Source organism: Octopus sinensis, unplaced genomic scaffold (genome assembly GCF_006345805.1).
Source record: "Octopus sinensis unplaced genomic scaffold, ASM634580v1 Contig18750, whole genome shotgun sequence".
In the NCBI taxonomy this organism is placed as follows: Eukaryota; Metazoa; Mollusca; class Cephalopoda; order Octopoda; family Octopodidae; genus Octopus; species Octopus sinensis.
Window position 1 is genome coordinate 6,132 of NW_021835997.1, and position 72,089 is coordinate 78,220.

Here is a 72,089-nt window from a genome sequence, read left to right on the forward strand (position 1 = left end):
CAGAGTCAGTCCAGAAATGAAGGGCATTTCACAATTCATGTCTTCAAAGCGAATATGTACACGATTTATGACAATTTCCAAATTTTTGAGCATTCTTATAGTCAACATTTGTAATTTATAAATTAAAAAGTTGGACTGTCCAAAGGAGATGTGCATAACAACAAATCGTCCAAAACGACTTCAATCGGTGACGAATATAAGTTTTTCCAAGGGATTTTAAGCAAAAGGCGTTCTATTGTGAATAAATGAATTATTTCTAACCAATACTGCCATGTAGTAAGACAAATGGCAGGTCTAGTTGATTCTAGCAAAAAATTAACAAAAAAGTAGTATACGAAGGCAGATGCTTTAAGTTTTAAGTTTGTTAAATGAATATTTCCTATTTATGTTGAATTTGAAGTTCACCTTGCCATATGTTTACTTTTAGTTGAGATTTATCGAGATTTTCAAAGTATTGACCGAGAAATGAATTACAGAATTCCACCGCAACAGATTCGAATACCATTTTAAAAATTTTATCTTTGATGTTAATTTATAATAAATTCAATTGAAGGAATAAAAATAAATAAATAAAAATAAATATTATATATTTTGTATAAAATAACAGGTCAGACTATTATTTTTATAAAAAATTATTGAGACTTGTAAATTTTTTTAAGTATAATCAAAAAAAATTTAATTTATAATGATCAAATATATATTTTTATTTGTGAAATTGATCTTTGATGGTCAGCATAAATTTAAAATAAATGTTCAAAATGGAGCGAAAAAATTATCTTTACGTTTTTTGTCTTGTGGGTTTTTCATTAATACTAATCATACAAATTCTAGTCATAAAATGTCTTCAACGAACAAATCACAACTTGAAACATCTATTAATGGGGATGAAATCGTTATCCATAAAAATAATGTTTAGTTCTTTGGCTACCACGACATTGACTTGCTTGAAAACTACGGAATCGTTTATTTTTGTTATAAACATAGAACGTCGCCGACATCAAAAAACTAAAATCAGCAGGAATATGCACAATTAGAGTTTATATAGCAAGAAATAATTTAAGGGAATCCAAATGACCACAACCAAGAAACTCCTCGGAATTAAAGGAATTTCCGACACCAAAGTTGAAAAAATCAAAGAAAGCGCTCGTAAAATAACCGTAGACTGACTAATCCCCACTTTATTAGGAAAGCACGTTTATAAGTGCCTCTGAATTTTCAATGAGAAGAGAACAGTGTTTCAGAGTACAAACAGGAAGCACTGAATTAGAGTAAGTTGAATATTGTTAGAAAAAGTTCAATTTTGGGTGGAGGAATCGAAAGTATGGCAATCACTGAGTTCTTTGGGGAATTCCGTTGTGGGAAGACTCAGTTAGCCCATACTCTGTGTGGTTAGTCCTGTCCAGTCAATATAAGTGAGTTCAACTGGGCAACTAAATGGCCATAAAGTGATGTATGTTGATACAGAAAACACATTGTTGGGATATTAATCTAAATTTGGTAGTAGACCTTCTAGATTGCGTCCAATTGCACTTCGATTTAAAGTCAATTTGGACGAAGCTTTGGAAAATGTGCTTTACAGTCGTGTTTATACCGGTTTATTAAGATTATTGACCTTAGGCGAACATCAAATGGAAATTATGGATCATGTAGCAGCCAAATTTTATGAGGAGCCTGGTGTTTTCAGACTATTAGTTTGATTGATTGATTAATTGGATAGATTGTGGATTCTGTTATGGCATTGTATCGAGTTGATTATTCTGGGAGAGGAGAATTGGCTGATCGACAACAAAAATTAGGCCAATTTCTATCTAAACTACAAAAAATAAGCAATCTCTCCACCAACTCCCTAATGAAGGGATCACCACTACACGACCAATATTGGTAGATGTGCGATATCAGTTCTCCCCCTTCTTGTCTAGTGGAGTCAGACACACTCCCCACCCAGACAACTCTCACTGATCATTCCCAGTGCTTTCAAAGTCTTTTTCATATCGTAAAAGGACACCTCAATTCGAGTCAAAATAATAATCCACAAGCTCTTGTTTGAGGGAGTATTGGAATGCCTACGTAACTAAGCTAGACAAATAACCTTCAGAACTAAGTATGGAGTGCCTGATTCCTCTCGATTGCCTGACATTGCCTGCACTTTGCCAAACAGCCAGCCAATTTCCCTCAGTCGGGAGGCCTGGTCTGCCAATGGCTGTGACAACTACACCTAATTTAACCCAAACTCCTTCTCTGCAGGGCTATACCCCAACTCAATGTTCGGGATTAGGTTTAAAACGTCGCTGATTACAAAATCTTGTTCCTTACTTTTCGACCACTAAATGATCATTTCCACACAACTGCTAGTTTTTGGAACAATTTGTCGTCCAACCGGGAGAATCCTGTTTTCCGAGACAGAATGTTGTGAGTTTCGAAGTGACAGTGTGTGTCTGTGGAAGGGAAACCACATTTTTTGACAAAGTGATAAATAAAGGCGACAAATCTTCCCGAATCATTCCTCGATTGCCGAATTCGTCTCAATAGTTCAAAGAGTCGAGTGATTTGCCGTCCTGGTCAAAAAATAGCCATCACTGCATCTCGAATAATCGGCAAAATTTCAGGCTACAGTCTGAAATCCATTTTTTCCAAATATCCCGTACTCCTCACTCACTTGACCTGTTTAACGTCCAATGTCGACGAAAAGATGAAACGGTCTCCTACTGTCTCAATTTGTTGGAACAAGCACAATTTCTCTACACAACTCCCCGTTCTAGAGGTAAATGTGTTTATAATATCTCAGTTACTGCAAACGTGCTTTAATAAGCTGTATAATGAAAGAGAATTGTGAACAAATTCCTACGTGTTTCCAGATTGCTGCCTCATATTTGCTGTGTCGACCTTTCTGAGACGTCGAATGTTCTGTCGCAGTTACTGAACGCGCAGTGGTTGGTAATAAACAAATGCTATGCCAGGCTGAGGGAGTATCCATGTGTGTAATTACGACGATCTTCACCCAAAGGCCGAGGACTCGAACCGGGATGCGTTCAGATATGCATTTCTTGGTGTTTTTGGTTTGTACTATTCTAATGAACTCAGTGAACATTCACCGGGAGGAATACAAGACCATAGTCCACAACATTATCCTGGCAGTCGTCCGTCACATTACTATCATTGCTGTCACTAGAGATCTCGGTTTTTTGTTTTTGTTACTATCTTCAGGCATGACTCAAATGTCGGACATTCACGTTAAGAAGGAGACTACGTCCATTGTGCTGATGGATGCGTTTCTCGAGGCTCTGACTCTCGACCACTCCCTCTTTACTTCCGTGCAGTCTTGTATTTTTAATCTCATTGAAACTGCCTCGTGTGTCTGTCGTTCTAAGGAGAGGGTTTTGATTTGGCAGTATTGTAGGCTCTTAAACTGTCTTTTTTCGCCTAATTTTTTGAAAAGAGTTACAATTCGTGTTTTGGAGACATGTTGCCTTCCAAGTTTGGAGGGTATGTCCTTGCGGAATCACATCTGCAGTTGTCGGGGAATCCGCCTCATGCTCAACTTTATTCCTGACTTTACTATTCGCTATTCTTTGGAATGCGTCAAGGCTCTACTTTTTGTATTGGGTAATTTAAGTGAAGTGGTTGTATTTGCGGAGTTAATGTTACAGGCGTCCATCAGCGACATGTTTGGTTAGAACATTCTGCATTTTGTCATTTAGAATGCTCAGGCTGCCGCTATAAAGGATAAAAGATATTTCGATAGTTTTATGCTGGTGATGAAGACACTCATTCACGAGGCCTTCTCTGTTTACCCGAATTCCCGCAAACTGGTTATTTGCTAAGTTGACAAAAACAGAGCCAAAGTCTGCTTGCCGATATTTATTTGAAGTCGCCTGATCTTTTGATGGATGCAATTGTCGAGAATAAGGACACAATAGTGCACTGTCTTCATTCTCTCCCCACGTGGATATTTAATGAAACTTTTTACGTCCGAGTCGGCTTGATTGTTTTGAGTTTTGATTATCCTGCAGGAGGGAATTATTTTCTTTCTCCCCAGGATTTCTCATTTGTGTGCTTATGATTTTTCATTGGAAAGCCACCGCAAATGTGTCGAGTTGGTCATTACCATTTTGGAAGATCCCGAAGAACGCCTGACAGCCATGAACTCATTTAAAGAAATGAACGAATATATCGAATGTCTTTTGAGTAGTGATTACGTACAGTTGACAGGATTCCTCTCTGCCTTAAGCAATGCCGAGTTTTGCAAGCACAGGACTTTTGGACTTCTTTGCATGTATTGGTACACCAGGAAGTGCCGATCCGAGAATTCGCCTTTTATTGCACTTCAAAGGTATATTTATCAGTCATTTTTAGTATCTCGAGTTTTTTAAATACGACCATAAAGTGGTAAAAAACATGATAAACGAGCAGTTTCAAAGATGAGTAATGTTTTTACCACAGATACCGACAGCTTTGAACTTTTCACCAACCTTACCCATCTTTTCTTTTCTTTCAAACAGAGGCGATGATTAAACACTTTTAGTTTAATTGTGATGTTTACTGCCAAGATAACTCTAGAAAAGGGGTTGGACTATATTGTTAATCAGAGGAGTACGGTGTTCTATTCCTTCAAAACAGGGTTCCTTTTTTTAACATTCAAAGAATTTTGCTCGGTGCCTTGAACAGTTCAGAATGATTGGGAAAATATATATTTGAAAATTTGCTATTCATCCAGGTTAATTATGATAGGCATATTGTCCAGGAAAGTGATAACCTGAGGATTCCCCTGCACTACATTTTTTTAGATTTCCCGCGGAAGCAGTCAGTTACCTCCTCACTGATCTCCCCGCTCGTTCTCAGCAGCATATGAATTTCATGATGGTTGTTTGTCTTTATATATCGACAGAAAACATTTAAACACCCAGAGTGTCTTATCTCCATTTCATTGTCCAGACAAGATAACCAATTTGTGTTTTTGGTTATTGTTGTTATTTAGATAGAGACTATGAATAAGGGATATCAAATATAACGACCAGGGATAGTAAAAAGGTTTAGAGGAGGTCAAACAAGTTAATATAGTAGACCATCAAGGGAGGTAGTTGTCCTGAAAAAATCAGGTCGATTGCATGCACACACGTGGGGATCTCGGGGGGTGTTTTGTCGGGAAATAAAGACTTATTTTTAGTTAGAATTATGTTCAGCTTTTCAAATTTGTTAATCAACTAATTTATAATATGTTTAGTGAATTTGTTAATGTATTCTAGAGATTTTATCGATAAACTGCATATTTCCAGGCCTCTTGAGAAGGGCCCTTATAGATAGGCCTTTAGCATACATTGTAGTAGCCTATAAAGAAACTAAGGTCTAGGAACGTCTGACTCCAGTTTTGCATGCAAAAACGTTCATAAAACATCAAAATTGATATATAACAATATTTTTAATTTATTTATTTTCTCATTTACATTGTAAGTCTGACATCTTAAGTTACATCGTACATGGTTCCTTAGTTTGAGATAGTAAAAAGGTTTAGAGGAGGTTGAACAAGTTAATATAGTAGACCATCAAGGGAGGCAGTTGTCCTGGAAAAATCAGGTCGATTGGTTGCACACAAGTGGAGATCTCGCGTTTATTTTTGGTCAAGATAAAAACGCATTTTTAGATTTAAATAAGAACGCTATTATTTTAGAAGTGATTCATTATGTTTCTTGCCACTAAGGTAAATTTTGTTGACGTATTTGATCAAATTGAGTAAGATACTTGCGGTTTGATATATTACAATAGGGGACTCAAATAGATCCGAAGTTGACCCTGAATGCCATCGCACGTGGTGCACCCACTAGAAATTTAATCGCTTTAAAACATAATAATTTATAACTAAATTAACTAAAATTGCTCCTGATTCGGAATCACCTCGGTTTTCTCCTCAGACCTTCCTAAAGAAATCAGGGGACAGAATTCATAACTCTATAGGAAGATCTGATTAGATTTCTGAATACAGAAATGAATTTAGAACGTCAAGATTAATATTTATATATATTTTTTAATTGCTAATTATGTATTTGTGATTTTTTAGAATTAATATGTTTTATTACATGTTCTCACTACAAACATGTTAAAACGCATGTCAAAAACGCATTTAATAGTGTCAGGAGGGACTAAATGCTCGAGATTGTCGAAAAATGCTGACCCGAACTATTTCCAATCGTTTCTCTTGCATATTCTACGCTGAGCAGCCTGCTTTTTCGGGTAAAGTCATCAGGTCAGAATGTGGGATCCAACATGGTGACCCCCTCTTATTTGCTGTTTGTGTCGACCATGTGGTATTTTTTTGCCAATTAATTTTTAGTATTTGGACGACATCACTTTTGGAGGGTCGTTAAAGCAATAATGAAGGATTCTTCAGGATAATATTTGAATTCGCTAAAATTGGACTTTTACTAAATGACGCGAAATGTGAAGTAGCTGGACTCTCGGAGCCACTAACGCCCCAGATTGTTGCTTTTTTGGCCCTTTCGAGGAAGATTTGATCTATGTATAACCGCTCTTGATGATTTGTGATTTTGGGGTCCCCAATTTGTAACAAGGGAGTCGCGAAGGCCATCGCCTCGCAACGTGGAAAGATTTGGGTTTCATTTAAAGGTGTTTTTTGCTTAAATTATTTTATACATCCCACGTCTGACTGATCTGTTCCGTACATACAGTGTTTCCGCTCGAATGAGCAACTTTTGGCTTTGGATGACGTTGTTTCTGTGTCGTTACAGCTCCTTCTAAATCGGGGGTGTCAAAGATACGGCCCCCGGGCCAGAGCTGGCCCGCGGACGATCTCAAATGGCCCGCGGTAAAAGTTTAAAAGTGTATTTAAAATCTAAAATTATTATTTAAATAGTTATATTCCATAACTGAAACGGGCCAGACGTGTAACAATTTGGCCTTGCATTTTAACCTTCAAATGTCATTTAATTGTTGTCTGCCGGTAACTATTATTTTTGCAAATGAGAATAGCTAATGCAGTCAAAGATGATAATGAATATAATGATATTCTTCAGTATTTACAACATGAGAAATTTCCAGAGGATTGTCAAGAACACAAAGATCAAGATTTTTACAAAAATGCAAGAAGTTTCATTTTAATCGGAGGTATTTTCCTATCTCATTTCAGGAACACTTATTTAATGAAATAAATGGTGAAATAATTTGTTTGAATGATCACGAACAATTAAATATCATTGTGATCGGATTCATTCTCAGTTTCACTTTGATAGAAAATGAAGATGGAACCGAAAAAACGGTTTTTTACTCTCAAATTAAAAAAATTTAAATAAATTGTTTTGAAATTATTTTTAATAAATCCCTGTAATAGTAGATTGAAAGTATGTTGAGATAGTATCTGTATCAAAAATGCCGCGGCCGAAGGCCGCATAGGGGAATAGTAGCTATCTTACAAATTTCGGCCGAAGGCCGTTAGGTAGGTAAGGCTTTATTTGATCAGAAAATCTCTTCTGTATTAACTTAAAAATAAATTAAATTTAAAGGAACTTCAGCTATTGTCCAAATAAGAGAATGATAACAAACTTAAAGATTTTAAACTACATTTTTAAAATTAAAGTAGACTAGGCCTTTATAATTCTTTAAGAATTTTCATTATTTCTATCATTTTATATTCTAGATAAAAATGAAACAATAACAAATTTTTAGAATGAAATTTATTAAAATAATATTATTTTTTTAAAGATAATTTATCAAATTTAATGGATAACCAATAATATTTTTTAAATAAATTTAAGTACATTATATGTTGTTCATTAGATGTTGTTGTTCATTAGATGTTTCAGTTATGGCGCACCACATTATTCCAAAGTTTTGTTAATTGCTAATCAAGGTCATTATGCGGTTTTCTCAGGGTCAAAATGTTACACGTCTGGGCGCCCGTTTCAGTTATGGCGCGCCACATTTAACACCAAATAAAAATACAAGAATCTAGATTCTAGAATATAAATAAAATAAAAAAATTATTACTTAAAAAATAATTAATTGTTTAATAATTTTATTTAAATAAATATATTTTGGATTTATATTATTCTAATTGTTTTTCTTGTCTTGTGCTGAAACTAACAGTAAATGTTTTAAATTCAACTAAAGATGAATTCGAATTCAACTCCCCAAAAGTTAACTTGGATCTCCATATATAAGAGAATGAACAGGAAGATGGGAGTGCATGTGTCTAAATATGAAGAATATCTTATCAGCGGAAGCAAAAGTCTTTGACGAAATTGATGGATCTAAGTATTTGTGAGTACTTGAGAGTTGAGCTAGAAAAATTTTTAAACCGGACATGATTAAAATAATTCTTGGAGAAATAATCACGAGAATTCAAAGATTAACAAATATAAAACTAATGGAGTGCACTTGTTCAAAGCAATTAATGAACACACTCTCTCACCGTACAACTATTACATTGGATTAGTCGATATTGGACCATTTAAATATGAAATAGACAATACGATTTGGACAAAGTTAATAGAACACAAGATACATTTTCTACGGGAAGAAAACAGAGATTATACCTCCCCCGGAACAATTTTGGAGGAGGATTGAGCTCAATTTCTCTTCTAAGTGTACTCATGCTTTTTTGATTTCCTACGGACTTAAAAAAACCAAAGTGGTGTGTGAAAAAGAAGCTTTTCGATTCTTCATTCTGAAATGCTCAAAAACTCATCTGGAGACTATTGAAGAATATTTGAAGCATAAATATCTTCTTGAAGAATCAGTTTTATTTAACAAAGAACTATTGGTCGGTGCCCAGAACAAGTACCTACTAGACCAGATTTTTTCAGAATGTTTTCATTCGGAGGATTTTGTGAATGTCAAAAACTCTAGTCACTGAGTGGCCAAAGGAAATAACTCCCACGGTCTGTCTCGTGCAAGATGGAAATTTATTTTTGCAGAACATAACTCAATGTGTTCTCACTGCATGAGATGGAAGAAGACCGTCGATCACTGTGCCATTAGATGTGAGAAGATGTTAAATGGAGATTATGTCAGGAGCCATGATGAAGTAGTGAGATACATCCACTTTCATTTTTGTCGAGAATTTGGACTCAAGAACGATAAAAAACTCAAAACACAATCGGTAGAATCTGTACCGGCGAATGTGAAGGTTGAAATCAGACTGAAGACACTTCTAAATACAGACATAATCGTGGAACACAACAAACCCGATTTGTTTGTTTTCGATAAGATAAGGAATCAAATTTTGTTGGTGGAAGTTGGGATAACATCTTCTCAAAACTTACAACAAGTGGAAATCTAAAAATGAGAAAATATGACCTTTTATCCAAAGAGGTGGAATTAATCTATCATGCGAAAGTGAAAATAGTACCTATTATATTAACATGGAATGGGCTGGTTACTCAAAAATTCCTACGATATGCACGTTGGTCTAACATCAGTGAGAGAACGCACGCATACATTCAATCACTCAGTGTAAAGAAAACCCTTGAAAACAAGATTGTTTCATATAGAAACAGAGTTGAAATGTGGTAAAGAACGCTTGAATTGAACAAAAGAATAAACGAGATTTATCACCAAATAAGTGAGTTTTCAACATCGCCAGTACCTCAAAGGGAAGGAATACCTAAATCACTTTGCGAATAGACGATGTAGCGACCAGAAAGAAAAGCTTAATTAATATCTGAATGTTTAATTATCGATAGTTACTTTTAATATGCGAGTTATACAGGGAAAAATATTTTTAACACTATTAACATTTATTTTATTACACAAAACATAATTGGAATAAATGTGAGGATGTCCGTACTGATGGAGAAAAATGTATGATCGGAAATTTTTCTGGAGTTATACCAAAAGTTAAGAAATGGCTCCAAATTGTACTATTAGTCATTGTATTCTTCAACGCCTGGGATTTCTACATTAAAAACGGAAAACCCCAAAATAATTATACAACGACCCGGCATATTCATTGATTGCTTTGAACAAGTTGACTAAATTCAATTTTGTAATCATACCATTAATGATTCTCTATTGTACATCACATTATATTGTTTTTAGTCGTTATTCTTTCAATGAATGCTCATCTTATCTTATAAAAGTATCCTGAAAACTGTTTCTTCTTTTTAAAAGTGGTTTATATATTAAGTTTAAGGAAAATCGAGAAACACAATTACTCTTATCGAGGTGGGGATCACTTCACAAAATTGTCTCAAACAGGTCGAAGTGGAAAAGTTCCACAAATACGACTTGCTGGCGAATGAACTGGGAGCAATCCACCGGGCGAAAGTAAAGATCGTCCCTGTCGTCATGACATGGGATGGAATAGTGTCAAAATCTTTCAAAAACCATCTGGCGGTGCTTGGTGTGGAAAACAGGGTGAGGACATACATCCAGACACTGGTGTTGGAAAAGATCTTAGAAAGCATGCAAGCCGAGACAAGGCATGGGCTATCGATGCCTGTTGAAGAGGTAGTCCCTGAATCTATACCATTTTCAAGTCAATTTGTCAATGCTTTAATTAATTGATTAAAAAATTAGTCACGTGTCTTTGTTTTGATGAGTCATTGTGTTTTTTTATAAGTTTATCAAAATACAGCTTACTTCTATTAGAACAACTATGTCGCTGATAATTAACAATCGCTATAAATCTCTGAATTTAAAAGAAAAAATCGCCATTTTTGAATACTGCAAAAAAACAATTAGGCGCAACATAATCTGAATCACTTTGGACGGGACTGCTTATTTTAAAGCTGAGAAGATTGATTTATGGAGTCACGATGGAATAGTGGGCCCTAAGAGGAAGAGTTGACATGAATCTGCCCATCCGTGCACAGAATGTGGGCCCTAAGAGGTTGATGGAATAAAACACTACAAATAACGAAAAGGGAATAACTATTAATTATAATTTGTTAATTTTTTATTAAGTTTAAAACAAGTTCTTGACCGTCAAGTGTTGAAAAAAACGAGTACATAAGTTGTTGAGGTTAATTACCATACTTAAGCTAGACTATTGAATGTAGTGCTCATACATACAGATAGCACAATACTGTAGCATCATTGGGAAACTACCATTGTATGATAGTACTATGACATATGCACAAAAACAGACAAAACATGCAGATATAATATTTAACTTTACAAAATTATTAAAATATTTTACATAAAATAATATTATAATAAATAATGTATTAAAAAAAGATATGAGTTTGAATTCATTTTTATAACTAGGACAAAGGAATTATGTTTCCTATAAAATAAATGTTCTCCGGCCTTTCATTTTTGATCAACAATCTTTGAAGCATGTGGAAGTCGAGAATTACATCAATACGATCTTTTTGCAAGCGAATTGAAGTTAATCCTTTAGAATCAATAAATAAAATGCGCGATTTAAATTGTTAGTGTAATTTATAAGATCAGTTTTCCTCTGAGTTGACTATCTCTTCGTTTGTGAACTCGTCGTCCTGCCCTTCTCTTTCGCTTGAAGATTAGTACCGTCCGGAATGTCTTGTTGGTCATCAATCGTATCATTGGACTCCTCATTTGCCGAAAGAGCATTCGTCGAAATCACAATTTTAGGGATTGTGTCTGATGGGACTTCTGTGGAATTTGTTCTTCCGTTTTTTTCAATGTTATCATCTGACTCTAATGACTGGAATAAAATATATATTGAAAATGAACTTGTGTAATTTTAGATGTTCGCTGGATTTTTCATCCCAATAATCTGTCGCCTCCCATGCTGGCTACATGTTACTTGTCAATAGATCATTTTACAAGGTTAGGTGTCATAATTAACACTGTTTCTACCATGCCTTACTCATATTTAATATTTTTAGCGCTATTTCTGAATTTCAACATTCCCTCTTTAAAATGTTTTTCCCTACATATAATAATAGTTTTTGTGAAAAATATCCAGAATATCAATCTATTCAAAAACACAAACAAGTTATTTGCATGGATAATGAAAGTGAAATGCAAACTATTGCAGATTCTATTTATCGAAATAGCCATTCTGGAATTCGCAAACTGCAGCAGGAATGTTTACACTCTTATTTTGCGGAAAATTATAGAAGAGTTACAAATAATGCACAATTTGTAAGTTTTCTATTCCACTTAAAGTACAAAATTTAAAAATTAATCGCAGATTTCCGATCTAAATTCCATGTTATTGCCAAAAGACCAAATGGACGATTCCAAGGAGACTTTGACACGAATTCCAACAGACTTTATAAATTTTTCATAAAATCGACTAGTGGTTTATTTTATTAGATATATGAGATTAAGACACGTTCGGGGTATCTAAAATAATTAATATGAATCGAGTAAAAAAAAAGACGCTTAATTTTAATAAATTTTTTATTGTTGAAACGCTTATTACTTAGAACCAATGCAATTAATTTTGACAGTCACTATGACATCAACAAGAACTCCACAGATCTTCTCTCTACCAAAGACTTCTCCCGCAAGTCGACCTCCGACTTTTTGAACGCCCAAGAGACACTTCAGTTCTACTCTGACGTACGAGGAAATCAAGCGTTCAATTCAATCTTTCGGGAAAGCAGCTGTGGGGGCCTAGACGGACTACGCCCAGGCCACTTAAAAGACCTTATTTCTCAAACGACTGCCGAGGCAGCCATCGACCGAGGTCTTTGAACCTTGCTTTCTTTGCGAATTTAGCAGTTTTAATCTCCTAAAGGACTAAAGAACGATTACCTCACAAAACTTAGAAGGTTTGATCACAAAAAGACTTTCAAACATCAAAATCTCGCTAAAGTTAAATACGTCGTGAAAATCGAGATATGGCGATAATATTATAGACGGAAATGCGGAACTGACAGACGAATATGTATGCATACGACTCCTGTACTGGAATAACTAGACTATAATGTCAGGTTAAACCTATTTGATGTTTTATTTTGAACGAAATTTTGACAGATCTAGCGTAGTCCTTGCCTAGATGCTCTCAATTTTTCTGCCAATCCAAGCTACTGACAATGCTCCTGACCTTAGTTATGTTTGACCAGAGCGATTTTGTGTTGATGCGTTTGTCTTCCGCATTTTATTGGTCGATTTAGGGATCATTTCCTTTTTCACCGACTGAATTTTTGACACAAGGAAAACTTGGAGTCGGTGGGGGAAGAATTTGGTTGTGGAGAACTGACTCGAAGGACTAATTCACTACTTTATTTGCCGAGTCGGTGAGAGACTTTTTAGGCTTTTGTGGAGTATGACTGCTTTCTATGTACCAAGATGATCCATTCAGGTCTGCAGTGGTAGAGAAATGTTTTACCTGTCAATATTTTAGAATAAATGTCAACGTGTCTGATTGATTTTGGGAGTTTGCTTGATTAGCGAGTGCAGTGGTACCTAAGAATCTTACTGTGGGAATTGCAATATTAGTAATCTTACTATCTTAATGTGGGCTGATGGCCAAATGCAAATACTCTTTACAATGTGGGAATTGCAATATTAGTATTATTCAATTCAAATCGCTTAATTATAGTCAACAAAATTATCTAATTAAGATTCCAGATCGTCAGTGATTTCCTTCTTCGCTTGAAGAAGAGTTTGCCACAAACTTCCTTTTATTTTCCTTTTTCGTGTCAAGGTTTTTATTCAGCTAAGTGTCTTCTCCGCATTCCGATTTACAAATTAATTGGTATGTCCTTCTTATTTTTCAATAGATAACTTTCCATATGACTTTTAAGAATTTTGAAGAAAACTCCATTTCATGTCAAGATTAAAAAAAAATCTTTACTTTTGTTTCATAGAACCACCGCCATTTCGTTTGCAAACAGTCGCATTTGTACAAAATTCTTCATTTTAACTCACTTTAAGCTGTCGTGTAAGATAATGTCCACTTCAATTAAAGTTACAGTCAAAACCTTTTTTAATATACCATCGAAAAATGAGCTCCTTTTTACCGAAAATGAGATTCTGTTTTTCCATTTTTTTTCTATTTTCTTTGAACTCTTTTTTTAATTTGCTTTTATTCGAATTTGAGCTTCCGAGTTTTAAAGCTAATTCTTTTATTTGCTCTAAAAGTCTCTAATTACAGAATCATGAATAATATTTGTTTCTAGGAATTTCCTAGTATCAAATAGTCCAATTGGCAATTATTTTTAAATATCGAAGATATCCACAAGATCAATTGAAGGGGTGCCACTGGTTTCAACCTCATGTCGACGTTAGAAATATCTTGTTGGTATCTCTTTTGCCAATTGTCAAAGTTCAATATTTCCACAGCCAAACGTCCATTTAGAGACGTACTTTTTTCTTTACTGCTCGATTCTGAATTATCGTTTAAGTTTCAATCTGGCAACTGTCAGTTTATAGTCACTGTAATTTATCGTTCTTCCATAGAGTCTGACAACAATCTCTTTAATAGATTGGGAAGGTAACATAGTAAATTTGATTATATATACACATACAGCTGCCATTTTTGGATCTCCTGGTGCCGACCCAAGTGCCTTGCGGAGTTTTCAAAGGTGATAAAGCTGATGAATTACAAAAATCAATGAGTGAGTGTCCAGAGAGATTTCGAAAAACTTCGTTTTTGTGTCTCAAGCCAGCTTTAGCATCTCAATCACTACAGATAAAAGTCATTGTAGAATTATTGTTCGGCGGTATGTTTTTCGCAAAGATTTCGTAAAATTCGTCTAATTCATCATTTTAGAAAATTCTGCTCATACGTGGAGCATAAACGTTGAAAATGGTCATCATGAAATTCTCCGTGGATGATAAATGTCATTGCATAACAGCAACACGGTCCATTGACTGTCCATATTTTATGCAGGCAATTCATTAGGTTTCAAATTGATAGCAAAACCAAGACCGCAGTGACGATTGTCAGGCGCGAGTAGAGAATGCGATAGTTACCAAAGGTTCCTTCAAATCCAAAAGCGTCTTCGTCTATTGAATGCAACAGATACCATTTGTAGCGTGCCAGATCCTCAGCCAATTGTTTCCTCTTGATTGGAGATGATAACTTCGAACATTGTATGTGACGATGGTGATCAGGATTTTGAATTTTAGCATGCTAAAGTATGATTTTTCCTGAGAAAAACTGAAGCACGTCACCATTTCAATCAGTATATTTTCCTGTAAATAAAATAAAATTGGATGAGCAATCGCAACTATTTATGATTATTAAACGAAAATGTAGTGGCGATAATTTGGTAAATACTTGTATGTTTTTTAATGGAATTCGTTCTTCATCCCAGCATTTATGTTTATTATTGTTATTTTCGCACTGACGAAAAATCATAAGCTAAAGTTTTCCTTGTGGCACGGTTAGTATTCTTTTCCAGATGGGTTTCTATGTCTCTCTGTTGTTTGCTAGTGTTCGTAGTGCATAGAAATCCTCTTCAATTTGCAATTTTTTTTTTATTCCTGCTAAGCCTTTGTTTAATGCGGTAAGTAGGGTGGCTCTGGGCTTTTTAACGGAGCCCCTTCGGGTCTGAAAAAATAGCTTTTCATCGCGATTGCGGTGGAGTGAGACTGTCGAGTCAAAATTGGCCAAAAAACCTCCATTTAGAATTCAGGATTTCCATGGAAATGGAAACGGCCAGCGCTACGACGGCAAAATAGGGAATTCTATGTTTATAATTCTTCTCAATTAATTTTGATAAATTGTTTAAAACTGTTTATTAAGCTTTGGTGATTCCCCATGTCGATCTGTTATACGTCAGGACTGGAACAACAAACGCCTTATAAATTTTAGTTTTGTCTCTGTATTTAATCTTCTTTTGACGCCAAATGTTTAAGAGTTTATTATACATAGCGATTGATGGTATCCATCTATAGGTGACATCTCCAGAGTCACCTAGCAGTAATCCGACTTTTTGTGCTTTCTCCAGGATTCATCATAAGTGCGTTTAGCTAGAACAATTTTCGTGTATGTCACAGTCCAGACATGAGCCACGCCGGACGTGAGTCACTTTTCAAAAATTAATGAAAATAAATAAAAAATAACTAAATAGATATAACTTACTCCAATTATACCATATTAGTGTTTTTTATGTTTTTTTGGATAAAAGTTAATAATATTCACCCACAAAAAACAACATTAACGCATTTTTGGCCCGACATAACGTTTTAACTTAAATTTTTTTGTATTTAGAAACAATTTTAAAATATTAAAAATTATTTTTTTAATTCCTTAGCCGACTAAAATGTACTTTTTCAATAATTTCCCCCTCTTTATTTTCTAAATCTAATGTGCCACCGTCCTGTTTTATCACTCTGTATGCAGATGTATCTATCTGGTCATACAGAGGATATTTTCTTGTGTTTTCATTTATATCTTAATCCATCCGTAAAAGTGCGTAATCTTCAACTGATATTTCCTCTTCATCAAATCTCCATCTTCTCCTTTTTTTCATTTTTTCCCCTGCACTTTCCAAATTGTTAAGTACGTCTTTTTGCATTTTATTTACTTCTTCGCTTTCTTGATACACAAAATCTACTTCTTCGTATTCATTTTCTCCTTATCGTAAAATAATTTCATAATTACCAGTAAAAGCAAATAAAGACTGCATAATGTAATCATCTAGTTTTTTTTCATATCCCACTCCCATAAAAATGTTAAATGGAATATACTTTGTTGTGTCATGTTTAGAATTATTATATTCGTAGACAATTCTTTAATAATTGGATGATATTTCGCAAACATTCCATTTGAAGCGCTTCGTTTTATAGATTGGTTAAATCTTAAAATTAACAAAATAAATATACCGTTCTACCTGACCTTGTATCCATGGGGCACGTGGTCTTCCACATATGTGCTCAGGGCCAAACTTTGTACACATTTCCTCAATCATATTGTTTTTGAACTCCTTTCCATTATCTGTTTGCAAGATTAATGGAGCTCCAATCATCATAAAATGTTTTCAATAATAAGCACTATTTCTATTCTGCCATTATAAACTGCTTTCGTTACTGCTCGGCGATTGTCGTGTTAAAGTCAGTTTATGCCCTGGTTCGACTACTGATTAACACGTTTCCCGAAGTCTTTTCCAATTCAAAAGTTGTCCTCATCAGGAACGAACTTGAAGAACTGCAAACACTAAAACAATTCCTTCAACAACAGTTTTTGAGTGATGCCTTCGTGAACACTGAGATGTTGAGTGGTGTCTTTTCTAGGTTGAATACATCCTCTATCAATGTGATATACAACTCTTTGTCCTTGCTAAAGATTGGGATGGAGTGTTATCCGACATACGCTGATCTATTTTTGCCTCAGGCATTGAGATGCGCCCGAAAGACTTGTCACTTATTTCATCGATAATCAGCGTTTCCAGTGCGAAGGGTTGCACTCAGCTCTGTCAGTAATGGTGCATTCGAATATGTGTAGTCACTGATTTAATTTCGACTGCTATACACATAATCAAGCATCGTTGTGGAGTTATGAATTCGAAAACCAGCGACAATTCCTAACTATGCTACAAGAACTAATATTAGGGACAAATGACACCAAAATTGTGACTTTGATATTGAATGCTGTAGAAACGTGGATATTGAATGCAGTCAGACTTCTCCTTTACTCATTTAATTAGTCTAGCCAGTCCCAGTCACTATTTCCTAGTGAACAAAACAAAATTCTCCAATTGAATCCGAAAATGTATTTTTTGACGGCTTTATAATTTTTACAGGAGGAAGAAAATCCGGACTAATTTAATAATTAAATTTGAAAAGTTTGTTTATCCTTTAAAACTTGAACAAATTGAAGATCCTTAATTTAGATTTGTATTACATTGCTCAAAAATAATTACGATACTTCTCGTTTTCGGATTTATAATTTACTAGCTCGGCAGCTCGCTTCGCTCACCGCGACCTAGCTCCTGCGGAGGGCCTGTTTCATCAAACAACTATAAGTTTATGTAGATGTATAAAACTACCTGGTTTAAGTAACCCTATTCTATCGCCTGTTGATAAACGATGTTTGTCGTCCGTCCTTCCTTGGCATATATGAATAAATTTTCTCTTCTGCCTACCCTCGAGCATCCCACATACAGCTGTCCATGTGAAAAGCACTCACTCTCTAAAAATACCCTACTACCTTAATGACTGTCCCTGGGCCTTGTTTATTGTCATTGCAAAACTCATCCTCAAAGAAATTGCAGCCTTTTAAATCTACATGGTAATTCATCAGAAATTATCGGAATTCGTGGAATATAAACATCCTCACCTCTATACTTACCTGTGAATATCGTCGCCTCTATTACGTTAGCCATCAAATTTTGATAACTAACCTCGTTCCGTTGCATAATTTAGGTGGCGCAAGATTTCGTAATAAAACCACTGGAACGCCTATCTTTAACTTTAAAAGATGATCGGCATTCCAGAGGGATCTAAGGAGTTTTAAAAATTCAATCCGGTTGAATTTTTAGAAAATAACAAAAAATAAAGAAAAACAAATAAAATGAATAATTTAAACAAAAAAATAAAAAAAACAAAAAAAAACTTTAAAAATTTGTAAAATGGTATAAACAAAAAAAATCTCTGCCGCCACGGCAACAACCAGTCTAATTTTTAACAGCCAATTAAGATAATGCTTAAGAACCTTTATAGTCCGGAGATTTAGCTTAGTGACCTTGATTAGAGAAACCACTGGCGGAAATGGGGCAGCCGGAGATGCGGCAGGCAGAGTAGCAGCAGCCAAAAAGCGACCACAAAAAGATTTAATTAATTACCTTAAGCTGACCGTTTTTTTCTTCAGCTTCGTTTTTCCTCCTTCGGTATCTATTTAAAAAATTATTTTGAATAATAAAAAAGTTTAGGAAAAGAGGCATACCAAAAATAATTCTATCTTTACGAAAAACTTAACTAAATAGTTAATATTTTTACGCAAATTCTTCTGATCATTGTTAATATTCTCGCTGTCGTTTTCATCAAGGATATTCTTAATACGTGAGATTTTTGCCTCGAAGGTTTTAATAGGCCTCATCATGAATGTCGAGGACATTAACGTTGTTCATTTTAATCAAATGCAGAAAATAATTTTTTGATTTTTTGGCGGGAGGTTTTAAGGACCTCATCATGTAAGTCGAGGACATCGTAGTTGTTCATTTTACCCAAATGCAGAAAATTTTTTTTTAATTTTTTTTTGGGGGGAAGTTTTAAGGACCTCATCATGTAAGTCGAGGACATCGTAGTTGTTCATTTTAACCAAAATGCAGAAATTTTTTTTTAATTTTTTTTTTGGGGGAAGGTTTTAAGGACTTCATCATGTAAGTCGAGGACATCGTAGTTGTTCATTTTAACCAAAATGCAGAAATTTTTTTTTAATTTTTTTTTGGGGGGGAAGGTTTTAAGGACTTCATCATGTAAGTCGAGGACATTGTAGTTGTTCATTTTAACCAAAATGCAGAAAATTTTTTTTTAATTTTTTTTTGGGGGGAAGGTTTTAAGGACTTCATCATGTAAGTCGAGGACATTGTAGTTCTTCATTTTAACCAAAGCAGAAAATTTTTTTTAATTTTTTTGGGGGGGAAGGTTTTAAGGACTTCATCATGTAAGTCGAGGACATTGTAGTTGTTCATTTTAACCAAAATGCAGAAAATTTTTTTTTAATTTTTTTTGGGGGAAGGTTTTAAGGACCTCATCATGTAAGTCGAGGACATTGTAGTTGTTCATTTTAACCAAAATGCAGAAATTTTTTTTTTAATTTTTTTTGGGGGGAAGGTTTTAAGGACTTCATCATGTAAGTCGAGGACATTGTATTGTTCATTTTAACCAAAATGCAGAAAAATTTTTTTAATTTTTTTTGGGGGAAGGTTTTAAGGACTTCATCATGTAAGTCGAGGACATTGTAGTTGTTCATTTTAACCAAAATGCAGAAAATTTTTTTTAATTTTTTTGGGGGGAAGGTTTTAAGGACTTCATCATGTAAGTCGAGGACATTGTATTTGTTCATTTTAACCAAAATGCAGAAAATTTTTTTTTAATTTTTTTTGGGGGGAAGGTTTAAGGACTTCATCATGTAAGTCGAGACATTGTAGTTGTTCATTTTAACCAAATGCAGAAAATTTTTTTTTTAATTTTTTTGGGGGAAGGTTTTAAGGACTTCATCATGTAAGTCGAGGACATTGTAGTTGTTCATTTTAACCAAAATGCAGAAAATTTTTTTTTAATTTTTTTTTGGGGGGAAGTTTTAAGGACCTCATCATGTAAGTCGAGGACATCGTATTGCCAATTTGAAGTTGGTGTGCACACACAGACAGACAGACAGACAGACACACACCATACCATTTTATTATTAAGAAGAAATAGGGATCATTACCACACATTTTGTTTTATTGTTAAAAATCCTGAGTATTTAATATTTTTAAAAAAGAATTAAAAATTGTCATTTTAATTTTCAGCCATTTGTTCTAATTATAAACATTTTTGTTGCTATTTTGTATTGAATGACGTCGCATTGTCATCTTTAATTATTTAGGGGATAGTCATTAGTTTGGTATTATTATCTATGCAAAATAAGTTGGCCGATTTCTGGACTAATGGCTACCCACATATTGATTACAGTTGTATTCAAATAGCCAGATAAACGCTGATAAAACTCGATATTTGGTATAAAAAAGAGGCAATCGGAGAAAATGTATTTGGCGACTTTGTTTATCGTTTTCTAAAGTCGACACGAGTACAATATGTGGTCAATGGGGTCGGGAGGGTCAATCACAACGAGGTGGAGCGGTTGTTTATTTGGGTAGAAAACTATTCAAAGTCCTTTAAATACTCTTAATAATGTGATTTCAATATCCAGGGGGACTTTGATGTGCATGAAGCTTAAACAAAGTTGTTGTTGTTTGTTGTTGCATAACCCCGGTCTCACATTAGGGTATGAGACCGGCGGCTAGCAGAAACAACAGCGCTTCGCGGGTTGCTCCCAAAGGACCTCGGGGGAGTGGACAGCAAATTTCCTGCGGACAGGAGGAGAACAGGCAGCGGAAAAGGTGGTCAGTTGAGTGATCTTCGGCACAGCAGAGGTTGCATACCGGGGAGATCACGACGTTCAATGAGTGAGCGTAGGAGTTTAGTGAGTGGTGATGGCCCGAGCGGAAACGAGCATGGTTGATCTGAGCGGAACGCTCCAGAAGCATTTCGGATGGGTGAACTTCCGGAGGAAGTTTGTTGAGGACAGAGTTAGGCTTCAGCCTTAGAATGAGACGACGTTGAAATGAAGTGTAGCCCTTGTGTGTGTTAACACAGATCTGCTGGCATCCACCGTTGTCCCTGAGACATTCATTGTCATCTATATATGTATCGGGGTAGTCACCCACGCACTCATTCATACTCTCTCTACAAATCCCCCCATGCACTGGCATCTGTAGAACCCCTCAGTATTTATGCATTCCGTGCTGTTTGCCCGACATGGGTTATCTGTCAAACATTCGTTTATGTCTGAAAGTGGCCCAAATGCCATTACCAATGCATTTGTCGACGTCCAGTTTATACCCACGCGAATATGACTCCTCATTCCCGCAGTCTGTCGAGTTGACACATTCTTCAATACTCACTAACCACTACCCTCAGAACACGGGTACATCAGGCACGAGTTGTACACCACTTGGCAACGCTCCCCCGAATACCCCTCCCTGCAGACACACTTTTTTTCTTTTACCATTCCCCTCCAATCGCACCACCCCCCGTTCAAACAGTCGCACAGTAATACTCGCGGTTCCTCCACCTCAGTTTGCCAAGTAGCCCCTTCCCACTTGGTTGTTTCCAGAGTCACGTTTTTAACAACCGTCATGTTGTCTATTACGGACACGTGGATTTGGGGCACGCGCACTTTGGTTCGGCACTCCACGTGGACGTAGTCGTTGAGGACAACTCGCAGAGTGGCGTTGCAGAACAATATTTTCTCCATTTCTACCCAAATTAGTTCACATTGCACTTGAAATGATCACTTTCTTATCAAATCTGTGTAGAAAGGCGTCGAACTGACTCCTCAGGGACGAAAGTGTGGGGAAACACTCGCCCGAATAGTCTTTCTTGGGACAAAGATTGTACTCATTGTCCCCTTCCACAAGAATTTCGTCCAATAGATCGAGTATATCCTCATTAATGGTGAAGACCCAGCCAAGCTCATACAGAGTGATGGAAACTTGGTGTCCGATCAGAATTGTGACGGACGTGGCTATGATTGAGAAGACGTGTTTTCCGTTTAATTGGGAAGTGGAACCGTTATTAGGTATTTCGTATAAATATAGAGTCTGGTCGTCGTGGATTGCTATTCGGAGGACTGCTGTTCTCAACTCTGAAGAAAAATTGACTTGGAAACGGAAATTGCGGGACAGTGCTCCTTCGAGAACAACGAATTGTCCGACCATCTTGGAAATGTTTTTTCTCAAAGAATAAACTGTGCCATCCGCAAATATAAATCCTAAGTCGGTGAATAGTCAATCCTACCGTGTAACTGCCCCACTCGCCGAACTGACTTAATGAACGGCCTGAGACTGAAAAATTGTGTGCACAGACTCGGATAGACACAGCACTTGGCGTAGAATGACCTGTCCTTGTCCAATTTCTAACACTTAAACTGATCGTCTACCATCACGCCCAAAGTGTCGAATCCGTCTGAATATTCGCCGTGTGCGACAAGCGAGTGGTGAATCCGGTCATAGCAGCACGTGACTTTCTCTTCTGACATAATAACCACTCACTTACTCATGTAAAGACCCACTGTCACGTCATCGTAGCACTTTATGTTTTTGTTCTCTGCTGACAACAATTTGAATTCGGATTCCATGACTTGTGCTTCCGTGAAGGGACAGGACAAGTCTTCGGCATTCACTTTATTTTCCTAACGTGAAAAATCATCAATCACTTTTATCCACCGGTTGCAGTCGACCATGTCCTCATTCTCCGTGAATGAGACCACCGTTTCGCATTCATTGCTGCTTGTTTGGGAGACATTTATATTCGTTGGAATATTGGTCATGTTCTCCCATTTGAAAGCATTGCCTGTCCGATAAATCAGTCCCATCTTCGCCCCATTCTGCGGAGTCACCCTGCCAACCTCCCCCAACAGAGTTACGTAGTGTGGGTGCACCACTCATATTTCTCAAGTGAGTATAAAATGAACAAATCGTAATCCTTGAGCACCATAGTCAGGGTAAAGGATTCCCTCTATTATTCAGACCGAGTGAGACCACTTGATTGTCCGGATAATGTATGTTGGCGATGGACATGTCTTTCCACACAATTCTGGCTGAGAAGTTGACGTAGTCCAATCCAAGTTTGTCAGAAATGTCGGTGGGAAAATAAACTGCCACCTGTGAGAGATTATTAGTCACGAGCACATGGCCTTTCTGGGAATCGTAATTTGCCCACGAAGCAGCCACCATTCCCACCAGGTCTTCAATAAGTGAGAGTCCTTTTTCCAATTTCCCAAAGTCTTGTACTTCATGCAAGTCTTCGGTCATCGAAAGAGGCCATTCGGACTTGAGAAGTAGAACAAACCCATTTCTAGACACCTCGACGTGACTTGCCCAAAGAATACTTCAAATCCTTTAATCATGGGACTTTGTTCCAATTTGACTTTATACGGGAATTTGACATATTTCTTCCAAATGCCAGTTTCTTGCAACACTGAGGCTTTTTTGGATGCTTTACCTACGATTGAACAGTCGTCACCAATGGCAAATAAACCCCCGACCATTGTTAGTAGTCGAGCAGAGTCTCCCGAACTCAACTCCGCAAGGGTCCGAGTCACAAAAGTGGAAATCTGAAAATGAAAACTCATGTGACCAGCTGAGCAGGGAGAGGAATGACACGTTTTGTAGTCGAAAAGTGCACCTTCTCCAACATGTTGTGTGCAGTCAATCTGTTGGTGGCCGATGAAGCACTTCCTGGTTCTCTGGGAGTATCCCACGCCACAGTCCGAGATGCACTCACTCCAACTACTCCACGGACTCATTATCGGCCATTCTGAAATATTGACTCGAGTCACCCAATTCACAGTCTCGGCCATAGAACTGTGCATTGCAAAGACATTGGTGTCCCTCCGACAACTCGACGCACTCTCCGTTGTTACTGCAACTGACGGACTCGCAGTCGTTCACTTCTAGAAATGAGTATTGCATGAACTTGTGCACTCGAATCCTTTCCCTTCGAAGCCATGACTGCACTCACAAACATACGAGTCCATCACTTTACTGCATTTCGCATTCTCGTCGCAAAGATTCTTACATTTGTTTATTTCTGGAATATGTCTCATCATCACCTTCACAGAATGTCTTGTTTTGTCTGGTCACTCGTGCATAGCCGTCCACACACTTGCAAGCGAACGACTCGGCTGTGTCCTCGCAGTACGCTCCGTCTATTTTCAGACATTCTTTCGCACCACCACTTGCACATTTGGCGCCAAAATGGGTGATTCAAAATATACTTTTTTTTCCGTCAGCACTAACAATGCACTTGTAACCTTTCCCGCCGTAGGGCGAAGAATAAGTTTTTGGACTCGAACGCACTTTGCCCCACGATTATTTGCCAAGTCAATATCAAAGTGAGCGTATTCTTGAAAAGAGATGTCACCGTTTGTTCACAAATAATGAATGTTGCTTTGTTTAGTCCAATTTTGAATTCTTCTATGTTTAGCTTGGAGTGGTAGTATTTGCTTGTCATCTACGCTCGACATGCACATATCACCAATGTGTTCTTCCATTCCTCTCCCAACTGGGCGAGTACCACCGAGTAGTTCCCTGCGCGTGCGCTGAGAACTGGACGGAACGCGGATTTATGGAAACGGACGAAATCGAACGAGAATGCGGTCATTTCTGCCATAATTCCGAAAGGCTCGTTCGGCCTCACAACACTCCTGTTTGGTCGGAATTGGAATTTCTCGACCCTCAAATCCACCCCCACTGACGTGTTAGTAGAACAATACGCGGACACGTCGGATTTTCCGAGTTTTTGACGACAAGGACTTTACCCACTTTCCCCCAAACCCCCAGATCACAGTCAATGTGGTTCTCCAAGTCCTTTACGCAAATGTCCGGATGGTCGGACATGTTTAAATCAAAGTTCGCTAAAACTCCGGTCTCAATCCTGCCAGAATAAATGAGTCTGTTGTTGGGCGTCAGTCTGCACTAAATGTGAACGGAGAGGTAAAAACCTTAATTGGTATGGGACGGAATGTTTTGGTGATGAGAGACAACTCATTGTGGCCAATATTAAGAGTATTATTCCCGTTAATTATGACTGCTGCTAACAGGTTTAGTTAATACTGCTCAGTGAAATAGTTTGCCGGCGTTCTCGGCTTTTCCTCACTTGCAATGGGCGGACATAAGTATTCGACGCGTAATACAAGTTTTCGGGGTCTTTGACGTCCTCTGCCATTGCACAGAACACGACAACGAATGCATTTTCAATGTCAAATCTCCCCCGGCATTTGGTCCGCTTTAACTTCATTTTCCCACGACTTTTCTTCATTTTGACTCGATCGAGAACAAGCGTGGTGACTGAAAGTATTTCCCATTAAATGTCACGTGTGTTGTAGTCGCTGTCCACAATCAATCCGCAAACACTGAGAATGTACTGGCTCTGCAATGGGTAGAACGTGGTTTCGTAGGAAATGCACATTTGGTCAAAATTCTCCTCAAAATGAGTTAACAACAACTCGACTCGAACTACTCAATGCAGGATCAGTGGCTTACATTTTCGACACATCTTCACTTTTAATGTCCGTTTGTTCTTTAAGACAATCGCCGACCGTTTATTATTAGCCACCAAATTGAGCGAGAATGAGTGGTATGCGCATTTTGTCTGCTGTTGGTTGAAGATGGCTGTGAAATTGATGTTGTTGTGAAGAGTCATGGAAATATATTCATTTCTACTTTGTTTTTCGCTTGTATTGGTCTAAATAAACCACCCAATCTCCCACAATTTTGTATTCCACTCTATTTTTGTCACCGGTAATGCGCAATCCGTAGAACGCATTCCACTTCGAGTTGCAATATTGTAGACCTGATTCTTTGGATGCCATTTCGAAGCATCTGAGACGAATAGCAATGTCCGAATTTTTCCATTTGATATTTTTGAATTTGGTTATTTCAAGTGACAAATATGACAATCCTGTGATACATCACAGCACTACCACCTGGTGCGCAAGACAACTTATTTGCAATGGAAATACATTTGTAAGCCAATTCCCCCTTCAATGTCGACACTCGTACACAAAAATATCTGATTTTACTGCACTGATTTTTTTTCACTGACAAATACGCGTTAAACTTCAAGACCCGAGATGATCTACCTACACATTTCGCAACATCAACAACTCTTTAGTTTGCTTGTTTTGTTAGTCAATGATATTTCCTCAGCATCAGCACTGTCTTGTTTGAAGTAAGTGGAAATGGATGTGATAGTCGTTGTATTACTATCGAACACAAGATAACCTCTGTTATACTTGTAATATGGTATAACTAAGTCATTCCTCAATTTCAACTCTAATGTCCATTTAGTGAGGCAACTTTTTATTATGAGTGGACTGCTTTGGAGAATTAAAAAAAGAAACAATTTCATAAACCGTGTGCTCCTTATTCTACAACGGTCCAGCTAAATAGTAATTAAATTGCCTCGGGCACAGAAAAAGGCATTCTCCCTAATGGTCTCTTCTACTTGGAGCACAACTCAATATTGATAAAATTAATGAGCTGTACGCTTTCTTTAAGAAGCATTTGGGTCTCAAACATCCGTAAACAAATATTTATATATACATAAATATGTATGTTATATTTAATACTTAAAAAATCAAAATATAGTTCATACTAATAAGGATATTCGCCGCCAGTGAAAAGATTGGCTTACAATTTCCTCGGAGAAGGGTAAATGAAATCGATTGGAATGGCCAGCTGGTAATATATATTATATATTATTTCAAAATATATACAGTTTTGTTGATTGGATCACATAATGATACTTTTCCTGCCTAGATTTATTCACATTAGATAATTTTAGTGGTGTATGCTTGTTGACATGTTTAGGCTGATTGATGGCACGAACCAAGCACACAGCACGCAAATCGTCGGGAGCAAAGGTGCCAAGAAAGCAGCTGTCAGTGAAAACTGCCCGTAAAAGTGCTACTGCGGCAGCAGGACTCAAACGCCCGCGAAGATTTCGGGCGGGAGCGTTGGCTATGAAGGAAATAAGACGATACCAGAAAAGCACGGACTTGCTGATAAGGAAGCTTCCCTTCCAAAGATTAGTGAGGGAAACAGCACAACACTACAAGACTGATTTGAGATTCCAAAGCTCGGCCATTGGGGCACTCCAGGTTGGACTGGTGGAGTAATTGGGTAGGAGGCATCTGAGGCGTATCTCGTCAGTTTGTTTGAGGATACAAACATGTGTGCTATTCATGCGAAACGAGTGACCATTATGGTATCCGACATTCAACTCGCCAGGAGGATTCGTGGGGAGAAGGCTTAGTTCATTCACTTTTTATTTTATTCATTCTATTCGGATTATTCCTTGAACTAGTGTAAAGTCATATTAATCGATGGACTGGTAGGGGTACTGTAGATGATTCTATGTATTATGGACTTGACCTCCTCTACAAAGCCAGGGAAGGAGGTGCCATCCCTACTCACTTGGAAGGTCAGGAGGGTGGGATTAATTGAACAAGTAATTAGAAAGCCAAAATAGACAACTCTTGATTAGGGATAGGAAATGTTAATGAACCTTGTACTTAATGAAGGGAAAGTCAATGTCCTGAGAAGAGTCAAGGAGAGTACAGAGGACATCGAGGACGATGAATTGGACATAATCGGGGATACCCTCGTCGAGAACAGACCTGACAATATCAGTGATTCTACAAGCGTGAAAGAAAGTGTTACTCCATGGCCATACGAGTGCGCTGTTTGTCCTTGTTCATGAAGAAGGAATATAAAGTGGCATTTCCCTGAGACAACACGTCGACGTTGACTCGATACTCGTCCCTCAAGTACTCGAACAATTGGGACAAAGTCATTTTATGAGTGATCTCAATGCGATCCCACAAAGTCCAGGCAAACTGGTCATACTAAGAATGAACAAAGAAGGCAACCTTGGAGACAGGACACTTGATTGGAGTGCACTTGAGCAACTGGTTGACAGTCGTGTCCACGAATATGCTCGAGTAGGACTCCAAGTCAGTCATGTTCTGCACAATCTTGTACAACTCCAGGCACACCAATCCCACCACCAGAGAAGTGGTTGTCGCCATTGCCGGGACTATTTTCCCCGACACGAATCGAGCATTGTAGACCGTCGTCGGTTCGATTCCGTAGTTCTGTGCTCGCAGGTTGGCCACACACGTCAAAAACTGGGCATGCACATCGTCGTCCTTGTCGTACTGCAGAGGAGTGAGAGTGACCCCGCTCTTGTCCTCCACCAAACATTTTTCCAAGTCCTCCCGACTCATCCCCCCGGGTCAACAGGCTGCTGGTCATCCTCGCCAATCTCGAGTCCCTCCTGGGGAGTGAAGACAGGGACTGTGAGTGACTGGAGTATGTCCACGACGGGAGTGGACTGAGGGACTATTCCCAAGGACTGTGCTCGGAGGTGTGCGGCGAGAGTGATATACTGTATGTGAGTAGGCTGGGATGAGGAAAGGAGAGTACATTGGCGACATCGAAGGTGATGGGGGAAGGACATCGTTTGGGGGGAGCCCAGAAGGGGAGTCCGTGGATGGTGGTCTGTGGATGTGTGGGTGGGGAATACGTGATCGGGGGGGAAGTTGTGGAGTAACTGTGAAATATTGTTGGTAAAGTGGTCATGGAACTGTCGGAAGGCCCAGGAGACGCAGGAAGGCCAGTCAAAGGAGGCGTGTAGTGGGTAGACATCCTTGAGAGCGAGGACAAGTGGATGAGAACAGAGGAGTGGAGGAGAAAGAGTATATTTGTGGGCGGCCTCGATCTGGTTGTAGAAGACCCCGCGGAAATAGTCGAGGGCGAACTGAATGCAATGTTCAATGGAGTTGGGGAAGTGTCGGACAGTGCAGAAGGCAAAGTCGTGAGTGATGGGGTCGTTGGAGGAGTATGACTCGGTGAGGTGGGGAATGACAGGCTGGCAGTGCCCCCTTGTTCCGTGAGTGCCCGAGTCGATCATGGGGAGTCGGTAGTACACGCATTTGAGATCGACAAACTTGCGTGCGTCAAGTCTGTCGAGGGCAGTGAGGACCAAGTCTAGTCGAGCGTAGAACTGGTCGTTGAAATAGAAATCAGTAGGATGGCCGACTTGATACTCCAATGCCTGGATGTTCATGTCCTTGTTCAGTTCCTTGATTGCTCGAGCTGCGGTGGTCGATTTAGGGCGCATCATATCGGTGGAACGGAAGAGAAATTGTCTGTTGAGGTTGGACCTCTCGATTCTCTCCATGTCGATGACCCAGGTAGTGCCGGGACCACAACTCATTCCCATCATTGCAAAGTTTTTGAGGAGTTCACAGCCAATGGCGCCCATGCCGACGATGAAAGTGTTGAGGGACATGAGTCTGTTCTGTACTTGGTCGCCAAAAAGGATGGACTGGCCAGCATATCTATTGCCGGGGGTGTACTCGACCTTGTCGTGGGACACACAGGAGAGAGCGTCGAAGTAGAACCACTGGTGGATGGGAGTGAACTTGCCGGTGCATCCCTTGATGACTTCCTGAGCACACAGACTCCCAATGACTGCGTCCATGGGGCAGAGGCGTGCTCCACAGTAATAAGAGAATTGGTTGGAGGAGGACTGGGCCAGGTGTTGGAAGGCACGAGTATCAGTCTGGTGGAGAAAGGGGGAATACCTCATCCCTGACTGAGGGCATTCGGTGATAAGTCTGGACGAATAATTCGAGAGTGCGGAAGCCTGAATGAGTGGAGGCATATTCGGAAGGACAGTCGTCCAATGAAGTGAGGAGGGAGTTCTACAATGAGGGGGAGGCCTACGAAGGACATGACCACGGGCACTTTGACAGCCCTGACTACTCCTCCTCCCTCGTACTTGCCGAAAGAGGCATCAATGGAGAAGGACGAACTGCCTGAATGATGAGTGATGGTTACTGATGAGTCGGATGGGCATCGGGGGATGCTCGTTTATTCCATTCATTCCTTTCACTTGGGAAAACGTGATCAGACTGTCGTCGTCCATGTCGAGTGGGTGGTCGTCGTGGACTAACACCACTCCATTCTACACTCACAGAGCACAGTACTTGGTCAATACACGTCACCACAGAAGGGCGAGGAACAATCCCGTTCGTGTCATACACTGTGAAGGCCTCCCCAAAGTCGCAGAATATTTGTCTGACAATCACACCACTCACCAACCCAAACACGCCCAACGAATTACACAAAATGAAGAGAATATTCGCCCCACGACACCACTCATTTCGATGTTGTCCGTCACCACCACCATGCTATACTCACTCAACACTTCCATAGTCAACTCCCCCGTCCTACACTCCACCACCACGTTCTCGTTCAGTTCTCTCAACCGTCCCACACACGCACTCGCTCTGTTCTCCCCCACACTCCCCCCGTAAAACTACTCCATCACTACTCACTCTCACTTGGCTCGACAGGTCCTCATAGAATATTCTAACTCATTTTTTAGTAATAGTGTTCGAAATTCCGTCAGGGTTCCATTTCTTGCTGCATGAACATTGTTATGACTCATAGCACAAGCCTTGGTCTACCAGAAAATGCTAGATTATCTGATTTCTTTTTTTCCTTTGTGAATGCGTTAATCCAAATGAACAATAGTTTTTTACGACAGGATGTATACACCATGTTAAACTTGCATTGGAGTATTTTTAGATTAAGATCCTACGGGTAGTGATTTTAGAGGTCAGAGTGGGCAATAAATGAACAACTTGGGATTTATATTGTATTTAAATACTATTAAGAATTATCATAATAATTTAAAAATATTATATAAATTTATTTGATGAAGTATTTTACCTTGCGCAATCAGAGACTAATCAAAATCGTTGGCAACTTCTCTAGAAAATCTCTGGCAGTTGGAGACACTGACAACGACTCGGTATTTGCAGATCAATCTATAATTAGAGAGACGAGATTGTCGTCGGCAGTTTACAAGGAACATTAATGATCTTTAAAGGCACTGACACGTTTCCAAATTACAAACTCTCAGACTTGGGCTTTGTTATAAATTAACATATTTATAGATTTATATAATTCTTATTGGAAAGGCAGCCCCGGAAAGTCTATAATTGTTATACTGACAAACTGACGGACTCGCTCAAATAATCAGGCATAAACAACGAAAGACAGTACTTAGGCGTCAGCCAACATTTTAGAGTCCGTACTCGGCCAATCTATCTTAACTACAAACGAGTCGCGGTACACGACTTAACTCTGCTCCAAAGTCCGCCGTCCTTCGATACATTGGTGGACATTTTTTGTCATCTTTCAGAGGCCGAGAAAAAGCTGAAGTTAATACTGCAGCACAAAAACGATAAAATGTTGATATATAACGTTGATAATTACCATTTACAAAAATAAGATCAATTCCTATTCCAATGGAGGTATGGGAATTTATTTACTGCAAGATCTCTTCATTTACTCTTCACGATAAAAAGACTTGTCTTCGGTTGTAGCATTTCGCCTCAAATCCTCGAGTTGAATGAGCACATTTTTCCTCCAAAAAAGGACTCCCAGCCATCCGAGAGATGAAAAATATTCCGATTGTTTCTTTCGTTGATATATTCAGACCAGAGCTCAATGACGGTGACCCCAAGTTGTCATACCTCCCAAGCGATACCAGAATTCTGGGCGATATTTGCTATGATGAAGACCGAAAAAGATTGGCTTGTGTCACCTGTGATGGTAGTTTCCCTCTTTGATATTTGAAGGCAAGTTTTACTTAATCGAAAACAATTGGTCATTTCTTCCTCAATTTTGTCTCCAATCACCTTAGATTTGCAGAAAATGACTAATATGGTGCGAGAGTAGTCATTTAAATACAGTCAATCATCGATAATATTCCCAAGAAGCTGATGATGTTTATATTTGTACTCGAGATGGCAACCTTAGTGTTATTTGTGCAGATGGATCTCAATGCTGCTCGAAATTTAATCAGCAAGTTTTATCGTTCTGTTGGTTTGCCTTTTTAGTTATTTTTTTCAAAGGACGTTATAGACTTTGTGGGCATGATATAAATCCCACTTTACTCTATATTGGGACTGACGGATATTTGAGAATTTTCATTGATTTTGCTGATGGATATTCCCTTGTGGCGAGAATCGGTCTATATGTCGGTTACTTGTCTCAAATCCGAAAATTTATGAGTTTTTAGAAAAAAGTATTTTTCATATTTTAGCTTTCCAAGAAAGTATTCTAAAAGAACACTAATGAAGATTATTTACAAAACACATAATATGTAAATAAGTCATTTACATTCGATCTTTGTATAGGATAATCGAAAAAATACAGAACTAGTTTCAGGGCATAGTGGGTTTCAGTCGCTTGAGTATCTTTCAAAAGACATGATTTGATCATCCGAGTTTATTGCGACGCTCACTGAAATTGTCTGAAGGACAATGAGTTGGATCTATTGAACCTTAGTCTTCAAACCCGCTTTTCTTTAATCTCCAGGAGCCGTTGCCCTTATCTTTTAGAATTTACAACACTCTCAACTATTTCTTATTACATCCACTAGGACCTTAATCGGAAACGTCTTTCCCAGAATCTTCGAATCTGATTGAATCAGTGCCTAACAAGAATTTGGGAGGTTATCTTTGACTAGTGCTTCTCCTTTTCTCAACCTATTGATTTCACATGAAGTCAAGTCAAACGCAAACAAAACGTCCTAAAAGCCATATTGGGCCAATTGTTTGGTCAAGCAATGGAAAACTTACTAATCGTATATAAAGAAATGTGTTAATTACAATTTCTCAACAGCCCACAATCTTAACATCGTGTTCCTCTGTCAAGGAACGAAAAATATATCATCGCCACTCTTGCCAACCAGTTGAGACTACTCTCAAATATACCTGCCCAGAAAAACGGATCAACTATGTCAAAACATATAAACAACCACATTTCTACTCGGGCTATCAAATATCAGACACCGCATCTTCCCCTTATCGATGAATCCGAATCATTGCTATGCATTGAGCCAACCTCTTCGTTAGCAAAACAACCAATTTAACTTTACTGGATTTCAAATTTATTATCAATCAAATAAAATTCCAATTCAAAGCTGTAAATTATCGTTTCATTTTTTCCTTGAAACCCAGTTGGGCATACAAGTTTTTTGCTAAATTAGAAAAAAATAATTCCAAAATCAATAAAACAATTCAGTATAACACAATCAAAAACAAGCATCAAAATCACTCGATAAACTCAATTGGAGAATATGATTGTGAGAGAACAGAGTAGTGGATTCGAATTAACAATTTCTAGGGCTTCCCGAATGAATTGATCTGGATTTATGTATTCTAAACAGCAGCTGGGTTCATAAAAGTAATCCTTCTTCATAAAGCAAACAATGATATTTCTGAGTCGTGCCACATCATCTACTGTAATTCAAATCATAAAACCAGCAGTACATAAAGTCTCGATTAATTTTTTCCAAGAATCAATTAAAATGTCAAGAGAATGACTGTCCAATTTATTCAAAAACGTATATTCCGCTTGAAATATGTTTAATTAACAGGCAATGTCCTCATAAACTGAATCCTATAACAGCCGTGTTAATAATCAAATACATTGCGGTCGATTCCACTGGACAATGTTGGCTTGAGGAGAGTAGCACTTTTGGAATAACAGAAATTAATCGCCTAATTTTTTTTCATTACTGAGAATAATGAATACATCTTTACTTATCATTCCGAAATTGCATATATTAACAGTAAAATCTACCTAAAATATAATCGGCGATATCCATACCATTTATTATATCACATGGGAGACCAATGTCATTGAATATACATCTTTTATTAAGCATATTCCTTGAAATATAAAAACCAATGTCACCAGGAAGACATTCTGAGATTTGTAGACACAGCAATAATAACATCTCCAACGCAGTAAACAGAATAAATAGGAAAGGGCAACGACAAAGTAGAAATTAGATTCCCAGACGAAGTGAGGAACACCCATATATTATTATCACTCGTAGTAACAGCAGTGATTGTACTGATGCGTAAACCCATAAAACACAAACGAGGAAATTGAGATTGCAGTACACGAATTGGATATAAAAGACTTCCACAAAACTTGATTTTCTGAATTTAATAGATAGCAAAGACAATATTTCGATCCCTCAGAATAGAAGTGTGAGCCCATTAACATGACCTAAATAAACAAATTAAAACTCACCTTTAAACTGTACTTATTTAAAACAGTCGGAACTGCTCTCAAAGAGTATGACATCTTTAAAAATAATATATCAATTCTTACAGTTTTTTTTGCAATAAAAACAGACGAAGTAGATTTTTCTGTTTTATCAACAATTTCCTTCGATTTTCCCATCCTGTCTAGCAGTCTTAAAATAAATTAACACAACTTGTAGAATTGTTATCGCCAGTAGACAAATCCACGTTTTGTTGATCCATTTCTCCGTCACTGTCAAATGAACCCAAAAACGTAAGAGGAATTCTTCGAGCCCCGCTTTTTTTCGACCCAGGATTAGATGTATGTGGGACACTCACTTTTTCACAGTTAACATTTTTGATTAAACTAAAAACTAACTAAATATAATATAAACGGAGGAGGGAGTGCTTCTACAGGAATCGGCTTGGGAAGCACCGAGCCAAGTTATTGTTCGTCAAATGAAAAAATAGCAACCGACCCGTCAATTGAAGCACAGACAACTCGATATCCTGAAGGACACCTGAATTATAGATTAAAATAACAAACCAGGCAATATCTGACACAGAGTCAGAAAATATATCGTGTATCACAAATAGTGGTCGCTTTAGACCGGTTTGCTATAATTTAAAACAATTCAATCAAACCCACACAGAAATTGACATATCTCGACTTCCTATCACAAAATAAGTGACTATTTCGTTGCTAGTATCACGAAACATAAAAGGACTAGGACTCTAAAATAAAATAAACTAGAAACATACAACAACTTTCGATGCCCAACAAGATCAGATGTCCCCATTTGCCCAACTCAAGTCGGCACATCTTAAATATAATATACTCATCAAACCTCCTCGATGGCCTGCTAAAATACGACACATTCTCCAAGACTCGGGCGATTTGGATTTCTTTCATATTTTCAGGTGATGTTGATCGTCTCCAGAAGCCAGAAATTGGACGGAATGAGACCATCTAAGACAGTTTACACATTCTAGAATATTATATTCAGTCACTTGTGATATTATCGAGTTGACAAATTAAACTTTGGTCATTTTCATTGGTAAAAAATGAACTAATGAGCCACAATTTTATTCTTCCTGACATCTCTCCTGATTTGGGATGATTATTGGAATATTACCTTGTCCTCCAGTTGCCAGTATCAATTTATCTGGGTTTATATCCGCACAGTAAATCGGGAAATCTAAAAGTTGAAACTAATGGAAAACTTGATTTTAAATCCATCTTAACACATACAGGCTTTATAAGTTGCATTGATTGATCAATACTTGTTCTAAAAAGTTATTTGAATAAATTTTATGTATAAATTATATGTAAAAAATCTTTTCTAATATTTTCAACTAACAATAAATGAGTTACAACAAAAGATCTAATATTTACACAAGTTTAATTCATTTATTTGCTGTAATAAGAATCTTCATAATTTTTTTTAACTTAAAATAAATTTTTAGAATTTTTAATTAAAAAATAACTTATGTCACAAAGTACCGGTGCCAAAAAATCTCCCTTACCAAGACGTCACTCAACTGCATTCTGACACTGTCCTCGTCAACTAAATTCTCTAAGATATTTAGAAATCTCTCTTTGTGTATAAAGCAAAAGGCCTTTGACATATCCATCCCATTAATGGAGTAGCTCCCCTGTACTTTCTATGTATTGCACAAACCCATCGATGTTCACAGATCAAATTAGGTGTAGATTTTTGACCGCGAGAGAGAAAGTTCTTAATGTCAGATTTAATCCTATTCAACACTATAATTGATAATGTGGTGCGGAGAGTCGTCAATAGTACGATGGGTCTTACATTTGTTAAGGGTCTTTAGCTTTGCGCGGTTTTTCAAGGGAGGAGAGATGAGAATTAGAGGGGGTGAATCATCCACGGGAGGCACTTTCTCTATCAACTGAGACACCTCCGTAGCCACATCCGTCAATCCATGACATGCAGCAGTTACATATGCAATTGTATCTAAGGAATGAAGACAACTCTGATTGCTCTGTAATAACAAATTGATCCTCTCTTCCACATTCCCTTTCAGCAGGGATATCTGTGCATGCATATTCCTATCTCCTTTGTGTTCGACTGGTCGCATAATCCTATCAAATGAACCTTGTTTTAACAGTTCTCCCAGCTTTTCGAGATTTCCAGTGACAACATACAACATGGACAGTTTGTTCTAGTTCTTGACTGCCTGATATGCTCTTTCCGCGATCTGAATGTTTCCCTGCATCATAGCGGCGGCGGACAATTTATCCCAATAACAATTCTGGATCAGATTCAGCGCAGCATTATGAGCAGTCTGGAAAATATAAACACAGAAAACCTCAAGATCCCCACATTGCACTGCCAGTCTAAACTTTGTAGAGTCATCTTTCACAGAATGTAGTGCCAACTAAGGATATCCCTTCCTCTCGAGGTACAACACAATCGACTTGCCGATGAGTTTGGATTTGCGAATAATGTTCAGAACTTTATCAAACTCTCTCCCGACGATGACCAACTTGAATCAGAATTGTCGATTTGGAGTTTCTTCAGGCTTCCCTGTCGATCCAGAACATACAGCAGTGCCCCCTCCACTCTAATCAAGTAGAGTGGGAGATCGATAGTCCGGATTATCCAACAATCACTATTTCTATCACCTACTCAACCCAACCATTCACCAGACAATAGTTTATGTGGTGTGTCGTGGAGTACACAAACACATTATTCTCGTCCCAGGCACCACTCTTCACTGAAAAACTCTCCTTATTTCGACACAAAATTTCCATATTATTGTCACAAATATAAAAAACTACAAATCCAAAATTAAAAAACCTTTATCCGCTAGAATGGCCAAATATGAATGATTTTTTGACCAAACAACTCTCTTAACAAAAGGCACGCAAAGGGAGCAAACGACTCTGACATAAATTATCCATTTAATGTTACTTTTTCAGCTGCATGTCATACAACAAGACTTTATCATCACAATAGTACAGGAATTGTCCACATATGGCTTGATAAATTGTCTTACATCCACTGATCTGGATTTTCTGAAATCTGCGGAATTATAATAAACAAAATACGGATTGATTGGAATCCAAAACTATAAAACGATTTCTGCTCAGCCAAAACCCTTCACAGCCTCCGCAAGGCATATTGTCTATTTATTTATTAAATCTCCAAGACCACGCTAAAAACCGAAATCGGCCTGAAAGATGCCGGGTCCCCTCTTGGTCTTCCAGGCTTCAGTATCGGCCTTATTAGGGCCTGTTTCCATATTGACGGAATCACGTCGTTGTTGATTGAATAGTTGAAAATGGATGTTAGGAACCTGACTCCTTCGACACCAAGGTTTTTTAAAAGAATGACGGGGATTTTGTCCATGCCGTGAGAATACGAAGATTTTGTAAAGTGCAAGGTATCTTCCACCTCCTTTAACGAGAGGAGGAGAGGTTCAGTCCGTTTTTTAGGCTTCTCTTGGAGGGAGTGAGTCGGATTTCTTGTGCTCTTTGTGTGCATTTTTCGCATAGAAATTCATGAGGTTGTTCACGTCTTTTTTATCGAAATCTTCAAAAGGTTCGGAAGCGTCCCCCCCGGCCACGTGCCGAATGGTTTTCCACACTTCACCCGTTGAACGATTACAGTTCACGGTAGAAAGAATGCGATTCCATTTCAAATTGGTTTGCCCTGATCACTGGTCTTCAATTCCTTGTTTAAATATCGGATGCGGGTAATTATGTCAGAAGACATTCGGTTTGACTTTTTGAGGCGATTTCTCTCCTTGGCCAGACCGGATATCCTTCGACTACAAGCAGCGTGAGGTGACGTTTAGGAATAGCCCTTGCTCTTGCTTCCAGAATGATCTTCGAGAAGAAGCCAGAGCTAAAGTTGTACAGATTGCAATTTTTTAGTCTCTTGTTCAATATCTCTTGGAACCATGGCCAGTTGACCGCTTTGTAATAGTATGGAATGGGAATTTTCCTGATGACAACTTCTCTTTTGATCTTCACCGTTATCGAATTGTGATCGCTTCTCGTTTCATAGAAGACTGACTCCACTCCGTAGATGATGCGAGAGAAGGAGAGCATAAAGTTACATCAGGTGACGTAGGTTTGTCGGTCCCTATAAATAATAAATATCGAATTTTAGTTAGTCATTTAACATTTTTGTTAATGTATTGGGTAGAATAAATATTCCACCTTTTTTGTTCCTGTTGTATTCCAAACTGACAACTTCGTAAGATGAAGCCTCGGAGATCTCACTCCGCATCTGTAAACATTAAAGTAGTAAACAGACATAGAATATTAGAATCAACTGTTCCGACGGATTGAATGATAACGACGTGACTACACCACGTTTACTAAATTGGAAATATTGGCAGAACAGGACTACATTGCCATCAAAGACTCCTCTTCCGACCTCTCAAAATTGTACACCATGACATTAATTTTCATCAACCAAAACAGGGAATGGTCACTCAATGTCGATAAGGACGTTCTTTCCCGATTTTAAACACCATAAAGCCCGAGTCGTGACCTGCAAATAATAAAGTAAAACAATAAAACGACCTCCTGCGAACAGATTGATAGCATTGTGACAAGTCAAACTCCAAAAACGACTATCGTATTTAAACCGGGTCTCACAACGCCTAAAATAGTCACAAACACAAAACTTTGAGTTTAAATTCCAAATACGAATACTCCCATCTTCCGAATTACTAAGCAAGTACTCTTCTCTAGGGTGGAAGAGGACACGTTGGATGTGTGTCCCTCAACGTTCCATTCTCAATCAAGTCCCCATCTGCGTTTACTCAACAGAAACCCCACCCTTCGTTATCCGCATCAGTTTGACATCATCCCCACACGAGGCAATTGCACCCGAAACGGGATGAATGGCTACCCAGTTGACTCCGCGGTCGTGTTTTTCCAACGTTGCGGAACAAATAATTGGGGAATCACCAAAAAGTTCAGGAAAGCTATTCTCTCGTAATATTTCGTTGGCCATGTTTCCAGGAGTCGTCAAATTTTTAGAATGAAGACCTTACTGATTAAAAACCGCAAAAAGACTTGATATATTCCAAACCTTCAAAGTCGAATCGAGGCTTCCAGAGATGACATAATTCAAGAATAGATGGAACTGAGCACACATTGCGTAGTGCATGTGACCAGTCAGAATCCTGTTGGGGTCACACACAGAAAATAGACCCAAGACATGACCGAGACTGCCAATTCCATACTCTGATTGTCATGTCGTCAAATGTGTTAACAGTAGACCTCCGAATTGGCTTTTTGTGGGCCTTGAGGAGTTCCAGCAACTCGAAGCATATCCTCATCCACTCCCGGGGAGACACAAACTCGGCTCCCCGGTCGGCTATTCGCCGAATCAGGTCAATGCAGTTTTCTTGCACTTTCTCATTTCTAAAGTAATAGAAGGGGGATATTCCTATTGCGGAGAATGGGGGTGAGACGGGGCAATATGTCCTTGATTGGGGGGTTGATTTTAGCCATCCCAATCACATTGACGATGCTTTTTAGACCTGCCAATATACTCCCCAACACTTCCGGGTACTCTTCTCCCAAATACTCGTACAACACAACCAACAAATGATTCATCAGCTTATCCACCTGACATATTTTCAGCACGGTTCAACCAAGTGGATGGGGGCAGTCAAGTCCTCCTGGCGACGGATGCGGTGGGGATGGGCCTCAATTTGTATTCCTCATGTTTGATTGCCAGAAATATACGGAGAATTATATTCATGACTGCCGGCAAGTTCGATAATCAACTGCTTTCTATTTCCGACGCGAGGCAGATTTCGGGACGGGCAGGAAGGTTTAGTTCAGAGTTCGAAGGCGGACTTGTCTGTGCTACCAACAATTCCTCATTAAAGTCGGTGAGGTCACTTCTCAGGAAGCCTCTCCCTCCCACAAACCAGGAAATGATGGCAATCACCTCCGAGATTGTCGAGTCTCTGACATATTACCTCCCTTCTGCTGATTTGTTGGAAATTATGGTTATTTCCCTTTTAAATATACACAGAGAGTGTTCGAGGGCTATGTAAGCTTGGACACCAAGTTGTATTGTGTTTCTCCCTCAAATAACCCCGTGAGACGACTGGCACAACTCATCGAGGATATTCCGTTAGATCCCCGTGTGGCTTACAGACTGTGTTGTGCGCCTGTGCCGGGATCTGACTATTGCTACTCTTTTTTCCGTGAAATAGCCTTGGTGGTGTCTCGAAGGGAGGTCATGTCTTATTACGTTTTGAGTCCTCTGCTTAAATATCCGCCTCCAAAGTTACTACCATTGAGTCGTATCTCTGATTTGGAGAACAAATCGACAATTACAATTATAAATGTATATGCACCTACTTCTCCAAGAGCCTCTAAAAACCCGACGGAACTGGATGACTTTTATAGTTCACTCTCTACGACCCTTATGGAAATATCCACGAGCTATCTACTCTACATAAGCGGAGACTGGAACGCTAAGATCGGAAAAGGGACCAAAGAACTGAGTTTCATGGGTACCCATGGGCAGAGGTTGGAGGAACATGTCTGGAGCAACTATGGTCAACTTCGCGAACAATAAAAAATTATTCATTTGCAACACAGCATTCCAACACGCTGCACGACCTGGATCGGAGAGCGCAGAAACTCAGACGGACACTCAATCAAAATATATAACCAAATTGACTACATACTGTGCCGACAATCACAGAAAGCTTTACTCTGTGACGCCAGAACATATGGAGGAACGCTAACATCGAGTGACCATAAACTATTGGTAATCAAACTTCTCCTATAGAGAAGATTTTGGATTAACAGAGTCAAAAACAGACACAGAGAAGCCAGAAAGATTAAGACACAGTTGAAATGATCCTACTTTGTCTGATATTTGGAGTATTTCTCTCCTTAATGAACCACGTCTCATAGCTTGTCAAGTTTTGTAGGAATAAACTATTAAATCACTTCCGCCTGTATAAAACTCATTTCTAAATAATTTTCCGAAAGACAAAAATACTCAAACACTCGTCCCATTTAAGAAGTTGTACGTGGTCTTCCTATAGTCTTGTAAGAAACCAATTCTCTATCTATTATACAAGGTTTTTATTTTTCTTTATTTGTCATTGTAGTCTATGAATACGTTTATGTTATTATTCAATTCTACTATTCCCACGAGTAGAAATAGTCTATGAATACGTTTATATTCTATCGACATGTCCACAAAATCTTAGAGAGGATGTTGAAAAAATGGCATAAGCGGAATGCACAAGTTGCGGGGAAAGCGATATGTGTTAATAATAAATAAGTAAATAAGCCCACAAAATAAATCAAAGGATAACAGTATTAGTAAAACTAACCCATTAAACCAAGAAGAGAGTCAATATGTTTTATTTCCATGCAGTATACCGCAAGTACTGTTTCTCGGATGGCAGAACTATTGTTCTAATAGCAGTAAAGCGGTTTATGGCTTCTTCATCACTCAGAGAAGGAATAATAATACAATCGTCACCTTGCTACAAATATACTAAAGTAATTGTCAACCTTCCAATTAACTGGGGTGGCTAAGGCATGAACATCAGTCATAATGACAGAATCAATCACTCGTAAGAGCTCACTAAAATATTAAAACTACATAAACCTAACATTCCTTCCAGTAGTAGCCGGATAGAGAATACTAAGTCTCATGTTCATATTTTTATCAATCAAATAAACCTACAGATTAGTAAAACCAAGTAAAAAAAATTTAATATACCGCACGTGCCGGGAGAGTATTATTATCTGGGCCAATTTCTCGAGGGTCCAGCATCCCCAACTGGGTGGCAATTTTTCTTTTGGAATCGTCTATTATAGGAAATGGCAAACTCTCTGTTGTTATATTTCCATGTAGAAGAATGTCCTAATTATTTGCAGTGGAATTTGAATGTACTTTAATCCATTCTCGGTGGCTCTCCACGGTATCACAGGACAGGCCAATTAGTTTGACATTTCTTTGTTTAAATTCAATTGACCTTTTTGCTAGTTCAGCCAATTCGGTCGTACAGACCGGAGTAAAATCTCGTGGATGTGAGAAAAATAAACACCAACTATATTTATGTATAAAAGTATTACCTTGATCCAATAAAACTGTAAAGATCAAAATCACCCATTGTGGTCTGCAGTTGAAAATTTGGGAACTTGTCGGACAGACGTAGCATTAATAAATTTAACTATTTGTTCTAAATAAAAATTGTCACATTTTAAATATAAAAAAATTATTTCGAATATTTAACAATTTAAAAAAATGCTTCAGTTTATAAAAGTATTGAGCCTTTGGACTAAACAATGGGCAGTATTCCACATTTTCCCTTTTTCCCATATAAATTATAAAGCAATGATATATCAAAAAATAAGGTTTACACGATTCCTTCTGAGAAGGAGAAGGAAATGTTAAAATTGAGGGTGTTATTCAAAAAATTATAATTATTATAAAATCAAATAAATCCTCTGCTGCTAATTAAATACTAAATGATTAGTTTAAGCAATTTGTTAATTATAGGAGTATTAAATGTTTGAGACTATCAAATAAATTAATATTTTATAACGTGGTTTTTTTTTGGTTGTATAACATCTTTCATACCAATGATAGTTTACAGTAATGATGGCATACGTTTCAATTGAGTTTATTAAGTTACTGATTAATATCAGTTAGTTATCGACATAAAACTACATTTTTAACCTATGATGACTAACGATGGTCTACTTATGATAATGATGACCTGTAATATGACTGAGGCTATATTGAGTTAGAGCACTTTTTAAGTAATTTAAACAATCTGTTTATGTTTCCAATGGTATTATATTTACTTAAGCAATTATTGCCTGTAAATACCGACTTTCCCGGACTATTTTTCTCAAATTCAGAAAAGTTACATTTTGGTCAACATTTTACTACACGTTTGCAAAGCCGAACTAAAATCACCCAACTCGGACTCGATGCAACTCTTGATCAGGAAAAAGCTTAAATAAACGTCAAATTGAGTTCTACTTTGATGAGGACGGATATTGCATTAAAGAACTCTCCACACATTTGATGGCTGCTCCATAGTCTTTAGAAGCATTAAAAAGCAACACCAAAAGAGTCAAAGTAGTCTCTTTATGCCAATTAAGTCTGATAGCTAATTTGCAATAATGAAGAGCTCTATCAATAGGGCGTAGTAAAGTGACAAGTGAAATGCAGGAAGATAGTCACGTGGGTCAGCTTCATGAGACCTAGAGGAAATCAGAATACCGGATTTGTACCTGTTCAAAAAATCTAATGCAGCGGATAGGTGAGTAGAAGATTGAGAAAAAATTTCCTGTCTTCTGGCAATCAGAACGTGATAGAGACCACAATAAAGTAAGGCACGAGAATGAAAAGGAGAAGAACCGTCACACAGATCTAATAGTTGTTTAGTATAATCCTCAAGTTTTTGGTCAATCGGCTATATTTATGTATTGAAATTATTTACCAATGGACAATGTGGGTCAAAATGTATACAAATAATGTGTATAAGAATATCGATGTCTCCGGGGACAAGAGAATTACAAACTTTAAGAAAATGATAACATTGTTTGTACTAATCAATAAAAAATAAATGTTTACTTTTTTTCTTGGGCCAGTGTAAATGCAAATTGCCGTAAGGGATAAAAATCCCCGAGACAGTATTTAAGAATGTCCCACAATGCCTGAAATAAACTGAGAACAAATAACTGAATTGAGTCTACAGGGAGACGATGACTGCCCGAACAGTAGACAATAATAATTCACCAATTTGACAGTTTTGGGGGATATTTCAATCTGGGAATCGGCAAGCTGTAAATTTAGACAAAAATATGTTCACCAGTAATGGTTTCATTAATTTTTGATAGACGCTTATCAAATAGCAAAGTTCCTCTTCCCGATTTAAATCAAGGAGACTAAAAACCTGTAATAAAATCATAAATACGTGGATTGGGATAGACTTTGTCCCCCAACTCAGAAATAGACTCGGAAACTGATTCGTAGTTATCAAATGTGGTCTCATGAAATAAAAAATCAATGTATCGTTCAATTATACTCTGTTATGTTAATTCATCCAACTTTACCTTGTAAAAATTGGTCGATTTCTCAATGTTGTCAACAACTAGCAAATCTCTGAAAGCTCTTATGGCTTGTTTGGAACAGAGGGACTTGGAAGCGGTTAACAAAACGCATCCAGGAGAGGGTGGCACAAGCGAGATAACTTTACTAACGTTATTTTGCGGTGTGCTTATTAATAATAAGGAAGCAAACAACAATCAATTCTTAAAATTAGTGTAAACGCACTTTGCACGTTGTTGTGGTGCACTTTTTCTGTTTATTTGCAATTCAATTATCTGTTGTTTCTATCTAATATTTCTGATCTATCTAATCTTTTCCTATCCATCTAATCTTTCTCTGTCTATTTCTTTCTATCCATTATTCGTTCTGTTCTCATTCTTCATATGGTGGTCTCTCATCCCACTCTTAATCCCGTTTCTTCCTGCTCAATCTGCAACATGGTTAACAAAAGAAAGAACGGCCGTCCCTACTCATCGGGTTCTCTGTTCTTTCATCTTTCTTGTGTCTCCCTTTCCCGCCGCACTTTGGAACGTATTCCATCTTGGGTCTGTCCCGCCTGTCTTTCCGGCACCCCATCATTTTCATTCCCCATCAGCCACTGCCACTCTCGGCTCATCAAACAAACGTCGGCCACTTTGATGTCCCGGATCTTCCTGAGCAAATGATTAAAACAGAGAGATAACAAGGAAAGGACAGCAATTATTAATTTCCGTGACTTTCGTTGAACGGAAGTCTACAAAATAATCAGACAATATTGGAATGTATTAGACGTTGTTGACAATCAAACGAGTCTGCCAACCCAACACTCCCAACATTGCTCAGGAAAGGAAGGACATGTTCTACCACTCAGTGAATACATTTCGACAACCAGAAATGTCGATTTGTGTGGTTTCGATTGTTTTTTGGTGGCTGCGAAGAGAGCACTTCAAACTGCTGATTAAATTAAGCGAATCGGCGTGTTGGACAGTCAGACCCTCCAAACGAAAGTCGAGTTGTGCATTTTCACAGCTTGTAGGTCAAGTCGAGACCGTTCTTTGTGGTCCTCGACTGAATAAATGTGAACAGGAATGTCTACTGGATGTGTGGACGTCCTCTATGACAGTCTCAGCACGCAAAGTCAGGCAGTCAAAACGACCAGCCAACTCCCGGGCTTTGTTGACTCTGGGAATTATCACTCGACCCGACCTATCCTCCATTCTTTCAAATTGCTCAGTGTTTATTACATTTTTGTTTCTAAGGATTTATTTCTGGCCTGGGAAGATGCTTCAAGTGAGAATAACCTTGTAGTCTCTCTTTCAATTGCTCGTTTTGCTTGACGTAGCAGTTTATTTCCATGTCCTATGGCTGATTAAAGTCGATTCGAACTTTGTTGTTCAATTCTAGCAAGGTCTGTTGTCTTTCTTTAGTCAACTTTTCTCCATCCTTTAACAACTTTTCACAAATCTGCTTTATTTTATTGCAGTTCAAATTTTCTTGGAGCATCAAAAGAAACACAGCAAAATATTTTGACGGTTACAAGGCGGCAAAAATCAAACACTTTCTGACATTTTATTGTTTAAAATAAACATATATTTAACAAAACTAAAAAACATATAAATTAATTAAAAAAGTTTAATTTCGAAAAATAAGGGAGTTGATTACAACTGTAGACTGGGAATGTTAGTAAGCAAATTAAACCAGAACTGGGGAATGGTGAACATATTTTCCCATTTCCGTGACAGTGGTGGAGTGCATAGGCAGTGCACAGTCCCTCCACCTAAATGAGTAGTTTCCCCCTCAATTTGAATTTCCATCAATTTATCAATTGGACTGACATAAATTGTCCCCGTGGGCACTGAGGAGACTGTCCAGGAAAAGAGATAAAAGTTGGTCAAGTCAGAGGGAAGTACATATTTGTTGAGTGAGTAAGGACAGTATCACATTCCACTCCTCGATTTGAGTAATGGACACTCCATACCCCCCAGATTTATCATCGACTGTCACGAAGGGGAGTCTGTCTGAGAAAAGTCACGGAAAATGTATTCAGATGGGTCATTAAAGTGCCTACACCTCCTTGGTCATTAAAGTGCCTGCAATGACTTGTGTAAATACACCACATTCTTCAAAGTACTCATTTTTATTGATTTAGAACATTCTGGAAGGCGACCAACTTCATTCCATTTCCCAACTCAAGACTGACCCAACATTCGTGGTGGAGGCAATCCACAACCAGCAGTTCCCCATCCTCCACTTGCTGGTCGAGTATGGCTTCACTAAGTCTGGTCGGTCTCTGGGTACTCCTTCAGGCATATTCCAGTCTCGGGGGCCACTGCTCTTATTGCTGCGGGCCAGTTCTACGAGATCACTGTTGGGCAAGGACTCGGATCCGAACGAATTCGACTTGCACTACTCCCCTCATGTACGCAGTCAGGGAGAACGACACAGCACTCGTCCGACTACTCCTCCGATATGGAGCCTCCACCAAAGTGCCTCCCAAGCCGGAAAAGTCGTCGGAGAGTGGGTGGTCAGTTGTAGTCTCGCCGTGTGTTTGCAAGTGTGGGGCAGTGCAGAAGGGGACACCCATTCACGTATGCCCTCTCTCCATTGATAGGAGGACGCCTATGAGAATCCATCATTCTCAGTATTCGTGAAAAGAACGTCGAGTTGCTTAAATTATTGATGGAGTACAAGCAATACACTCTCCACAGTGTTGTCAATGGCTATAGTGCTCTCATTGAGGCAGTCAAGTACCGGTCGGATCAGATCATCGACGTGCTGTTGGAGATGCCTGGTTGTCCACCCAGACTGACTGTGTTTAGATGTCGTCAGTGGAATTAATGATGTCTGTGGGTCTGGGTTAAAGACGGCTCTGTCCATGGCGTGCAAGACAGGATCTCATTTTTGAACTATTCCCTGTTTCAACTAATGTTGATAATTCTCGTCTTTTAGAGATATTCTGTTATTTTCAGTTTTAATTGTCGTGCCTGAGTGCGTTGTGCTTCTTGGTCTTCCTAATTGTGTCGTGTGAAATTATAACTTGTGAGCATTCTGCCACATTTTGTAGTAAGATGGTCAGCTGTTATCTTTGTTGATTTACAATGATTGAATAACAATTTCGGTCTAGCGTAAATACAGCATTCCTCAGTTAAAGGAAAGCTATTTCCCTGTATTAGTGACCCTCCAGATTCAAATTTACGTCCGTATTTTCTTGTCTCTTAATTGTCGGTTTATTTTCATTTTCTTCTAGCAGATCTCCTTCTGTTCTTTGGACGCCCATCTCTTTGCATTGCCAATGTTTCAATAGACAAAATCGACAATATAGAATTGCTTTGCTAATTGGGGAGTTGTCTTCTTACTTGATTCAAGATGATGGTATTCACTGCAGGCACACTCAGGCACTTGAATAGCACAGAATGGGTTGACTTGTCGTTGATTCGTTCTAGTAAAAATTTCTTTGTATTTCTTTGGCAGTTTCGAGGTTTACCCAAAGGAATCCTTACTTCTGAACGACATGTTGTTCTACCATCGTGGATCCACGGCATAATCCAGAATCAGACTTTGGCCACATTCATTCACATTGTATTGGATATGGCTGTATTCGAGAGGGCTCTGTTGGGGTGATTGGAAATGTTTACACAAACTGTTTTTTGGATTGTCTTAGCATTTGCCTGTGATATTCTCCTCTAGTTGAGATCATATATAAAAACATTAATTTATTGTCGAGAAATTAACTGTGTAATAACAGAAATTAGAGAAATAAAAGCATAAATAAAAACAGGCCAATCCGTCACTCTGGAAAGGGATTTGTGAATTGTCTCAATCAAACGCCTACATTGAACTATTTCAAAGTCTTGAATAGAAAGTCTCAAAGTAATTCTGTCTCCAAGAGATGTGACAGTTCGATTGAGTAACAACCCAAGATTGTCGTAGACTTGTCCACTCATGTCATTCATCAGACAGACACGACAGCCATTGCTAGTGATATGCTTGTGACTGAACTCAGAGAATACAAAATAGATCGATACACACACGTTTCACCAGTCTGTCCATCTGGCCTATCACTGCTATTAATTGTCTTTCTGAGGTTTCTTTGAATCTCCTCACTACTTGTTGGAGTCTTATCACCGAGTATTGACAGTCCAGCCTTTGTGGATTGGAATATGTATTATTAGGCGGGTCAGCGTGGTTGGATTCCTGGTCCTGCTTAAATGATTCTAATTCTATTTCTACTGCCTTGCATTTGAGTGACCAGTATGTGGACTGATTAATCACCCTACAGTAGCCTACAGTCCGGATTAACTTAAATCTCTGCAAATTAATGTAGTCTTCCATTTTGTCGTGCTCTGGTTTGGATTTTATCATATAAAGTGCGAGGGTTACTTTCCAGCACATTGCTATCCGTTCTTCGAAACAGTCATCACAAAAAAATACGATAGGAAATTTTCAGAAATTTTCACTTTAAACACTTTTTAAACACTTTTTAGTGTTTCAGAATTGTTCAATTAATTTTCTTATTTTTGAACAAATTTAACCACTTTTAAATTTATGTTTAAAGTTAATATTAAATTTAGTTAATTTCAAATAAAAATATATTTCAGCGCGTTTGTTGTGTTTTGTATTCCTAATTCTCTAGGCCAGGGTTTCTCAAGTTTTTTAACGTCGGGGCCAAATCGATAATTAACCATTGTCTTCGGGGCCGCAGAATAAATTAAATTAAAACTTTCATTAACTTTTAACTAATTTTTTTTTAGATTCATTTTTTATTCAGAAACCGAGATAGTTAGTCTTAATTAATTAAAGGAAAATGACTAAAACGAAAAATTGTTAACTAAAACGAAAAATTGTTAGCTATTTTAACTAATTGTTAACTAATTTGTCATAACACGGAATATAGGAGGCACATGTAGATCGCAAAAGCTGGCATAAGTGATTATCAGTCAATTTATTTCGATATTTATTTTTTATGTGAATCATTTTACTGAAAATTGACTCACATAAATAAGTGGATCCGAACATTGAAGCATATTTATAAGCATTTATGAGTATATTCGGATATTTTTAGGCCAATAATAACATCACATGCCTAAATTTTCAGATTTTAATTTTGATCTCCGAATATTAAGTGTCAAAATTGGTTGTTGTATTGACAGGGAATAGAAGACCTCGGATGGGCCGAACCAACCCAAATCCAAGAAAAGATAATTTCACTTGTGGTGAAGGAAGGGACATTGTGGCTCGAGCCTGCACTGGCTCAGGAAAGACAGGCGCATTCCTCTTCCCCATCATCCAATCGACCCTCTCCACAGTTTGCCACCCAAATCACGCCAAAGTGTCACTCTGATGACATAATCCGGATTGTTTTGTGCCCTACGAAGGAAGTATCTCACCAAACACACAAATTCCTCAAGAAAGTGTGCAAATATGCAGAAAAAGTGACCTCAGTCAACCTCTCCGACGACACAAGTGTGGAATTTCAGGAATATGTCCACGTCTCCTATTTAAGGTCGTTGCTGACGAACTACAAGCCGAATATAATAATTTCGACATACAAGCCTCTACTCCACCATTTGCACTCCCAAAAGATCCAAATCAACCCACTGCAAGGCATATCACGACCTGGATCGGAGAACGCAGAAACTCAGACGGACACTCAATCAAAATATATAACCAAATTGACTACATACTGTGCCGACAATCACAGAAAGCTTTACTCTGTGACGCCAGAACATATGGAGGAACGCTAACATCGAGTGACCATAAACTATTGGTAATCAAACTTCTCCTAAAGAGAAGATTTTGGATTAACAGAGTCGAAAACAGACACAGAGAAGCCAGATTTGCAGTCGAACTCTTAAGAAACTATCCTGTCTACAGAAATAACTACTCAGCTAAAATATCACAAATCATAAAATCGATCAATCTCAATTTACCTGCTGGAAGTATATGGAATAAACTCAAAAACAAAATAAAATCAGTGGCTAAACATACGATTAGGACAATTCCCAAAACCTTCAAAGGGATACACGACCCACAAATAGATTACCTCTCTTATATACAAAAGGATTTACGTATCAAACACATAAATACCCAAAACCGAGTGAAAGTAGCTGAGTTCAAAATTCAAAGTAACAAATCATGCGCGAAATCAAGAAAAAATGTCAGAAAAACTACGAAACAAGGCTACAAAACCTTGCAAATGAAGTGGGGAAGTACAAAAACGAAGCGCAAATGTTTGCATCTGTAAAGATGCTAGCGCGAAAGAAGAAATCGGAAAACCTAACAATTCATGATGAGCTCGGAAAAACGATTTAAAACAACCAGGAACGCACAGACACTATAGTCGACCACTTTGAAAAATATTTCAATTTCGAAAACGGAGAAACGCTTTACCCTTTCGATGGAGCGCCCAGAAAACTATCTAAAGAAATCACCTTATCGCAAGTTAAAATATCTGTGTCCAGACTAAACAACTCAAAAGCTCCAGATCCAGATAATGTTAATGCAGAACTCATAAAATATGCTCATGAAGAGCTCCAAAAACTTATTACTTACATTTTGAACAAAACTTTTGAAAAACACTCCAGAATTAATATCGGAAAGTTAAATTTTTTTGCTTATTTTTTCAAAATTATTGCTTTTATCTAATATTTAGTCCCGTCCAAATGTTAGAGGCACCCTATTTTTTTCCTAAAAAAGGCACTTATTTGTCATTTTTTGAAAAAAGTTTTTTGTTAATAACAAACTATTGAATAAAAAATCTTAACCTAAAATTTTTGAGCACATTTAGTTTATAATGTGTATTTACTAAGAAACTCAAAATAATACATCGTTCATATGTTAGAGGCACATTTCAATAACGAAAGACAAAATTATCCAAAAATTTAATATTTAGTCATTCCTCCATTATTTATGACTACCGAAGATATTCTTCTTGGAATTGACTCAAAAAGCTAAATAACCACACCTGTATCAATGTTTTCCCAGGCCTTCTTTGTTTCATTCCATAATTTTTGAATCGTTGATGCTCCACAGTTTTTAACTTCTTTTTTTAAAATTGCCCATAGATTTTCAATTATATTTAAGTCAGGAGATTGACTTGGCCATTTTTCCATGAGTTTTATGTTGTTTTCGGCCATAAACGCTCTAGTGAATTTTGATGTATGACATGTTGCTCCATCTTGTTGAAGAAAATAATTTTCTTCATAAAAATTTTCAAATCCTTCTTTTATAACGCGTTGATATTCGGCGGAGTCGACTGTTTTTCGGCAAAGGACAATTGATCTTTGCCCATTGCTTTTAATTGCTCCCCATATCGTAATTGATAAAGGGAATTTCACAGTTTCGATTGAATATTCTTTCTGTAATTTTGATCCAGGGGGTCTTCTTATGTATTGCCTAGACATCTGATTTAACTGAATCCGGCATTCATCAGAAAATATCACTAAATTCCAGTCGTTTTGATTCCACGGAATTTTAGTAAGACACCATGTATACCTTTTTCAACCTGAGATGCAGTCAATTTTGGTTTTTTTCACTGCAATGCGTCCGAATAAATTGTTGCGTCTCAAAATTCGTTTAATTGTCGAAAGACTCACTTTTCCGGAAAAGTTACAGCATATAAGAAGATCGTTGGTGGTCATTTTTGGGTGTAATTTTGACATTCTGATAAGATAGCGTTCATCATTTTTGGTTAATTTTTTGTTCCTTCCCTTTTTTGGCATATCGTTATATAAATATCCGTGTAAAAATCGCTTTTTAATTTTTTGAATGGCACAACGAGAGATTCCCAAATCTTTGGATATTTTCACTTGAGATTCGCCAAATTTTAATTTTTCGATGACGAGAAACCTGTTATAGACTGATACACGAGGCATTTGAATTTTTTATTAGAATTAATAATAATAAATTATAGAATTATTGCTTTTTACATAGGTGCCTCTAACATATGAGCGACCAATTATTTTTTGTTTTCAAGTTTGAGAATACTATCGGTCGAATATTTATAAAAACTTTGGAAATGTTTAATTTCCTTTAAAAACTTAAATTATTCTTTGAAATCTTTCGAAAAATAATAAATAAGTGCCTTTTTAGGGAAAAAAATAGGGTGCCTCTAACATTTGGACGGGACTGTATATAGTGGCGTGCGGTCCTCTTTGTCTCTTTGCCTCCCAATACACAACACACAGAGCCTCCAACCCGCTTTAAGAGGAAAGCACCAACTATCGACGTTGAGCTTACCTCTATGATTCGCAAAATAATCGCTATATGCGATGAAAAAGGCCTCGATATCAACAATCTGTTGTCCCTTTCTCTTGGAAGGGAAAGGATTGATCAGGCGTGAGCCCCTTTCTGTCTATTATCGCTGTGAACGCACGTTCTCTAAAGAGAAGGCGTTCAGAGATTGAGGATATGTTATCCCATAACCCCGTGGACCTTTTGATCGTAAACGAAACAAAAATCAAAAAACATGATGATTACTACTTGGATGGCTATCGTTCCCTTGATATTAAGTGGAAGCCGGGCTCGATCGCTGGAACAGGCACTTCTATCTACTACAAATCAACTCTAAGGGTGAAAAATCTAAAAATTGTGTCCGAGGAATTGTGTGAATTCCTCACAATCGACGTCCTTCTGGAAAAAGGGTGGGTAACAATCGGAGGGATGTACTCAAAATCCCTTTCCAATTATTCATCGCTTATCAAGGACTTTTTTGCCGATAAATGCCAAATGCACATCTTTTGGCTGTCTGAGAACCAACAGGGATGGCATCATTCTTAAGAAGCTTTCAGAATCTCTCAGTTTCTCGGTCATCACATCAAAAACCCCAAATCATTACTCACCAGGAGGGTGGGACTATTTGGGCGTAGCATTGGTCTCTATGTCTACTCTTCAATTTATGGAACAACCGTACACCTTAAATGATATTGGAAGTGACCATCTACCAATTTTATACAAACTCAACCTGGGACCTTTAAAGGGTAAACCAACTTTTATACGATATAACCTCTCGACTATAAACTGGGAACACTACCGAAAATGTTTTACACTTTATCTGAGCAATTTCGCTCCTAAACTTGACGAAAATTCTTCATCTGAGGACCTCGAGAAGTCTAGCAATTCCCTTATTGGATACATAAAGTCTTATCTGGAAACATATTCTACAAAAATCGTCTCAAACAATAGGAAAACTCACATGCCAAACATGAATGTTGAAATCCTACTAAGGAAAAAACAATGTCTAAGGAACAAACTCCGGCGCTGCGCAGATTTTCGTGACCGGTCCGTTTTGGAAAGTGAAATCTTCACCATTACGGAAGAAATAAGAAAATCGGCGAAGGTGGCGAAGGATAAAAAATGGAATACTGAGTGCAAAAAGCTACATAAAGGAAGTCCAAATTTTTGGAAGGTCTACTCGAAATTAACCTCGACGTCTGAGAAAACTATACCTAAACTGCTAAAACAAGATGGATCCCCTGCATCTCATGAAGAAATCCCGAACATATTTGCTGATAGTCTCAAAAGAATACAAGAAGTCAATCCGGATACAAATCTATCTGATTCAGCTTTGTTTGATATGGAAAAAGAGTTGGAAGACAATCTTAGCTCATTACCAATGTGCTCGGAATCTATAACGTGCAAAGACGTGGAAAATGCAGTTAGATACTCCAAAAATAACGCTCCGGGAAAGGACAAGATAACCATGCGCATGTTCAAAGAAGCTCCCAAGCAACTTTACGAATATTTGGGATGTCTCTTCTCCCGCAGTGTGAGCTTGGGATACGTCCCTTCTTCATGGAAACTGACGGAGGTAAGGATGATACGGAAGCCTGGAAAACCTGGTTACTTGGCGACAAGTTATAGGCCTATAAGCCTAATTCCTACCATCAGTCGAATAATGGAAAGGGTAATGTTTGAACGACTCTCTGAACACGTCGAGAGAAATGGTTATCTCAAAGACGTGCAGTGGGGCTTTCGGAGGGGTCGTTCCTGTGCTGACTGTCTTTATACACTCAATTCGTCGATTGTAAAGGCTCTGGATTTCAAAGAGTGTCTGACAATTGTGTCTCTAGACATCTCAAAAGCCTTTGATATGGTTTGGCACCTCGGTCTCCTTAGACATCTGGCGAAGTGTCACATAGACAAAGGACTATTCCTATGGCTAAAAGACTTCCTCCGCGACAGGCGCTCTGTGATAAGCTTTCTGAACTATGACTCGGATGAACTGAAACTTAAAAGAGGCGTCCCTCAAGGATCAGTCCTCAGTCCTCTATTATTCAACATTGTGATGAGCAATCTGCCGTCTCCTGTCAACACACGGACGGAAATTTTGATATACGCCGATGATGTTGTAATCCTTGACATTTCATCGAAACCTGCCTTATCCGAACAAAGGATTATATCATATATGAATACAGTGGAGCAATGGTGCGATGAAAATATGTTCATTATTGCGCGTGAGAAGTCCGCATTACTGAGAATCACAGAAAGCAGAAATTTAATAAATTTACCGTGCCTGATCAAGAACATACCTCGACAAAACTCAATTAAATATCTTGGCTTGTTCATCGATGAAAAGGGAAACTATCTCGAAAACGCAAAATTAAGTAAAAGGAAAGCAACTAATGCTCTGTTCTGCCTGAGGAAGTTAAATTTGGAGCCTGATACTTTCCTCTACGTTTTCAATACGGTGATCCTACCGGGACTACTATACGGAAAAGAGGGATGGTACTTCTCTAAAAAGAAGGACACCATCTTAACTAAATTTGAAAAGTCTCGCAGGCTCGCTTTGAAGCTTGCTTACCACCAAAAAGTTGAAGATCCAATCCCCCTGTGGCTTGAAAGTAAATCCTCCATGGTCGGTGAAACTGTCGAAAAAGCTATAAGTGGTTATAAATCCAACTCAATTGTCACTGGGACGTACCTGCAGAGGTAGAAAAGAAAAAAAAAAAAAAAAAAAAAAAAAAAAAAAAAAATTTACTTGAGGGGGTCTCTTTTTTTCTGGGAAGAAGTCGATAGGGTAGTCCTATTGTTTCATTATACAAACTCCCCCCTAACCTTTAACCCTTCTCTGTTTCCAATAAAACTTCCTTCCTTCCTTCCTTTGTCTCTTATTGCGCCATTTTGCGTTCCCCCACATTCTATATTTTTGTATATAATTTTTGCTACACGAACCTCTCAACAGTCTGGGTATGTGCACCGGTCTTCGGGTCTACAAAATTTCGTCTGCAAATTTATAAATGAATTATAATAAACTTGTGATTAACTGCAAGATGCACATATGCAAGAGCATTAAGATCTGGGGTTGAATAACCTATTAACAAGAATAAAGTAATTACAATTACCCTTCCATTTGTCAGAGTGTATCACTGAACCCGGTGCGATATTTCGCTGTATCGCTGCGGTTAACGTTCTTTTGGAGCGATCTGGTACCATCTCCAGGAAACAGTCTTTTGTTCCACGACAGATTCCCCCAAACACCCATTGTTGAGGGAGAATCCGTCCCGCATTATTTTTTCTTTTCGAAAACATACTTTCGTCAACTTCTACGACATTTTCAATTCCACCTATGCAATCTAATAATGTAATATAATACCAATCAGTGTGTTCGGACGATTTGCTAAATATGCAGCACATACCTCCAGCAGCGAGTGAGACCAATTACATATCGTTTGGCCACTCCATTCCAGTTGACGCCGACACCATAAAATGGTGTGTCTGTCGAAGCTCCACATATAAATAAAACGAATACAAGATTCGAAGGACACTTTTCGTGATTCATGAAATAGAAAAGTACCCTTTTATGTATTAAAATTGGTATTTAAAGGCAGCTGAGTAGTCGAGAATCTGTTGGTAACTCTCTTGTTCTCTAGTTTGACTTCAAGCGGCTGCCTGCGCGAGTAGCTCCGTTTGGGTTTGAGAAATTACGCCGTCATGGATATCTCTTCACATACAGATTTCAAACATGATAAAATGTCACGAGTTTCCTACTAGCCAACAGTTGCACTCCAACAGAAATAAAACTTTAGCCACCCACGGTTCTCGGATTTGCGATGTTCTTGTTGGAAAATTAAATATTTTTCAAATTAGTCACAAAATTTTAAAGAACCAAAAATTGCAAATTTTCGAGAGTCAAGGTTTTTTAATAATTATTGAAAATAATTTTGTAAAATTTGGTGACAAAGGTTATTTAAAATATATCAACAAGACTATTTATTTAAAAAAATTGAAAAATGTTCGACTCGCCTGAGAGCTCACTTCAGACAGGAAATAAACTAAAGAAAGAACTGTCACTGTTCAACTCGGTGTCCCTGCTTGTTGGAAGTATCATTGGATCAGGAATTTTCATAAGCTCAGCATCAATTCTACGGCAAACAAACAGCATTGGGTTATCTTTGATTATATGGGTCAACGCTGGTCTGATTTCGTTGTTTGGCTCCTTTTGCTATGTGGAATTAGGGACCATGATCCCAAGCTCAGGGGGTGACTACATATACATCATGAAAGCCTTCGGGTCTTTTGCCAGTTTTTTGAGGATTTGGATTGAGTTAATGGTAATCCGACCCGCCACGAATGCGGTCGTATCACTGACATTTGCCGTTTATTTATTAAAGCCAATTTATTCGGGGTGTCCCCCTAACCAGCCCGCCGTAATTCTCCTAGCCAATTGTTGCATATGTACATTTGGTGTTAATATGTACAGTTATTGTGGCAGTCATCAACTGTTTGAGTATCAAGGCCTCTACTGTGCTTCAAAATATTTTCAGCGGAATCAAGATTGCTGTCATTTTTATCATAATATCCGCAGGAATATATAAACTAGCATCTGGTGCTTTTTAACCGTCACTTTTAGGGAGTTTGGACACGTTGGCGTCGGGTTTTCAAGGAAGCACCAGCAACATAGGACAGATTGCAGTGGCCCATTATGGAGGGCTATTTGCATATTATGGCTGGTAATTCATTTTTTGCATTCTTAGGCAATACTTGAACACTGTTTCCGAGGAAATGAAAAATTTAAAAAAGAAGGAATTATTTTTACATTTTTTAGGGATATGCCCAAGAGCATTCTTTTTTCTATCCTGTTTTGCATGATTGTCTATACTCTCTGTGTTTGTTCTTACTATGCTGTGCTTACCAAATCCGAAGCAATCAACGCAGATGCAATCGGACTGGTGCAATTCAAGTAACAATTCTAGTCGTTCGGCAATAAATTTCACCATTATTTTGGCTACTTCATTTCCATCGGAGTCGCCTGCTCAACCATCGGAGCTCTCAACGGGAACATGTTCACTTTTTCGAGGTATTCTATTGCCATTTAGTCAGAGAATGTTTTTCATCGCCGCTCGTCATGGACACATGCCTGGTATTGTCAACGTGGTCAATATTCGGTTCAATACTCCGATCGTCGCAGTAGTCCTTGCTGTAAGGATCGGAATCAGTTTTAGGCAATCATTTCAATGTTGTATACGTTTTATAACGACATTGTCTTCTTGCTAAACTATTGTGGAGTTATGTCCTGGCTTGCCATTGATGCCACAGTTGTCGCTCTGCTATATTTGCGTTACAAATCTCCCAATTTGCCGAGACCCATTAAAGTTTGAGAGAAAGTATTTTATGCAGGTTAATCTGGTCTTACCGATTACTTTCATAATCATCGTCACTTTACTTATCATTGGCTCCATCTTAGCTGCCCCAACCGAGGCAGGTTTAGTATTTTTTATTCATCAAGAGGAATCGGTTTTTTGATCACACTTTCTGCCATTCCAGTTTACTTCGTCGGAACTCAAATACACAAATTAAAAAGGATTTATCAATTCATAAGTAAAGACCCAAACTTAAATATTTCAGATAGAATACAAGCTTCCATTGCGCTTCTTACCCAATCGGTGGAAGAAAATAATGATTGACACGAATATCTTTCTTAATGAATTTTAAATAACATTTTTGAATTTTTGAACTCAAACCCAATTTGAAAATATTTTTAGGTCAAAGTTAAAGATATTATCAAATTTTTTATTTTTCACGATCTATCTGATAAAGAGTTAGACTTTTCAAACTTCATAGATTTGGCATCATTCTAAAACTTAAACTAATTTGTTTGTTCGGCCCTAAAGATGATATAGGCGGAAGATGTAGAAATTCGTTTATTTATGTTCTTTTTATGTCAAAATTACAGATTGAGCGGAAACTATTTTTTAATCAAATTTAAAATTAAATAAGTAGGCACTAAAGCTGTAAACAAGAAAGTCTCCATGGGATGTATTTTTGTTGTTTATTAAAAAAGAACCACCAAAAGTATTAATTAGTTATTAAGAGCACTTCCAAGAAAACATAAAGTTATTTAAGTTTCTCTTTTGTCGTGTTCCGAGCTTTCACTCCGTTTGTCTTGACCAGGATTTTCTGTTGCGTGCAATCTCTTTGAGGTTGTCCAGGTCGTCCGCAGATCCTTATTTAAGATGGTCGAAAGCGTCGTTCTTGTTCTTCGACGGAATCCAGACTTTTTTTGCGCGAAGAAATACTCCATTGTAATCTTTGCTGCAACCAGCTCGTTTAAACATCTTGATCTGAAGACATCATCTCACAGGACACAAGATTTGCATTTGTTATAAAGGTTTTTATTAGTTATTTTCCAAGGCCAATTGATTTTGATTAACGATTTTGGCTGTGTTCTGTGAAAAGAATCAAGACGGTTCATTTCGTGTTTAGAGATTTCAAAAAATATATTGAATAAAATAATCATTGAATAAGATCTAAACCGAAAATCTTTGCTTCGATTTTTCCAAGTTACAATTCTCAGAAATTCAAAAAACATATAAAAAATTATTCTTAATATCAATTTTTAACAATCTCGTATTCGAATTAGTATCTGGTTCCTCTTCAAATTAAGGATGGTTTATTCTCTATGAGTAATCAAACAAGAAATTGAAGATTATGTTTTGAGTTATCAAACAAACTTGTTTAACAAATCTAACAATCTCGTATTCGAATTATTATCTGGTTTTTCTTCAAATTAATCATGGTTTATTCTCTATGAATAATCAAACAATTCAATACTTCGCTTCGGGCTTTTTTTAGATCCAACACTTTTTGATGTCTTAAAATATCTTCAAATTTTCAGTTTTTTATTAAGTTTTGGCCTCAGAAAATAAACTTTGATATATATTGGATCAAATTCTGAAATACATTTTTGCTGGCTTTTAGTACCAATTGGCATTAATTTAAGGAGAATATTCCGAGAAACCAGTCTTCCAAGTTTAGGAATATTTATTTATTCTTAAACAATAGTATTGCTTATAATTTTACATCTAATTTCTCTGATAAATAACGCAGATTATAATCTCTGAATTATGAGTTTCGTTTGCATCAAAATATTTGGAGATTGTATTTTCGGAATCCACCTTCAACTTATGGGTTTCGCTCATATTTGAGCATAGCATAATTGAGTTTTTGAAATTGGCATCTGAAATGGGGTAGTTGAACTTTATTACCTTAATGTTTCAGTTTCAAAGTCAAACTTTCACTTAGTCACTTCAGGTGAACTATAAAACTTCCCAAATGTATCTAAATCAGTTTGACAGAAGCCTAAAAGTCCCACAGAAAGATAAAAAAACAGTAAAACATCTAAAAGACTAATATTTGTGTAATTTAGTTCTTGTTGTTGTGTATGGATAATCAAGAAAAATATGATATTAATGATATAAAAAAAATTATTTAAATATAAAGAATTTTTCGCCATAAATAATGCAGAACCATTGTTCAATGCCATCATGAACATCCTTGACAACTGTACAATATCAAACACACAATTTAAAAGGTAATATAATTACACAACAAACAAAAAGAACAAAAAGCTCAAAAAATATAACGCCATTCTAATCGATTTCGACTTCCCAGATATCCTCACTTGCCAGCAGTCTAAGATCGACCATAAGAGAGTTCAGATTATGAATTAGACGAATTAATGTAACAAAAATCCTGTCAATCCCACTAGAGAACTATGCGATGAAATGCAGAGTAATTTAAAGCTCAAATTTGACGCTTTTCAATACAAAAAATTTATTCGAGAGTAAAATAAATTACACTATCTCAGAAAACAGTTACAAATAACAGCAACTTTGACTCAAAAAAGTGATTGTAAAGTCATTATCAACATATTAGAATCTTCCTGGACCCTTTACCATTACAAATTGTAAAAGCATTAATGAATCTCTTTTATTACAGTCTACGATGTTAAGAATAATTTTTTATTTTTCTAATATTTTAGAAAAGTCGGTAGATGGATGTTGTCAGTCCAGATACGACTCGACATGCTTTGTTTGAAAATAAAAGCAAACTTCTGACTTCATTGAGCGCGTCAACGGACTTCTCCCGGTCCTCGCAGAAGTGCCAGGCATTTACGCCATAGGTCAACACGGATAACACCATGGGGTTAAACATGCGTAGCGAGTTACCTCTCCACAGCCGGAAAGTTTCCAACGCGCCTAGTAAGTGCATTGCAGGAATTTGGTACGTGCAATGTGATCATCGAACCTACTGGACGGCTTGAAGCGCACTCCAAAATAAGTCATTCGATCAATTGCAGCGATTGCTGACCCGTTCAGCAATAACCTAGGGACTAATTAGTGTAAACCTTTGTTCTTCTACAAACTTTGAGGACACTGCAATTGTCCGCACGCATCTTAAGACCTCTACTTCCACACCAGTTTACGAGTCCATCCACAGCAACATGTAGCCTACGACAAGCACACTCAGATTTCATGGAGTGATCACAGAAGATGATGTCTACATAGATCACCATATCAGTACGAGCATTGACTGGCATGGGCGCAGAAGCCATAAAGCAGTTGCAGCACAAACGATTTTCCCTGAAGCCCCATTGGAACTTAGGGAGGGAATCCACCACCGTCAGCTCCTCCAGGAGCTTTCGGTGCATAATCCTATCTAAAATTTTAGATACAGCGAGAAGCAAGGAAATCGGCCTGTATCCCGGGGGGACATTATGAGGCATCCCGGGTTTTCCGATAAGGATTACCTCAGTTACTTTCCACCAAGAGGGAATCATCCCAAGTCGCAAGCTCCTGCAAGCTAAACAAGAGCTGTAAGGTGGTGATCGGGGCCTTCTTGAAGATGGCCATAAGGATTCGATCCAGATCCGCCGCGGTGTTTTTACTTCTGGAGATCGCTGCAAGAATCTCCGCTTCAGAAATTGCAGGCCATGAAATTCTCCAGGTTGGCCCAAAAACCCGATTGGAGGTCAAAGTATCCCAGAACCCTTTGAGAAACTGGTTCACGGAGTTCGTGTAATTGAGGCAGATGGTCACTCCCAATATCGGGCAATAAAATTGTTTTACTAACCCAATTTAGCATTCCAAAGCTGACCAGAACAAGCCCTAGCTAGTCTCGTCCTCCTCGCGAATCGATGTGGTTTGGCTCACTTGAAGATCTGACTTCCAGCCCGAGGTTCTTCAACCAGCGAATTCAGAGCCAAACCATGCGCGTTGGTTACCCTGAAACAAAGGTCTAGGTGCGTTAGCATTCAGGTCCCCAAAAACCATTGCCTTCGAATGCTTTCCAAAGAACTACTGGACTGTACCAGAGGGTATCGATAGCAAACTTGCGAGGTAACTGCGGCAATTGGAGAATCTTAATTTCCAATATCAATGTTCACTAATATTAGAGAAATGTCTCTTTTTTACAAAAAAAAATAACGATTAGCATTAAATTTGTTGCTTTTTTCAGTGGATATTACATGGAGAGGTCGAAATGGCGACGAATTATTCACTGGAAGTTTGATCAGGACGGAGATGAGGTTATGGACGCTTATTCTATCCACGACGATGAAGCCATCAATGCTATGTTAATGCGGTCATGGACTGGACTCCCAGCGTGAACAAATGGACAAACGTGACAATATTCCTTCAAGAGTAATCACCGAGGATGAACTCCCCCTTTGGCTTGTTCATTCGTCTTATGAAAAAGTGAACTCGCCAATTTGGGAACATTCTTTCACACTGGAGATTTGACTGACCAGGTTGTATTTTTTGAAAGCCACATTCAGGTTGTCAATCATGTTTATTTGTTTTTGTATAAAATTGTGTATGAATTTTGAAAATTGAAAATTTTTTTTGTTATAATTAATGTTGTATTTTGTAAATATTTTGATATTTTGTATTTCTGTTTCAAAGATCGACCAATCCACTCACAGTCTGTCCATTTTTTCCCTGTCATATAATGTCGCTCCTCAAAAAGGAAATTATTTTGAGACATATCTCAGGTAATTTGGATATTTCATGTTTATTTGTTTTTGTATAAAATTATGTATTAATTTTGAAAATTGTTTTGTTATAATTAATATTGTATTTAGTAAATATTTTGATATTTTGTATTTCTGGTTCAAAGATCGACCATTCTCAGTCTGTCCATTCTTTTACTGTCATTCAATGTCGCGGCTCAAAAGGGATATTATTTTGGAACATATCTCAGGTAATTTTGATATTTTATTTAAAATGCGTTTATATATTAATTCTAAACTGGAAATCGATAAACGCTGTTAGCCTAAATTAAATTAGTTTTAATTACTTCCTGTTGTTTGTGCTAAAGAGGAAGCCTGCGAGTATGCTCATTAAACACAAACAAGGAATGTAGGTAGACGACGAAAAGTACGCCTCTGTCGCTAATCAAGTCAGAGCTGCAATGCTGAGAAGACATACAGCTGAACAAAAACCTTAACACAGTAATGGAAAAGCAAAGGAAGTTTATGGCAAACTTTTCTTTCAAAGAAGGGAGGGAAATCACTGACGATCTGGACTTAATTAGATAATTTAGTTGACCATAGTTAATCGATTCCAATTAAATACTTTGGAATTACTTCCTGTTTATATCTAATCTATAAACATTCGAAAAAGAAATTTCGTAATTGGTGATTTGGTTTAAATCGAAAAAAAATTATATTGAACCTTAATAAATGAATAAAGTGAATTTTATGTGTTCCTGGTGTTTTTTGGCAAAAACTTTGTTCCGAGAAGAAATAAAAGGCTTGAATCATATGACGCTGTTGAAAATGCTAAAGAATTCTCAAACAGAATCTATTAGGTCTTTGATCGTTTTGTGGAATGTAAGGTATTCAATCCTTTTTCACTAAGAAAAGAAGACGTGCTGGTCGTTTTTTCAGCCTTCTGTTTGAGGGTAATCGATCAGATTTCCTATGTTCCTCGTTTGATATTTTCGCATGAAAACTGATTAGCCTATTTATGTTCTTTTGAATATATTCTTCGGAAATGCAGTTTCATCACCTTTGCCATGTGCCAAATAGCTTTTGAAATTTGAGTATAGCCGTTGATTTTGCTTTCAGAATTATTTCCGTAAAATAGCTGATAACCTTGTTTAAAGAGCTGGAGCTATCAAAATAAAAATTTTTTAGTTTCGATTTCAAGATTTCTTGGAACCGTAGCCAGTTCGAGCATTTTAATTTTATCCATTGACATCCTTTTGATCTTCACCACGATTGGATTATGGTCTCTTCTTGTTTTGTAAAAAACTGACCAATCAGCAATAGATGAAAGAGATGAAGAGCAAAGTGTTATATTCGGCGACGTAGGCTTATCCGTCGCTCTGAGGGGGTTTTGTGTTTCTCGATGAATCATTCAGTGATGTTAGACTCCCTTTGAGATAGTAAAAGTTTTCATTTCATATCAGCCGACTGGGTTAACAGCCATAAGAGATGCTTGATGACTTTATCGATGCATGCCAGTTTAGAGAAATTTGGCTTCTCGGACACGAGCCAGAGAGTGAAATATACACATTGACCATCCATAGTCTTCCCTTTGTTGTACCACTCGAGATTCCAATTATTTTGGAAACCTCATCAGTTTCAATAAGATTCCTTACTTCCGAAGGGATGTCTGTATATTTCAAGTTGTTTTTGATTCTGCTCTTTTGCCTTTTTTCGCTTTCCAGTTCACCCTGATAGCCTTGTAACCGGGAAATGTGGCCGTAGAATCATTAAAGAATAATTTAGTCTTTTTTATCATAGCCGCGTTTCTTTTCATGTTTGTCGGTAGTGAGCACAGTTCTCTGATTTTTCTCATAATACTATTAATGTTAAGCCAGAGAACAATAAAGTGTTTTCCACTTCTTTCGAAAATTTGTTTATAGCGAAATGATATAGATTTTCGCAAAGTGTGTTTTTTCGTCGATACATTTAGCTTGATTTCAGATAATCAAATTAGGACAAGCAGGAGATTACCCTGATGGCCCCAGTCGACGAGGAAATAGGAACATCGTGGAACATAAGGATTCTTGAGTTGTCTATGACAGATGCACGAGAGGGTATGCGAAAGGAACCATTTCGCGGTAGCACATTAGTAAGTGATTACGTCTGATAGAATTGAAGGCGTTCAAAACGTCCAGCTTAACTATGATAAACGGCTCGAGAAATTCCATTAATTCCCGAATCAAATGAACAGCCCCTTTGCAGCAATTTGCAATGGTAAAAACTTTGTGAAAAAACAGGAAACAAAATAGCATGACAAATAGCAGAGGGCCTCCGGAAAATATTTCCTACGGCGATGGGTCTCACACCGTTGTTTTTTTTCAAGGGCAGTAAAGTTGGCAGAGAAGAATCAGGAAAACAGCCGGAGATAAAACGGTTACACAGGTCAATGATTGAGCGTAATAATCTCCGTCTAGCTTCAGCGGTAATGGGAGATGTCAGGTCTTTTACATGACCAGACCTCAAGCCATCTACTTCACCGCTGAAAAGTTCCTCAGGTCTTTCAGTACGAGAGCCGCAAAGACCACAAAGAGATTGACAATTAGCATCACGCGCCATAAATGAAACACGTGCCTAAAGTGAAATGCTGTGACCTTGGATTTAACCCTGAATTGAGCTCTCGACAATTATCAACTGAATATTAAAGATGATTTCGCACTTTAAGATAATATTATCGGAATGAGATTTGCCAACATTGTAAAGGATGATCTTGATTTTTTAATAAATAATGCAATACCAGAAATAATGCAATACCAGAGGTCCACCATGTCAGTTGGAACTTCCAATCGGATATGGCAACGCTCAGGAGGCACTTAATGCCTACCGAAAAAGGACTTCTAGATCTCTGACCCTGGGACATCGTCGTCTCAGGCCGTTCATGTGGGCAGGATCGAACCTTTCAGTAGGATCTCCCTCGCTTGAATCGGGGACCACGGGGATTATAATAATTAACTGGCTTACCCGTGTTTGGTCTTTAAATAAATAAATACCAGAAGATTTTTAAGACTAAAAAGATTTCGTTTTCTCAAAACATGTAGAAATTTTGTAAATTCTAGAGGTAATATAAATCTAATGATAGGTGTGCTACATTATAGTTTCATTTTAATGTTCTTCAATTAATTCATTATTATTAAAATGAAAAATGTTGAACTATCATACTATATCATAAATGAGAATCTGACGGAAACAAAATATTGCTAATTGCCTCAAATGATTTTGAATCCATGAAACTGCAAAGGATTCATTCAATTTATCACTATGGATTTAATAAAATGAAAGAGTATTGCAAAAATAATTTTTGCATAACAATCGAAACATAATTAGGGATGTAATGTCACCGAAGTCAGCCCTTAAAGACAAAATATCCACTAGTCAACATAGTAGCCAAAGAACCTTGACAACGGTTCATTCAATAGTTTATTTTTAGCTATCAAGTTGATTTAGTCGATCTTTCGTTTTTTTCAGATATAAATGATTCCTATAAATATCTTATAAATGTCATGGATAGTTATTCAAAATTTTGCTTTGCCGAAAAAATGGAAAATAAAAAAGCAGTCACAGTTTCGGAATCATTGAAAACTATATTTCTTTCATATGGTCCACCAAAAATTCTGCAGTCTGACAACAGACCGGAATTTGTTAATTCAGAAATAACGTCATTATGTGAAGAATTTCAAATAATTTATAAAAGAGGATGTCCAAGACATCCAGAATCACAGGGACAAGTGGAGCGTTGCAATCAAACCATTTGCAGATGGATTCAAAAAGAACTCACCAGAAAAACAGAAAAAATGGGTGGATGTTTTAGAAAAAATAGAATATCAGTACAATATTTCAATTCATTCTTCTATAAATATGTCACCGTTTATGGCTTTTTTCAGAACAAGAGGATACAACATTTCCTATTTTAATTATTATGAATTAACTGAAGAACATGAAAATGAAACTATCATTAATGACAAACATCTTGAAAGAATGTAAAAAAATTCTTTAAAAACATTAAAAGAAATTGCAATTGGAAATAATGTTTTGCTGAAAAAATAAAATAAAAGATCAAGATGGAAATAAAAAAAATAATATTTAAAACACAAGTTAAAAGGCAATCTTCGAAGGCCTGCTTCCTGTCTCCAATCAACACCGTGTCGCTTGCCTCCGTGCAGGTCGCTGTGAAAGCAGCGGTGTCTGGTTAAAGGCTCTCCCTCTCCCTTCCATCGGGAACCTGTTGGACAAGGAATGCCTAAGAATCGCAATCTCCCTCCGTGTCGGGCTGAAAATCTGCCAGTCGCACAAATGCCGTTGTGGGGGAACTGTTGACGAGTACGGTTTGCATCCCCTCGCTTGCCGGCGGAGTGCCGGTCGTGCCCCCCGTCACAGTGAACTCAACTCAGTCGTACAGAGAGCCCTCGCCTCAGCAGGCATCCCGTCTATCCTTGAACCTGTTGGATTGGATAGAGGGGATGGCAAACGCCCTGACGGCATGTCCACCTTCCCCTACGAGCAGGGGAAATCCCTTATTTGGGATTCTACCTGCTCGGACACGTTCTCGCTGGGAAATCTCGCGCTGTCCGCCGCCAATCCTGGGCACGCTTCCAGGCAGGCCGAGGAGCGAAAGATTCTCAAGTACGGCCACCTGTCCAACTCGCTGCTCTTTACTCCAATTGCCTTGGAGTCCTCCGGGATCTTCGGTCCCAAGACACTCCGCTTCCTTCGCTCGCTCGGTCGACGGATTTCAAGGACTAGTCACGATCCAAGAGAGTTTTCTTGGCTCCTGGAACGTCTGTCGATTGCTGTGATCCGAGGGAACGTCTTCGCCATTCGCGCGGCTGGTCGGGTGTCTCGTGAGGCCTTTAACTAACTTAGCTATCTGTAATTTTTGTCTTGTTTTATTTCTTATTTTAAATAAAAAAAGTTAAAAAATATAGACAGGTAAAATTTTAAATTAAAATATTTTTAGTTTTTTGGTAATTTTAAAATGGCTAACCATTATTTAAATAAATTGTTAATCTTTCAAACGATCATAAATTGTTAATCTTTCCTGTCGAAAAAGCGCTGGTAGATTTCCGAGGCATTCAGCTCTCAACGACGTTATAAGAAGAGCTCTCGATTCAATCGGATTCCCATCAGTGCTGGAACCACCTGGATTGGACCGAGGAGATGGAAAACGCCCAGACGGGATGACTATCTTTCCGTTTTTGGAAGGAAAGCCTCTCGTATGGGATTCAACATGTTCCGACTCCTTATCCAAGACAAACATGTTGGAAAGTGCCTTCAATGCCGGCACAGCTGCGGATAAAGCAGAAGACATCAAGAAGAAGAAATATAATGGGCTCACCGATCGTTACGTTTTCCGGCCGATTGCTGTCGAAACCCTGGGATCAATTGGGAAGGAGTCGTTGTGCTTCCTCAAGTGTATTGGACGTCTTAAGACCTTGAGAACACACAATCCTCTGGAGAAGAGATGGCTCCTCCAGAACGTGTCCCAAGCAATAGTGAGGGGAAACAGGATCGCCATCAGTTCTATTTCTTATCAAACAATTTATAAATAAAGTTTCTTGAATAAAAAAAACGATCATAATAAAAAAATGATTTTTCGGTTTTATTCCTCGGGAGGCGGACTGGCTAATGCAACGGTTCTCGATCGCCATTATCCGGGGAAACAGTTTGGCAATCCGCCAGGCTACATATATGTCATAAACATAATACTAACTAAATTAATACTAATACTTTTCTCAATTTTATTCATGTTTTCATCAAAGGATTTATTTTAGAGGTTTTTTGTCGTTTTCTCAAGGTTACAGCGTTTCACTTTAGGCACGCGTTTCATCCATTGCGCGCGACAATAATTGACGTTAGTTAACTAAAATTCGTCATTTTGCTGAATAAGTCATTTAGGTATTTCTTATATATATTGTTCCCAATTAATTTTAAAAAATGGACTCTCATCACATACGGACTCGTATGGAATGGATCTCCGGTTGGGATGTTGCGCTTTCTAGTCTTATTCAACTACACGTCAATAAAAAGATACTATAAGACAAAAGTAATTAATAGACTTTCTAACTCGGAATTAATTAAAAATAATTAACTTTTTTCTTCTCTCATGATCTTAAAAAATTGTGTGCCTGGCGCAAGTAAAGACTCAAATATATACGTACTTCTGCCTTCATTGTGTTTGATCAGTGAACTTAGTTCACCTTATTGACACTATAATTGGGGTTAGCACTAAAAGAGACACTTTGGTGGCTTGTTTTTATCTCCAAGTTAACGATTTTTCCTTATTCTTTGGGTTTTGATTTTTTGTGCAAAAAAAACAATTCTATATTATTAGACTTTTTATGTCGCGAGTCGAGAGTGAAATCATGAGAGCCGTCATAAGTTGCCATAAAATAATAATCCACATTAAAATAATTACGTTATCCTAATGTCACATGTTTGTTGGATGTTTGTTGAAGAACTTACTGGAAATCATCCTTGAAGCGCAAGACGTGGATGATTCGATAATTAGAAAGTTTCGACTAAAAAAGAAAGCTTAAAACTGCATTCTTAAACTGCATGAATTTTAATCAGAAAATAGAAATTTTATCTTATAAAGAGGGGAATCCTTATTTTTCGTGTCAGCATTAGCCGAAAGACTTTCTTTATTTCTTTAAAACAATTAACAACATTCTTTTGAAAAAGATTCTCTTCTCAAAGATAGCAAGATACACAATCTAGCTTCAAAAAACGATCAAATCTTAAGTTTCCTGAACTTGATGCAAAATTTGTTTAATAGATAAATTTGATTGAGTTTAGAGGTATTTTATCTAGGGTCTAATATTTAGGCGGTTTTCTTAATGATTTCTTAATTTCTAGCAAAGCTATGTTTTTTGCACCACAACTTAAACTAATAAATTTTAAATACTCAAATGGTTTTTTGGAAAAATTTAAAAAACGACATGGATTTCGAATACGAAAATTGCATGGAGAAATGAAAACAAACGATCCCGTTGACATCGAGTCTTTTCTTTCTAAATTTCATGAATGATGATCAAATTTACAACTTAAGTGAAACTGGATTTTTTTGTAAAATCATTCCTTTAAAATCCATTTGTCGTAACAGATTTAAAGATTACAAAAATTTTAACTATCGTGTTTCCATAATGCTTTGCACGAATATGAGTGGAACTCATAAATTAAAACCTGTGATTGATTGAAAAAGATTTATTAAAAAACATTGAAAACGAGCATGATGTCTTACCAATCTCATCTATAAGACACTACAAAGAAAATATACCGATATCTAAAAAAATGTGAATTGAATTTTACTTTAAAAAATATAATAACTGAAGATACATTAAAGTAGTTTCCTTTAAAAATTATCGATTTTATTCTCTAATTGGCCATTTCTCAAATTGGCCAACAAAATTGAAGGAATCAAAAATGGCCATTTTAAGAGGGTTGAGTGTATTTTTATTCACGTTAATGCTATAACAAAGCCATTGATCAACAAATTCTTTTTAAATTTTTTTTTTTTTTTTTTAATACAGTCAAATTAATTAATAGAGAATTAATGTCGTGAACTTGAGGGTTAGTCCGACGACGAAGCACTGGGAAAGCACTTTTTAAATTAGATGAAAATTTTTATTATTTTGGGTTTGAAAAAAATTGAAATTAAATTAATAAAAATTATTTTTTAATTCCTTTATAGATAAAATTTTCTAAAAAATACATTTTAATTGAATTCATTTTGGGTCGCTTTTGCTGAAAACAAACATCTGACATTATTCATTAATGAATTTAGACGTTTTTTATATTTTGAATAAAAAATAGAAAAATCAACGAAAAAACTAATTCATTTTCTCAACTGTTTATTATTTAATCAGCTCCTCAATATTACCGATTTTGTACTTTACAAATTCATATACTGCGATTATATTTACTATTCTAATTATTCCAACATCTCTACTCTTTAAGAAAACATTTAAAATAAATTATCATGACTATAAATATGTAAAAAAATCAATAAATTCTTGTAGATTTTAGCAAGCTCCACAGCATTGGGGGTATTTTTATCTGGTGGACTATTTTTGATTTTATTGTGAACTAAAAATAGATTTTTAGGAGTATTTTTAATCCAATTGAGTTTATATCATGTCACAGTCCGAATAAAATACACGCCGAATAATTACATTCTTTAATTTTACTGAAATTAAAAATTTACACAACAAAATGTTTAATTATTATTAAAAATATGATTTTTAATGTAAAATTCATTAACCTTTTTTACTAATTTATATAAACAAAACCAACCACACTCAATTTACGCAGTTAACTTATACGTTTGAATATTGTTATTCCATTTTAGGTTATCCTAATAAAATTTTCATATAAAATTTATCGTTAATTTAAATAAAAAATTATTTTTATTATGGATTTATGAAAATTAATCAATTTTAGCTATTCGAGAAATATGAATTCCGTGTAACCGCTCACCGTCCTCCTTTTCGATAACATAGAGATCATTTCTTCGCTCGACAACAATATACTTATTAACATCAAGTCCATCGTACAGCGGATACTGCCGAACATTGGCATCGTTGTCCTGTCTAAAAATTAATTTGACGCTTGAGACCTTAAAAGCACAGTCGTTCCGACATTGATATTTTCTTCGTCGTATCTCCATTTTCTTTTTTCAATCATTTTTTCGCCAGCAATAATTAAGTTTTCTAATGCACTTTCTCGTGCCTCTGATAATCCAGTTGAATCATAGGCTAAAAGTTGCTCCATTCCCCCTTCATCAATCCTTCCAGGATTTTCAACACCCATGAATATATAAAAGGGATTTTTTTGTCGAAGAATGAATGCTGTTATTGTAATCATACACGATGTCCTTTATGCATTCGCGATATCGTCCAAAACAATTTTGAGAAGAACTTGCCGACGATATCCAGCGTTTTATGCTTTGATTAAATCTACAAATCGATTTTAAATCATTAACCTTTCGACTTGCCCTTGTACCCAAGGAGCACGAGGCCTCCCACGTACATGTTTTATACCATATTTCGTACATAGAGCATCCATTTGCGAATTGCAAAATTCATACCCAGCTAAAGCCATCATTCAACGCCGAATATCTTCTGAGGTCAATTAAATCCGCAATGTATCTGTCCCTACATCTCCTTTAAGCCCATTTTTTCGAAAATATGTTTTTCCATTTTCAAAATGGAAATTCTTTCCCAATTTTGTGAGCCTGTATCGCTCATTCCGCTCGATTGACGATGTATCAAAGTTGGAGTCTTTCATTTCTTTGATTTTGTCCAGTGTTTCCTTAAATAATCTCACTACACGCATGTTTCACGCTTTTTTAAATAAAAAATAATAATGTGATTCTACTAAAATAAATAATCAATTATTGATTTTTTTCATACTAATTTTTAGATTTCTAATTTTTTCAGCCATTTGTGACAAGTGTAGA

General features: G+C 37.4%; 2 protein-coding genes and 1 pseudogene across 2 annotated transcripts; 1 reads left to right on the plus strand and 2 right to left on the minus strand.

The window, feature by feature from the left end:
• The window catches only part of LOC115231695, a 2,385-nt pseudogene extending 500 nt beyond the window's left edge, over positions 1–1,885 (plus strand).
• A 26,130-nt stretch (positions 1,886–28,015) lies between these two features.
• Positions 28,016–28,396, minus strand: LOC115231696 (ubiquitin-activating enzyme E1 1-like). The gene has a single exon (XM_029801663.1). It carries the CDS (start codon positions 28,394–28,396, stop codon positions 28,016–28,018), a length of 381 nt encoding a protein of 126 aa, XP_029657523.1.
• On the minus strand, positions 28,393–29,838 carry LOC115231697 (ubiquitin-like modifier-activating enzyme 1). The gene has a single exon (XM_036500145.1). It carries the CDS (start codon positions 29,836–29,838, stop codon positions 28,393–28,395), a length of 1,446 nt encoding a protein of 481 aa, XP_036356038.1.
• Between the last annotated feature and the right edge of the window lie 42,251 nt (positions 29,839–72,089).

What these genes read in the sequence shown, in the direction of transcription:
- LOC115231696 (XM_029801663.1), bottom strand. Translation starts at nt 28,396, where the DNA reads ATGAGTCGGGAGGACTTGGAAAAATGTTTGGTGGAGGACAAGAGCGGG.
- LOC115231697 (XM_036500145.1), bottom strand. Translation starts at nt 29,838, where the DNA reads ATGCCTCCACTCATTCAGGCTTCCGCACTCTCGAATTATTCGTCCAGA.